Consider the following 60587-nt stretch of genomic DNA (forward strand, 5'->3'; position numbering starts at 1 on the left):
CAACCTTCTGGAGACGGGTCTGGTGATGAAACGACTGAAGGTAAAAACACATTCTTCTCTCCAACTGAGATTGTGACACTTTTCAAAATATTATTATTTGTTTGTATTATTGGTCTTCATTTTGAGCATGTAAAATAATGCATGCCTTTCAGACATACAGAATCATTATCCAGTTTTCAAGGTGTTTTTAAAACTCGGTGCATCAGTATTTTTTTTTAATGTATTTTGCACAAATTCATGTAGCATCATCATCAGGGTCTGGGTCTGGGCAACCTTCTGGAGACGGGTCTGGTGATGAGACGACTGAAGGTAAAATGCATTCTTCTCTCCAACTGAGATTGTGACACTTTATAAAATATTGTTTATTCGTTAGTATCATTGATCTTTTATAAGATGGAATTTTGCGTCATGGTGATATAAATCAAATTAGGTTTTGCCCTTCACCGACGTTTAAACACTGTATACTCAGTGTGTTACCTCCCGAATGAAAGTTGGAAAAAAATCACTCGGGTCGGACTCGAACCCACGACCTCCTGCTTTCTAGTGCAGATGTCTTACCACTCGACCACCGAGCTAACGGGATCGGTTGCCTGGTTGGAATCTGATGTTCATAGCAGCGGGTACCGAATAATTTATTATAAGATGGAATTTTGTGTCGGGGTGATATAAATCAAATTAGGTTTTGCCCTTCATTGGTCTTCATTTTGAGCATTTACAATCGTGCATGTCTATCAGACATACAGAATCATTATCCAGTTTTCAAGGTGTTTTTAAAACACGGTGCATCATTTTTTTTTTTTTATGTATTTTGCACAAATTCATGTAGCATCATCATCGGGGTCTGGGTCTGGGCAACCTTCTGGAGATGGGTCTGGTGATGAGACGACTGAAGGTAAAATGCATTCCTCTCTCCAACTGAGATTGAGACACTTTTCAAAATATTATTATTTGTTTGTATTATTGGTCTTCATTTTGAGCATGTAAAATAATGCATGCCTTTCAGACATACAGAATCATTATCCAGTTTTCAAGGTGTTTTTAAAACTCGGTGCATCAGTATTTATTTTTTTATGTATTTTGCACAAATTCATGTAGCATCATCATCAGGGTCTGGGTCTGGGCAACCTTCTGGAGACGGGTCTGGTGATGAGACGACTGAAGGTAAAAACACATTTTTCTCTCCAACTGAGATTGAGACACTTTACAAAATATTGTTTATTCGTATATATTATTGGTCTTCATTTTGAGCATTTAAAATAATGCATGCCTATCAGACATAAAGAATCATCATCCAGTTTTCAGGTTTTTTCTTTTTAAACTCGGTGCATCATTATTCTTTTTTGTGATGTATTTTGCACAAATTCATGTAGCATCATCATCGGGGTCTGGGTCTGGGCAAACCTCTGGAGACGGGTCTGGTGATGAGACGACCCAAGGTAAAGTCTTTTCCTATCTTCAATTGCAAGGGCAGATCCAGGGGGACCCCCCCCCCCCCAAAAAAAGAGACGTCACAATAAAGGCACGCATTGCGTACCACAGCCACTATCTTTTCCTTAAAAAAATATGGTCAAAGTAGTTTTTCATTGATGAACTTTGGTGGCCACCTTAATGTAACATTCACATCTTCATTCTCATTCGGTATTAAATGATTCATTCATTTGTATATGGCCCCTTTCCCAATTTGGCATCCAAAATTTTCACAACATTCAAACAGTTGTACTATAATTTTTCACAAGCAATGGATTTCACTCCGACAAGATCATCATCGCGTTCTGAGCAAAGTTCTACTGCAGCCGCAGTAATCGATCCAACCATGCAAGGTGAGTGCCTTGTCGAACAAAGAAACAATTGCCGTCCGGAGTATTAGGGGAACGAAAGTAGTTTTGACAAAAGGCGTCTAATTTCAGAAATTTCACGATTTCTGAAAATGCTTTTTACAAGTTCACCAAGAGTTGGTTTATTAGAGTTAAAGTCACCAAGAACTCACTTTTAACAATGGAAACATAATATTGGGAGAATAACACAATTGAACAAACAAAAGAAAAAAGCTGAAGGATATTTCGCTCACCAAATTAATCATCCTATTGATATTTTTTTGGAACAAAATATTGATCAATTTGTACAGTGAGAGATTTATTCATTAATCTGAATCGTTTGATAACTACAGCATCGGAGTCGGTGACTGATAGTCCAGGGAGAGACTCAACAACAGAGGGCGCCCCACCGGAAGGTAAAGCACCGTCGAATTGTTCACTTGTTTTTGTTAATGAAAATACTTTTTAAAGCTCAGCTTTTTCTGTATTCGTAATGCATTATAGAAAAGAGCCGTCACTTTATTATTTTTTTTTGAATATTCAATTTTATTGCGTTCTTAGTCAAAGTTTACTGCAAAACGTCATTTTAACGCCATTATTATGCGCTACGTGTACATTACAATAACAGTAGGAACATCATCAGATGCCAACGCGTTGACTCAAGAAAAAGACTCGAGTACAGAGGCTTCTAATGCTGAAGTAACTGAAGGCAAAAATTCATTCTTATTTCCTAGTGACATTATTACGTCGTGCGAGACATCTTCATTTGGCAATATCTTCTTTCTTTCAACAGCACCTCACCAAACAACTTATTCTGCCCCAATGGTGGACTCGTTGACAACAGAAGCTGCACGACCAGCAGGTAAGCTATCGTTCCCCGGACTAAGCTATCGTTCCCCGGACTACAGTGTTGCATTAGGGTTTCCAATAGTATACACCTGTTGTAATATCACTAATTTACAAATATCTCTGTTTATGACCTACTGCGTTTTCAGTTTATATGATTGAATGATGTTATTTTTACTTTATGGTTTCTGGTAGATTCATCAACTGTCATGATCGCAACTACTCGATCAGTAGTAGATTCCTCAACCGCGCTTCCTCCCGAAGGTAAACATCAGACTATACTCACCCGGCTCGAGTGGCCACTTCCTTTTGAAATTGATGGCCTATGAAGTTTACATCAGTTAGAAAACAACTGTTCCTTGTATTTCTTTTCTCCCAGAGTGTCCTTTGACCCAAGCAAGCTGCCAAGAAGGTACATTTGATGCTGACCATTGTGAGTGTGCCTGCCCAATGATGTTATCGGGAAGATTTTGTCAAGGTAATTTTTCCATCGACTTTTAAAATATTATTATTATTGTTATAATAATAATAGGCATTTAAGAACACTCTTATTAATAAACTAAATCACAGCGTTTACAGTTTTATTATTACCCGTGATAATTTGGCCAATTAAACATTCCAAATACCATCTCAGCTCTTTGGGGAGTATACAGCTCAATGCAGCCTGTTAGGCGCAAGCAAGCTAATTCAATCACAATAACCATCTCTGCCCTCACACTGGTACCCATTTACTCCTGGGTGGAGAGAAGCAATGAGTGACAAAGCGCCTTGCCCAAGGGCACACGCACCATGACCCAAGGCTGGACTCGAACCCGCAACCTGCAGAATTACCTGCAGACCAAGAATTCAAAGCCCTTAACCACGAGGTCATGGCACTCCACAGACTTTTCTGTCTCTTACTTCTTTCAATATCTGGATATACTTCTCCGAATACGTTCTTTTCTTGCAGTTTCAAACCCATGTTTGGTTGACAGCCTTTGCCCTGTTGACTACCAGTATTGTGTTGCGAATGTCCAGTCCGATAACGGCTACACGTGCGTTTGCAATGCCTTGGACGGTTACATCATGAACGGAAATGGCTTCTGCATAAGTATGATCCTTTGTTCTTTGTTATAAAATAAACGGGTTCAAAACTGTTGTTATTATAGCAAACCCCGACACAGAACCTTGGGAAGGGGGTGGTGGGGCGGGGAATGGATGACCCTCCCCCTTCAACCAGGCTGTGTATTTCCATGCGTAATCTACTGTTTATTTTTGAGACATGAAAAGGTCTACTTCATGGTAAAAATGATGCTCCCCTCCCAACAGCCTGGCTATGGCCCTGCAGTATTATTAGCAGGATAATTACAAGAACCTTTCTATTTGAATTCAGTTTCTATGTTCAAGGTTTTTTCAAGGTTTTGTCCCTTTTTAATTATTTGTGACTCACTAAACTTTGATGCCACACAGCTACTGAAAGTGACTTGTAGGTCTATTTAAACTGCACTCTCGCATTCTATACAGGGAAGGTTGCACGCATTTTTCGGCTTCGAGTGTTTGGGATCAATGGAGGTCCTGTTGGCTTCATTCAGCAATTCATTAATCCAAGCTCTGCTGCGAGTACAGAGGTTTTAACCGTTAGTTCTGAAGTGGTGAGTCGTAAAATTCTGTATTGAAAGCAGTGTTGAATTTTGCACGAATGCCTCGATCTATCATGATAAACTTTGTTATTTAAGATATCCCCATTGTTCATGCTAAAATGTATTAGCACTTTGTACGATTTCGTAATAAAACTGTTTAAAAGGTACAGTTTTCAACATGATCGTAAAATATTGCAGTGTCAATTTTTGTTTGTCTTAGATCTTCTTCTTTCTAAACCGAAGCGTACTCACATCAGCGGTGGAAGATGTGGTAGGCATCCGTGTGGTTAGTGGAGGCAGTATAATCGTCGAGTTTGTGGCATTGTTTCCCGATGAGAACTCCGCACCGACTGTCTCAACTCTACAGAATGTCCTCCAAGAAACCAGCATGCTGGATGATGGCTCCGACAATCTAGAAGTTGACACCCAGTACGTCACTGACAGCCGTACGTTACCTCCATGTTTATATCAGAACCAAAAGAAGTATTATCACTGCTCTGAAAGTAGTCACCAGAAGTCTTTGTGAATAACCAAACATTCGGATTCGATTTGACAAAAAATGTAGAAATGACTTCACTATGGCATCGTTTGTAATAATAAAGAGGTATTACTTTATTATTAGCAGAGCTGTCAGAAAAAAATGTTGATGTTTTAACCGACTTTGATGGTAGTCCAACATGATAGGTTGATAAAGGCCTCTGGTAAGACCCTTAAGGTACGGGAAAATAAAAAGCGGAAATGAGCAAGAAGCAAAAAAAATGTATCCATACTTTTTGTGGTCTAAGTTGTCTAATAGGTACCTATATTTGTGAGAGATGATAATGAAAACATTTTACCAAATTGGAATGAATGGGACTGAGGAGGCAGACGAAGCAACATCGAAAGGCAGAACAAAAAGCAAACTTGCATGGAAGGTATCTGTTCATAATCTTGAGGTTATAGCCGCTTCATGTGGGAAGTTATTTCTCTTGTGGTACGTTGGCGACCTCTTTTTGGAGACTGCCCTAACGGATATAAATGAAATTTGTTTTGGACAGAATCGTCTACAAGCTGCCCGCAGGACCACTGTAGCAATGGTGGGTCGTGTGATGTATCGGGACTGTTCCCTGTTTTCACCTTCACCTGCAGGTATGCCCAACTTTCTGTTGTTCTCTGCTCTGTACATTTGCGCGTGGTCCTCTGTTTGCCTATTTGTACTTGCCTAAACAATCTGGTTCAGGCCCTGGGCCCAATTTCATAGCACTGCTTAACAGTTAGCAGAAAAGTTGTGCTTACTATAGCAAAAAATTGTGCTGCTGCTTAAGCACTATTTCATGCTAACGGTTGCGCGCGCATGGAGATTTCTATTGTTACGTCACTGATTTAGGCAAAGTTTTCTTCTGGTGTTAAGCGTGCTTTTGCTGTGCTTACTGCTTAACGGTCCCTATGAAATAGATGGAGGCTCAGTAAGCACAAAGTCGGCTGTTAAGCAGCGCTATGAAATTGGGCCCTGGCATTGTGTGGATTACATATTTATCTTATCCATAGGTGTGCAACCTCGTTCACCGGTGAGCATTGCGAATCAGTCCTGGCTCCTGCTACCGATTCACCGATGCCATCCACGGTTGAACCACTCACCGAGTCTGCTACCCAAGGTAAGGCCCTGTTATCAAATTCCAAGTTACATGGTATGCAGTGCTGTGTTAAATTTTTGTTTGATGGTTTTGGTATCTCTTTTGTTGATTTACAGACGTCTCTACAGTTTTAGTTCTCGTCCTCGTCTTCGCTGGCCTGCTGTTACTCGTCTTCATCTTGGCCATACTAGTCTGCCTCCACACCTTGATGAGACATCGCTATCGTGCTGGTTACGTCTCCAGATATGAGCAACCTTCCGACCCCTACTGGACTTGGAGGAATGATCCAATTCCTGTGTTCTCCACCAATGTGGTACCTGACTACGAGCAGTCTGGCTACTACGGTGACTTTAACAAGACTCTCTTCATGGGAAGAGACGAGGACCGGAGAATGCGCCGACTGCATCAGGTCATGAGTCACTCACCTTACTTGCAGCAGGTACAAGTCTTATCTTTTCTATTTTCGAATATATTTCAAGTTATCAAACCAGAATATGAACTATATAGGCACACTGTGCTGAGAATAAGATTCGTGGATGGAATGGATTTCAAAATTGAAGACTGCAGTTGAATAATGTCCACTTTACTGGTAATGTTTATCTTCCAATAAAGGGCCTGATGGATTTGCCCAGCAATCATGCAGGATACTACATGGCCACGGGGCACAACACCTACTACCAAGAGAACTCGAGGGTAAGCCGTTGAAGCAATCTTCAGTATATTTAGGTTTTTCAAGAGCTAAGCGTTACGGCGAATTTCAATAAGCCCAAAACACAAAGTGACCCTCCCACGCATAACCAGTCGGAAGTCGTACACAACCGTTTTTTTGAGATACAACCATAGAATATTGCAATGATGAACATTTTGCACTGAAAACACCTATAACTCCGTCAGATTTTGTCCGATGCCCATTATTCTATACATTCACTGGAAAGCTTTAGTATTCAATGTCATTTCCAATGACCCCCAGCTGTGCAGGAGGGTCAAGAATGAGACGCAAACTGAGTTTGTCATTCCTAGATCCATAATGATCTAAGAAAGAACTTTGTATCTGATATGGCTGCGCTTTAACTGTAGACTTGGGTATCATTGTGGAGAAATCTCGTTTTCTTTCACCAGGATTTGGAAGTAGCCGGGCGTGTGGTCCGCAATCCTAATCCCTACTAAATACGGCGTCAACTTGACCAGTGATGACCACTATCAAGAGGATTGAATCTTGGAGGTGTTTTTTGGTCAAGACAAAGTTTGTATTATAACACCTCGCCCACAGATTCTGTGTCTTGATTGGCCGAGAGTGAGTCACATGATACTTTCAATTTTTGCTACCTTTCTGTGCAGGGCCAAAAGTACCCTACCCGTAGCAACCAAAGTACTATACCATTAGCAACCAAAGTACTATATCCACGGCGCGGTATTTGTGTGCAAATGCATGCTGGTGTGCGCGTTGCTTCTAGCGCGTTTTGTTCCAAAGAGAGCGCGCCGCAGAGTTGGGTTCAAACATTTCTTGAAGGGGTAGTTTGGAAGAGAGAAATACATTTTCCTCCAATTTTGTATTGACATTGAAGTTTATTTCAACTGTGTTCAATTTTAAATAATTTAAAATATTAAAACCAAGCAGAATCTGTGGGTGGAGTGTTATAAAACAAATATTGACTGCTTTATCTCGTGGTGAAGTAAAACTAGCCTCCCTCGGTGATCCATGGACATTCTATTTTCCCTCGGCTTCGCCTCGCGAAAATAGAATGTCCATGGATCACCTCGGGAGGCTAGTCTTACTACACCACGAGATAAAGCAGTCAATATATGTACATTTTGTAATTGAAAAAGGTTAGTATTGGAAAGAGTGCCCCATGTGAACTAGTCAAAAGGATCTTGAGAACGAGGCATCATGTGGATCCTTCTAAGGGTCGCCTATAATGATATGTTTGGAAGGGAATACATTCCGCATAATTTCCCTCCATTTTGGAATTAAATTATTATGGTGTATAAGGATTGCCTTATTACGGTATGGAATAACATAACTCGATTTAGTATAATGTAAGTATATTCAGATTAATCACAGGTTGTGTTTTTATTATAAAATCACAGCATATAATTTGTTTGAAATATTTTTTGTATGCAGATGCTTGTTTGAAGACGAGGGGTATATTTTTATTTGTATTATTATTACATGTATTAGGGTGTGATATTTTGTGTAAAATGAAGGTTTACTTTTTTTTTACGGATATTGTATACCATGTAATGGCAACTCATAACATACTGGATATCATAGTTGTAAATATTGTATTTTATTCACATGATTAAATTTGTCGATAAGTATAAAGACCACAGTGTTAAAGCCAATAGGTGGTACCAATACAAGGAAATCCACCACGATTTCACATAGGAAACTCATACCACCACTGAAATCAAGTATTAAGCGGGGACTGAAGAAGTTTTGAAGATTCAGTTTTGTAATCAGTAGGCCTATAGCATTGTATCTATAATAGACGGGTGATTGCCATATATTGTATGCTATATACATTGATTACTATATGCTTTGATTTGTGTAGTGTATAAAGGGATCATTCACAGATTGTGATTACATACATGTTTACCTTTTCAAGATAAGCGGTGTTGATATACATTTGTACTTTATTTGGTTATATTTTTTAACGTTGACAATTGATTTTTTGGTAGATTTGGGATATGTGTATAATGGTGAAGTATATATATATATACTGCGGATATATTATACTGGCAGTGTTTAATAAATTACCATATCAGTGCAAAAAGGCTTGTAGGTTTGAAGAGTGAAATATGTTTGCTATTAAAAAAAATCCCACTTTTTTAACAAATCAATCTGGCTGTCTTAAAATACTGATGAAATCCTGTGGAAGGATACGCAAGGCATGATTCCTAGCTAGCTTTCCTAAGGTGTAATATCTTTGAAGAAAACTTAGCCTTTTATATTATTAGAATGATTTAATGCCGTCGAACATTGTGTAACACATTTATATTTTCTTTATACTGCACTTGACTTCTCAAATATATGGTCAGCTAGTACCCCCTGCCCCTCCCCCCCCCCCAAAAAAACCCACCAATTGTTTTTTAAGTGACATAGGTCCATCGCAGATTTGTCGCCCTGAACGGTTTTTCTTCAAGTTCAACATGCCTGTCCCTTCGTGAAAACGGTGGCTTATTTAGGTTGATTGAAAAACGAGGGTCAAAGTTAATGTAGTACTCAACTGAATATATATTTAAATTTTAGTAACACTCGAAACCGACATAAATACGACTTACTAATGGGCAAATCAGGTGTTTATTTCAGATTGTAAGGGGTGAACCTTGTATTTTTATCCAAAAATGGGCAAAATCAGATGGTTATGAAAAAGTGCAAATTGTAAAGGGTTATAACCTTGCATTTGTAGCAAAATTGGGCAAAGTCAGATTTTTATGGAAAAAAGTAGACTGTATAGGCCTCCTAAGGGGTTAACCCTTGCGTTTTTATGCAAAAATTGGCCAAATCAGATGTTTATGAAAAACTTCAAATTGTAAGGGGTTAACCTTGCATTTTTAGCAAAGGTCAGGCAAAATCAGATGTTTATCAAAAATTTCAAATTGTAAGGGGTTAACCTTGCATTTTTAGCAAAATTGGGCAAAATTAGATGTTTATGAAAAGTTCAAATTGTAAGGGGTTAACCTTGCATTTTTGCCAAAAATGGGCAAAATAGATGTTTTCGATCAATTTCAAGTTGTAAGGGGTTAACCTTGCACTTTTAGCAAAATTGGGCAAAATCAGATGTTTATGAAAATTTCAAATTGTAACGGGTTAACCTTGTATTTTTAGCAAAATTGGGCAAAATCAGATATTTATGAAAATTTCAAATTATTAGGGGTTAACCTTGCATTTTTAGCAAAATTGGGCAAAATCCAATATTTATGAAAATTTCAGATTTTAAGGGGTTAACCTTGCATTTTTGCCAAAAATGGGCAAAATAGATGTTTTCGATCAATTTCAAGTTGTAAGGGGTAAACCTTGCATTTTGAGCAAAATTGGGCAAAATCAGATGTTGATGAAAATTTCAAATTGTAACGGGTTAACCTTGTATTTTTAGCAAAATTGGGCAAAATCAGATATTTATGAAAATTTCAAATTATAAGGGGTTAACCTTGCATTTTTAGCAAAATTGGGCAAAATCAGTTGTGTATGAAAATTTCAAATTGTAAGGGGTTAACCTTGCATTTTTGGCAAAATTGGGCAAAATCAGATGTTTATGAAAATTTCAAATTGTAACGGGTTAACCTTGTATTTTTAGCAAAATTGGGCAAAATCAGATATTTATGAAAATTTCCTATTATAAGGGGTTAACCTTGCATTTTTAGCAAAATTGGGCAAAATCAGATGTGTATGAAAATTTCATATTGTAAGGTGTTATACCTTGCATTTTGAGCAAAATTGGGCAAAATCAGATGTTTATGAAAATTTCAAATTGTAAGGGGTTAACCTCGTATTTTTAGCAAAATTGGGCAAAATCAGATATTTATGAAAATTTCAAATTATAAGGGGTTAACCTTGCATTTTTAGCAAAATTGGGCAAAATCAGATGTGTATGAAAAATTCAAATTGTAAGGGGTTAACCTTGCAGTTTTAGCAAAATTGGGCAAAATCAGATGTGTATGAAAATTTCAAATTGTAAGGGGTTAACCTTGCATTTTTGGCAAAATTGGGCAAAATCCAATATTTATGAAAATTTCCAATTGTAAGGGGTTAACCTTGCAGTTTTAGCAAAAATGGGCAAAATCAGATGTTTATGAAAAATTTCAAATTGTAAGGGGTTGACCTTGCATTTTTAGCAAAATTGGGCAAAATCAGATGTTTATGAAAAGTTCAAATTGTAAGGGGTTAACCTTGCATTTTTAGCAAAATTGGGCAAAATCAGATGTTTATGAACATTTCAGATTGTAAGGAGTGAACCTTGCATTTTTATCCAAAAATGGGCAAAATCAGATGGTTATGAAAAAGTGCAAATTGTAAGGGGTTAACCTTGCAGTTTTAGCAAAATTGGGCAAAATCAGATATTTATGAAAATTTCCTATTATAAGGGGTTAACCTTGCATTTTTAGCAAAATTGGGCAAAATCAGATGTGTATGAAAATTTCATATTGTAAGGTGTTATACCTTGCATTTTGAGCAAAATTGGGCAAAATCAGATGTTTATGAAAATTTCAAATTGTAAGGGGTTAACCTCGTATTTTTAGCAAAATTGGGCAAAATCAGATATTTATGAAAATTTCAAATTATAAGGGGTTAACCTTGCATTTTTAGCAAAATTGGGCAAAATCAGATGTGTATGAAAAATTCAAATTGTAAGGGGTTAACCTTGCATTTTTGGCAAAATTGGGCAAAATCAGATGTTTATGAAAATTTCAAATTGTAACGGGTTAACCTTGTATTTTTAGCAAAATTGGGCAAAATCAGATATTTATGAAAATTTCCTATTATAAGGGGTTAACCTTGCATTTTTAGCAAAATTGGGCAAAATCAGATGTGTATGAAAATTTCATATTGTAAGGTGTTATACCTTGCATTTTGAGCAAAATTGGGCAAAATCAGATGTTTATGAAAATTTCAAATTGTAAGGGGTTAACCTCGTATTTTTAGCAAAATTGGGCAAAATCAGATATTTATGAAAATTTCAAATTATAAGGGGTTAACCTTGCATTTTTAGCAAAATTGGGCAAAATCAGATGTGTATGAAAAATTCAAATTGTAAGGGGTTAACCTTGCAGTTTTAGCAAAATTGGGCAAAATCAGATGTGTATGAAAATTTCAAATTGTAAGGGGTTAACCTTGCATTTTTGGCAAAATTGGGCAAAATCCAATATTTATGAAAATTTCCAATTGTAAGGGGTTAACCTTGCAGTTTTAGCAAAAATGGGCAAAATCAGATGTTTATGAAAAATTTCAAATTGTAAGGGGTTGACCTTGCATTTTTAGCAAAATTGGGCAAAATCAGATGTTTATGAAAAGTTCAAATTGTAAGGGGTTAACCTTGCATTTTTAGCAAAATTGGGCAAAATCAGATGTTTATGAACATTTCAGATTGTAAGGAGTGAACCTTGCATTTTTATCCAAAAATGGGCAAAATCAGATGGTTATGAAAAAGTGCAAATTGTAAGGGGTTAACCTTGCAGTTTTAGCAAAATTGGGCAAAATCAGATATTTATGAAAATTTCCTATTATAAGGGGTTAACCTTGCATTTTTAGCAAAATTGGGCAAAATCAGATGTGTATGAAAATTTCATATTGTAAGGTGTTATACCTTGCATTTTGAGCAAAATTGGGCAAAATCAGATGTTTATGAAAATTTCAAATTGTAAGGGGTTAACCTCGTATTTTTAGCAAAATTGGGCAAAATCAGATATTTATGAAAATTTCAAATTATAAGGGGTTAACCTTGCATTTTTAGCAAAATTGGGCAAAATCAGATGTGTATGAAAAATTCAAATTGTAAGGGGTTAACCTTGCATTTTTGGCAAAATTGGGCAAAATCAGATGTTTATGATCATTTCATATTGTAAGGGGTTAACCTTGCATTTCTAGCAAAATTGGGCAAAATCAGATGTTTATGAACATTTCAGATTGTCTTTTTGCCAAAAATGGGCAAAATCAGATGTATGAAAAATTTCGAATTGTAAGGGGTTAACCTTGCATTTTTAGCAAAATTGGGCAAAATCAGATGTTTATGAAAAGTTCAAATTGTAAGGGGTTACTGCCCTTGCATTTTTAGCGAAATTGGGCAAAATCAGATGTTTATGAAAATTTCAAGTTGTAAGGGGTTAACCTTGCATTTTTGCCAAAAATGGGCAAAATAGATGTTTTCGAACAATTTCAAGTTGTAAGGGGTTAACCTTGCATTTTTAGCAAAATTGGGCAAAATCAGATGTTTATGAAAATTTCAAATTGTAAGGGGTTAACCTTGCATTTTTAGCAAAATTGGGCAAAATCAGATGTTTATGAAAATTTCAAATTGTAAGGGGGTTAACCTTGCATTTTTGCCAAAAATGGGCAAAATAGATGTTTTCGAACAATTTCAAGTTGTAAGGGGTTATTTTGGGCAAAATCAGATGTTTATGAAAATTTCAAATTGTAAGGGGTTAACCTTGCATTTTTAGCAAAATTGGGCAAAATCAGAAGTGTATGAAAATTTCATATTGTAAGGGGTTAACCTTGCATTTTTAGCAAAATTGGGCAAAATCAGATGTGTATGAAACATTTCAAATTGTAAGGGGTTAACCTTGCATTTTTGGCAAAATTGGGCAAAATCAGATGTTTATGAACATTTCAGATTGTAAGGGGTTAACCTTGCATTTTTGCCAAAAATGGGCAAAATCAGATATTTATGAAAATTTCAAATTGTAAGGGGTTAACCTTGCATTTTTGCCAAAAATGGGCAGAATAGATGTTTTCGAACAATTTCAAGTTGTTAGGGGTTAACCTTGCATTTTTAGCAAAATTGGGCAAAATCAGATGTTTATGAAAATTTCAAATTGTAAGGGGTTAACCTTCCATTTTTAGCAAAATTGGGCGAAATCAGATGTTTATGAAAATTTCAAATTGTAAGGGGGTTAACCTTGCATTTTTGCCAAAAATGGGCAAAATAGATGTTTTCGAACAATTTCAAGTTGTAAGGGGTTAAACTTGCATTTTTAGCAAAATTGGGCAAAATCAGATATTTATGAAAATTTCAAATAAGGGTTAACCTTGCATTTTTAGCAAAATTGGGCAAAATCAGAAGTGTATGAAAATTTCATATTGTAAGGGGTTAACCTTGCATTTTTAGCAAAATTGGGCAAAATCAGATGTGTATGAAAAATTTCAAATTGTAAGGGGTTAACCTTGCATTTTTGGCAAAATTGGGCAAAATCAGATGTTTATGAAGATTTCAGATTGTAAGGGGTTAACCTTGCATTTTTGCCAAAAATGGGCAAAATCAGATGTTTATGAAAATTTCAAATTGTAAGGGGTTAACCTTGCATTTTTGCCAAAAATGGGCAGAATAGATGTTTTCGAACAATTTAAAGTTGTAAGGGGTTAACCTTGCATTTTTGGCAAAATTGGGCAAAATCAGATGTTTATGAAAATTTCAAATTGTAAGGGGTTACCTTGCATTTTGAGCAAAATTTGGCAAATCCGATTTTTATGAAAAATTTCAAATTGTAAGGGGTTAACCTTGCAGTTTTAGCAAAATTTGGACAAAAATCAGATGTTTATCAAAAATTTCAAATTGTAAGGGGTTAACCTTGTATTTTTAGCGAAATTGGGCAAAATCAGATGTTTATTAAAAACTTCAAATTGTAAGGGGTTGACCTTGCATTTTTAGCAAAATTGGGCAAAATAGGATGTTCATGAACAAGTTAAAAATGTAGGGGGTTAACCTTCAATTTGTAGTAAAATAAAAATATTTATGAAAAATGTATAATTGTAGGCCCCTAATGGTTTAACCTTACTTTTTTAGCAAAATTAGGCAAAATCAGATTTTTATGAAAATTTCCAAATTGTAAGGGTTGACCTTGCACATTTCAATGGGAAAAGTTAACATTTGGACATTTTGTGATGAAGGTATGCCACATTTTCATAAACCTAGTGTCAAAATAACTGCAAGGCACCTGAAGAACTGTCAAAGAAACTTGGCAGGATTTAAGAAATGCTTTGCGACGATAGGAGCCAAAATGTACACGGAGGGGGGTTGAGGCCCCGCCCCTTTCTGGCTTTTCCCGCCGGTCTTAAGGTAGTTAATCTGACCTAAAATCCCTCTTAAGTGATATTTTCATGTTCCACAAGTGCCAAGGCATAAAAACAAACTGCTTCCATTTTCTCCTGTACCGTTACGTTGCAACGCGGCATCAGCGAAAAGAGGGGGTGATGACCACGCCCACCCTCCGCGTTTTTCGGGCCGCTCTTACGTTAATTAGTCTGATCTACGTTAATTAGTCTGATCTAAATCGCGCTTAAGTTACATTTCCATAATCTACAAGTTCCAAGCTATCAAATGATACTGGTTTTGTTCTTGTTAATCTAAAAATTTTGATTAAATGCAAAATTTGCCACATTTGGCATGGCGCCACATGATGGCCTTTGTCTGATCTAGCGAAACTTAAGACTGGTCATTCTGTGATCAGGGTCGATGATACTATGCTGTAAGACAATCAGGGGATTTGTTCCCAAAATTTTGATTAAACCCTATCCAGCCCTCAGTCTGTCTCTCGTGCTCTAGCCTAAATCATCGCTGGTGTAAGCGCCCCAACAGGTTTTGTTCCTCATGGATCTGACCCGACACCAATTTAGACTCGAATTCAGTGCCTTTCCCCAGCGGCTATGCCCGATGCGGAAAGACACAAAACACCGATAGAGCGTACGACGGCAACAAATGTGTATCTGTGCGCTGATGCGGTAACTTTAAAAATACAAACAGTGTCATTGTAAGCCAAACATTCCAAAACTAGATGGGCGCCAAACTGTCTTCTAGAGTATTGTTACCGTCATGGCTGGAGTATACATGTACTTTAGTGAAGGCAGACAGAGTTTCTCCCCTTTTATTCACATTTTGTGTGGGCCTTGTACTTTAGCTCAGCGAGGTTTTATTCGAAAGTCAACACTTGCGTTCTTCGTGATTGATATTGAAGTTTACACAAAGGGACATTTCTAAATTCTATAGTGACAAGAATAGAAGTTCGAGAATTGATGAGACAAGCAAAACGATCAGTGAGCACTTTGGCGGCGATCCTTGGGGAATTGGGGGGGGGGGGACCAATGTCAATGCCCCGGCCCCCTTCTCCAACAACCCATTAAGACAAGTATACATTTTATGGAAGTTTACAATATTTTACCCACCATGAAATATTTCTAAGATATTGGAAGTCCACCACTCATCGAAATCGTTGTAAAATTAACGGTACCGTGTTTTCAAGCTGAGGAGACCGTCCCCTATGGCCCACGATGTGCTGTTGATAATAAAATCATGGTACTATCAAGCTGAGGTTGCATCAGACCAAAATAGGGATGGAGCTAGGGCCTACAGCTCGAATAGTTTTACCGTTGGTGGGCCTATAATTTGTTTAAAGTGAATATCAATACATGTAGTTTCGTAAAGTTGATTCCAGGGCTTGAAAAAGACCACGTTGACGGGGGGCTGGACGCTCGTGTTTGCAGATCCAGGGGCAATGTACAAATGTACATGTAGGCCCATCCCCCACCCCCACCCGATTTTTTTCGTGAAAATGAAGACACCTTAAAATTTCAGGAAACAAATTAAAACGTTGGGTATCACCCTCGAAAGTCGTGCCATCAGCTACACATACCTTTTATATTCAGTAATGCCGAAATAGCGCACGATACTAATCCCCTTCTCTTTTTTTTGGAAAAAAAAATAAAATACTCCAACCCTCTTGGCCCCCCGAAAATCATGGTTCTGGATCCGCCCTTGTGTGCCTCCGGGTCAAACCCGCCGGCTTGGCGTAGTGTGGTGATTCTTGCTGGTGGGGCGGTGCTTGGCGACCCCTCGGCGTACGTATGTACACGCCGCCTTCGAGACGCCTCACCACCACAGACACATGTTCCCGCTCTGAAAATGTATTTCATATCCCCAACAAAACAAAACACACTTAATGAAAACAAACAGAAAATGTTGCAACATTCTAACAAACTCCAGGTCATTTTCTATTAACTCGGAATCATGTGGCACTAAAACAAATAGGTGATTAATTATCATGTATGCTCTTAAAATGGAAAACGAAAAAGGAGAACAAATTGCACCCCTACAATTTCCCCTGGTATCAGTGGAATGGAATTCATGGAAGACTAAACAGAAATAGCGTCTTGTGTGATTGGGGAGACAGTTGAGTTCTCCCCTCCAACACCATAAAAAACCTTTGATTTGCCATCTATTTACAAGCTAAGAATCTAATTACCGGATGGCTGAATGCCTGTTGTTTTTTTTTGTTGTTTTTTAACTGAACGACCATCCTGTTCAATGCGGTCCTAATATTTTTGAAAAAAAATCCCAAGCAGGAAAAGCCAAAACACATTTGAAAGCAACAAGTGTGGGTCAATCTATCTGACCCATTCAAGAATTGAATAAGCACAATTTCAAATGTTCGGTTGTCATGTGAAGAATTCTCAAAGTTACATACAATCCTTTGAACAGGTTTACAGATGTAACATGTTCTGCACAAGTCCAATGGACTCCTAGGTTCCCATGTACCCTTTTTTGAATACTCAGGTTGTAAACATTTATGTACACTTACAATATATCACAAGACAAACTGGTTAACACCTCTTTGAGAATCTATGTCATGCCTTCAGATGAGATGAAGATGAAATATGGAAACACAGACGCACTACATTTTCCATCTTCAACGAGCGCAAGTGTGATACAAATTGTCCTTTTATAGGTAAACTTGGCACGTAATAAAGAGCAAGCATGCTGTGGTTCAATATCACATTGTTTTGCCAATCATGATGGAAGATTGAAGTTTGCTTATACATTTAACAGTTGTTGACTGATGTGATGTGGGATATGACGTTTTAAACACCCGAGGGACGCATAGCGCCCGAGGCGAAGCCGAGGGTGCTATGCGTCCCCGAGGGTGTTCAAAACGTCATATCACCTTTGTCATACCTCATATCACCTTTGTCATACCTCTGTCTTGATGATGTGGTTTACTTGTTTTGATGATGTGGTGTGGTTTACTTGTCTTGATGATGTGGTTTACTTGTCTTGATGATGTGGTTTACTTGTTTTTCTAAGGGAAATTAAGGGCGGCAAACTGAAGGAATCTTTGAAAAATTTTCTTTCAACATATATAGATGTAGGGGCATTAAAACAACCTTAAGTTCAGGGAAATTTGGGGTAAAGAATTTACAAGTTTAATATAAAAAAATCTTATCCCCTGGCATCTTGTTAACGTTTCCAAAAAAGTCTTCAAGAAGACTGTCCAGTTCTTTCACAGCAAGTGTCTCGAAACGAGTGTCCCTGCCCGTTTCTTCGCAGAATTCTCGTACAACGCGGACTGCGTAGTCGGTACAACGTTTGGTGTTCGATGCGTCTTGTTCAAAAGCTAAATCTTTTATTTGTTGTTTGGAGCGGCTCAAAAACCTTTTTTGGGGCGGAGAATCTGTGCCTCCGGGCTCAGCTGACATGTTGAGGCTGATGAGGATCGTATACGAAAAAACTAACTGTGTCAGCTCTGCATTTCCGAAGTTCTGAAGGCCTAGGCACCGTTACTAGAGTCAGTCAAAACGTAAACATAATCTTAATGCCGCTCGTCGCTGGCCGCCAAATTAAAGTAAATATCGTCTGCAAATGCACTGCACCGTCACTGCTATACATCATATTGTGGAACGTGAAAGTACTGCGGGGTACCAGTGAGTACAAGTATAGTCTGGTTTAAACGCGGTCCGCGCATAATGGTTTGGACTGTGGGGCGGGGACTAGTCTACATGCATGTGATATCACAATATGATATACAACGGGAGTGTGCCATGCATATTTATCGCCCGGTCAGGTGATCGTCCTGGGCCAATGAAAATACAGTATAAAGACAGAGGTATGACAAGTACATATATCCTCACAAAAGAGGAGAGTTTGCACATACTGCAGTGATACTGAAAATGAAACTAAGAGATATTTAAGATATTCCAGGGTCTATATGGTTACTCAGCTTCAACTGTCTTATGTTCATCTCCTAGTGTTTCTTGCATCCCATTGCCATTAGCCTGCTCTTCGTCACTGCTGAGGGCAATGCCTCCTTCCTCAGATCGCACCTCCCAATTATCCTCGTCAATAGCAAACATATCCTCATCCTCATCACCTATCTGATCTGAGCCATCACTCTGCAGGCTGTCCTCTTTTACCAGGTACGCATCGTCGTCAGCATCATCTTTAAGAAACGTCTCTTCATCAAGATCCCCATACAGATCGTCCTCTGACAAACCAGTGTCTTTAGGCTTATCCACAGCCACGTGGTGAAGATTTTGCTCCTCGCCTTGCTGAGATGTTACACTGGCAACTGTCTCCATCTTCTCAGTGGGAGATTGAGTTGATTCCTGTATAGTTGATTCGTCAGTAGGGAGCTTCTTTGAAGCTGAAAGCTCAATGTCTGTGGTTGATACGTCTTCCTCCTCAGTAAGCATAGGCTCCTGGTCATCAATACGTAGGCTGCCCTCTGTGCCGACATCCATCCTCTCTGTGTTTGGATCATCACCAGAGAGGTCCATAGTCCTGGCGACTGCCTCTGCTTCTGTAATAGTGCATTCACCCTTTTGGTCTGTAGGTAGATCCGTTTCAGATTCACCCTCTTCTTTACGCTGTTTCTCCTGAACTGCAGATGGCTCCACACTTTCAGCATTTGACTCCTCCGAAGGCATATTCTCTACCTTCTCAGCAGATTCCTGGCAACTTGGCTCCTCCCCTTGAGCAACTAGCTCCTCCCCTTGAGCAACTGGCTCCTCCCCTTGAGCAACTAGCTCCTCCCCTTGAGCAACTGCCTCCTCCTCTTGAGCAACTAGCTCCTCCCCTTGAGCAACTGGCTCCTCCTCTTGAGCAGATAACTCCTCCCTTTCTTTGGGTGTTTCACCGTGACCATCAGATCCCACTTCCTGCTGACTGGATGTATCCTGCCCTTCAACCTCTGGACTCGCATCTTGATCAGTATCATCGGAGAGCAACTGCCCAACTTGATCTTCTGTGACAAACACATTATTTTCTTCATCCATGAATTCCTCTTCAGCTTGTGTTGTGTCCACTTCCGGCGATTCAAGCTTCCTCTCTGCATCATTAGTCTGGGAGTCTCTTATCTCAGTGTTGTCCTGGCTAGTTATACTTGCAGCCCGAACAGAGATGTCTCCCAATACCGTCTTGTCTGCTTCTTGAGTATCTTGCTTTGGTTTATCAGGTGCTTCATCCTCATCATCATCAATGACAATCACATTGTCTTGTGCCGATTGAGTGCTCTCCAGTTTCGCTGCCTCTTTTCGGCTCTGTTTCTCTTTGATGTCTCCACTGCTGTCCAGATCTGTCTGCTTTGCTTTTTCTTGAGTTTCATACATGTACCAGCGCTGTGAGGGCAAAAACAGACAATGAGGTAACTATTAATGGCAAATAACAGAAGATCAGAGCATACTGTTCGCTAGTTGAGTTGAACCAACTGGTTCTTCTCAGAACCACACAACTCACTAAGAGATATCATTCACATGGTGTTAACGCAAACCTCTGAATCATTGATCATATCCACCATGCAAACCCTTAAGTCTCATTTAAAAAGTGTAAAGATTTAATGGTAATTTAATTTTATTTTATTTAATCTTTTTGTGGATTTTTTTTGTTAATTTTTTGTTTTGTGGAGTGCTGTGGCCTCGTGGTTAAGGGCACTGGATTCGTGGTCTGTGGGTAAAGCTGCGGGCTGTGGGTTCAAGTCCAACCGGGTTATGGTGCGTGTGCCCTTGAGCAAGGCACTTTGTCACTCACTGCTTCTCTCCACCCAGGAGTAAATGGGTACCTGTGAGGGCAGAGATGGTTATTGTGATTGAATAAGCTTGCTTGCGCCTAACAGGCAGCATGGAGCTGTATACTCCCCAGGGAGCTGAGATGGTATTTGGAATGTTTAATTGGCCCAATGATCAGGGGTAATAATAAAATAATAATACTGTAAGCGCTGTGATTTAGTTTACTAATAAGAGCGTTCTTAAATGCCGATAATTATTATTATTATTAATGGTACATTAATGGGAGCATATTGGGGATTACGCGTTCGCGCATAAGTGCATATGCCCTTCTGCCAGGCACACGACGAAATAGAATTTGTTGTTATTCTGCAAGTCCACCCACGCAAACAAATCCAAAATACAGAAATGAAAGTACAATCTCTATTAAGTCCCAGTGTTTCAGATTGAGATAAAAAATGCACTGTAATTTCTCTTCTAGGGAGCACGCTCATTTTTCCTCAAGAGCACTTTGTGTGTGATTAATTCTACTAATACTTTTGGAAACCAAGACACAAACACGTGGCCATTACAGGCTGTGATTCATCACTCTGAGAGGTTCTCTGAGAAAATTATCACTGATTGTGCAAACACAGATCCGGCCCTCTCATTTGCAGACTACGTCCGGTTATCTTTCCATTTGGAATTTTTTGTTAATTTCACTTAAAATGCACCACAGGGTATCTAATAACCAATTGCAGCTTTAATACAATCAATTATAATGTACGATGAATTAAATCAAGTAAAAAATATTATATCAAATGCTGATAATGTGACAATGGATCTAATGCAATACGGGTATCTTAAAGGTACATGCTCTATGTTATTTTGATACAGTTACAATGAATGCACACACAGTTTACTCAAGACTATCCAAGCGATACAAACCCCTTGCCCTTTAACTGTACCTTACTGCGTAAGGTCTATAATATGTTCGTTACATGATACAAAGATCCATACTCGGTCCCTGTGTTTGATGCAATCAACCCTCCTATGCAAACCTACATGTACATTCTGTGCCAAGTTGTCCTTGCAGTCAAAATCAATCAAGTGACTGTTTCCAACCCTTCAGAATTCCCAGCCCACATAAAGCAGGATTGACTGCCTTGGACTGCTTAAGTAACTTGATGCAGCTATACTTTGACTCCGGGAGAGTGATAAAACAGCTGTGACCACAACTTGCCTGCTTTGTCTGTTGACCCAGTTTGACTGGTCACAGTGCTTGCTTGACATATGATCCGACTGCTTGTGACTAGCCTTTGTTAAAGGTATAGCAGGGTAAGTGGAGGTGGATTTTGACTGTCTGTGACTGCTTAAAACCAGGAGGGTTAAACAGATATTTATCTGCCCACACACCCTCAAAAAGTAGAAAGTTATTGATATCACTGCAGGATGGTATTCATTGTTCTCCACCGTGCTAGTCAAACGGCTAAATGTTTCAAACGATGTTGCTTTTTCAATCAATTTCATTGCAGGTGAACTTGTTTTAATGGATTCTAAATGTTATTCTGTGTAGTACTTGTGATGGATATTGTTCGCTTTATAAAATTTTAGCAGATGTTTCATGTATTATTATTTTTATGTAAGATCGGTAAAGTAAAGAAAAATCCTAACAAACAGCTACGATATCTTGCTGTGGTACGAGAATAAATCTCAATATTTTCTGATCTTTGTTCCCAATGCATGGCCACCTGATACCGTGATTAAGTGGAGTGCTCTAAGTGCTTCCTTAATGACACAAACAAAAATGATAAGGAGAAGGTTTGATTAGTACTTGCGTCATCATTACTTTTCAATTCCAAGTTGCATCACGTAGAGTGCCGAGATGGGTTAATGTCTACACTGCACTTTGTGATGTTCGCAAATACACGTAGAACAACCGTTTATATACAACGTGCACTGCACTACTATGGATTCAGTATCCCTCGCGAGATACAGCAAGGTTCCACGTGAAGAAAATGCAGTAATGTTCCAAACTTTTGAATCCTCAACCTAAGAATTTATTCGGCAATGATTTCTTTGCCACTGTTGTTTTCAACAGTGCAGTTGGGCACTGAGCAAAGTTCTTCTGTGTCTGATTGAAAGCGTACTGTAAACCACCATGTCAGTCAATGGAGACAGGGACATCATATCTGGAATCGTCATCGCATACAGTGTGCTGTGTTTCATCATTGGGCTATGCGGCAATGTGCTCGTGCTGTGCGTCTACTTCACCAAGCGGACCAGATCTAGTACCAATATCCTTATAATTGCCCTGGGGATCGGCGATTTGTTACTGTGTACCATAAGGCTTGTGGACACCTTTACAAACCACGGCAGGGAGTATTTCTCCACGGTATCCAAAGTCAATGACATGATTCTGTTTGCTTCGGGCTTCATCACCACAGCCATTGCGTTTGATCGCTACGATGCCATCTGTCGATCCAACCGACGGTTCATGTCCCCAGTCAGGGCAAAAGTTCTCAGCGTGGTTTGTCAGGCGCTTGGAATCATAGTCATTGCACCCACCCTATTCAACACCTTCGTAATTGGCAGCACCGCGCTGTGCCTCTTTTTGAACAGCATCACAGCATTCCTCTGCTCGGCCTGCCTGGTCACTGTGATCAGCTTTTATGCAAAGATATGCCTCACTATACACAACCGTGTGAAAGTTGGTGTCCGCTGGAGGGCACAGCAACCCCCCAGGGGTCAGGTACAAACTGGAACGACTGGTAACCGACTGTCACTTCCCATACCGGTTAGACCAGAGAGATCTTCAGCCCAATCAGTCATAGCACAGTATCCCTCTCCACTAATCCTAGCATTAGTCTATGCCGAGCAGGCTCAGCAAATAGCAATTCAGTTCCATTCTCAGTCCAGATACCGGTTACCTTCTCAGCCGGCCAACGGCCCTTTTGGTTCCATTGCTAGCAAGACCACAAAAATGCTCCTGCTGTCCACAGCGGTTTTCTACATCACTTGGATACCGTTTATCATCCACCGTACCTTGGTGGTCAGTACTTCCTGCATTGCAGGGAGCGACGCGGTCGACAAAAGCATCGTCTACACGTTACTGAGCAGTATTGTTTTCATGAACTGCGTGCTGAATCCTTTCGTCTACAGCCTTGCAAACAAGAAATTCAGGGAAGACAGCATGGTGGTGTTTCTGAAGTTGAGATCAAAGATACGCAAGGCATGCGGGCACAACTCATGACTGATTTCAATGCTACTCAAAATCGGTTCCAGCATCATAGATGGACCAGAAGGATGCGACAATTTAAATACAGTCATTTTATGTGACAACAACTTGTGCTGAGAATTTATAAGCAAACGATTCCTTTCAACACAGCAATGAAAAAAACCCAAGTCACATTCACCAGCAGCTGTTTTGCTAAATGGTCCCTGGCAATCATGACGACACAGAATGTGTGGTCTATAATGTCTGAAACTTGTTGATAATACATGGATCATCATTTTTAAAAGCAGAATCGCCACCATCCACCTACATCATGTTGTGCTGTACAGTGATGGTTATCCCGCGAGCGCGACTTTTACACGGAATAATGTAGTGCAACTGTGTCCCACATACCTTGAGGCTGAAGGCCGAGTGGTATGTGGGACACAGACGCACTACATTTTCCGTGTTCCACGAGCGCGATAACAAATTTATCTTCAAGTTCAAGCAAACTTGACGCGTAGTAAAGTTGGCCCATCGCTTTACACGAACCTTTTAGCGGTTTAGCGCATGCAGCTGGAATGTCGCTCGCATCTTGGAATAGCGCAATACGCAGGGTGCGATATGGACCGTGCAATACAGCCTCATATCACACTGTTGTTGCCATGGATCGACCAATCAGGATCGAGGATACAAGTTTGCTTGAAGATAAAACTTCATATACCACAATGCAGACTTGGCAGAACACTGCGTTAAAGAGCTGTTTAAGCCAGACAATTCTGTGCTGCTAGTGTGTATTATGTTTTTTTTAACAGGCTCTGGAAGCATACAAAACAACGAACAACTTTGCTTGATGTGAACCCTCCCTGCTTTCCCTGACATCTGATTATACGCACTTATTATACAGGTAATATAACCTGTATAATAAGTGCGTATAATCAGATGTTAATTAAATATTTGACATTAGCTATGTCGTATAACAACTGTTGCTTTTGCAATGCTGGCTGTTCAAAGCTAATCATACTTTGGTGATTAATTAAACTTTGCTGGTATCAAATTGAATCAGGTTGCAATTCTTACCTATAAAGCCAATGGATATCGGGTTCAGTTGCTCAAAATTACTAACTCCATTCCAGCCACTGTGTTTGTTATAACAACACTTAAAATGTGGACATCTCTGTCTCACCGCCATGTGTGTCACTTTAGATATTACCACTTACTCAAGTTACATGTATATTAAAACTTGACAGAAATCACAATGAATGTTTTCAATTTGGTATTTTAAACATTTGTATTAAAATACGACCCGTGAAAGCTCTAAGAATGGTGGAAATATTTTGGGGCATGTGAACTTGTAAATATTATGTTTTCCTAAAAAAAATTTTTTTTAAATGCACCCTATAAATATCATCATGCAATTGTACTATTTCTTAAACTGCATTATAACTGTTTATGTGTGTTCTGCTTTTATTGACAGCCTGGATTTAAAGTATTACTTTTGTGTCTTTGTCATGGTTTTGTTTTTCACATTGGTTTTTCAGAAAGCACCCAATATGATGCAATGATTTGAACCTTATTAGAACCCTCCTTTTGTTTGATCAGTCACAGACAGTCAAAAAGTCAATACTGTTCCGTTTGCCATGCCTTTTACATGGGCATCGCGAAAATGAAGAGAAAAAAAAAAGAGGAAACAACCACCAAAAAAACAGAAAAAAGGAAAAAGAGGTGCGAAGCCATATTGCTGTTAATTTGATGGGGGTGGGGGTAGAGCAAATGCTCCCCAGCTCACGCTCGGAAAAATGATAAATTGATAATATAATGAAAAAGTTAAGGAACTTTTGGGACAAATTTGCTTTGACCCCCCCTGGAAAAATCCTGGCGACGCCCATGGCCTTTTACACAGGCTAGCCACAAACAGTGAGACAATATTTCTTGTAGGCACTGTGACAGTCAAATTCCATCAGCAGACAAAAGCAGGTGACTGGTAGGTACACCTGGCTTATCAATCTCCGACAGTCAAAGCATAGCTATCAGGTTTCATAACAGTCACAGCCAGTCAAGTTGCTTTGTGAAGGCAGGGAGCACTTAACAGCTAAAAACAGTCACTTGATTTATTTTGACTGCTGGGCTGGCCTTGTTGAAATTGCCATCCAGAGAGGGAGGGTTAATGATCTCAGCAAGCAGTAGCTTGAGGTATTGTAATAACAAAGTTTTCGGGGGCTGGATTTGATGGACAGAGGAAAGTGGGGAAAACTGCAAAGTTACATCCGTTTCAGACTGGTTTTCCAGAGTTATTCTAAAATTTTGAATTAATAAGTTCAATGTCTGAAACAGTTCCGTGGAGAGTCATAATAGAAATTTGGTTGGCGAACCAGGAATGATTACTCAACGATAAGCCCCTTAGACGCTGCGGAGGGAAGCGGGGAACGATACAGAGTGGCTAGCAAACGCTTCGCAGTTGGGTGCACTGAACTCTCCAACAAGTTTGTGTAACAATAGAGAGCTTTAAACATTCTATTGTGGCTGCTACCCTGGCCGAGATAGCTAGGACGCTTGTAAGTGTTTACACAGGGGTTGTGTTTGCAGTACCCAATAGTTTAATATGTCTTTGCTAAATGTAGCAAACTGCCCTAATATAAGAATATAAATTATAAAAATGTGTTCTTGTTGATTTCACCATAGAAAACTCTTTTGAGTGGATTAATCATTTTCTTTCAACATTTTTTTTTTATGAAAAATATTGCTTTCAGTATTGGATGTTCTAAAATCCGTGGTTAACTTAATACTCGTTCTAGAACAAGAGAGGAATAAATTCCAACCGAGGAATAAAAAAGCAGACAAAAAGGGATGTAGTTGAGTCCCTGCAAGTCCAAGTCCCCCAGTCCCAATAAGCGAATTTGGTATTCCAAAATAGTCCAGTGCACGGCAAGATTTGACAATTTTTTTTTCGGGATAACCGCGGCAGATAAATGCACCCAAGGCTATGGGGACATGGTAACCAAATCTGCATTCTGTGCAATTTTTCGTGCAATCTAAAAGAGATGAAACTTTTGTTCGCACAACAATTTTAATCCCGAAAGAAAAATCGGCAAATCTTGATGTGCACAAGCGCAGTTGGAATACCAAACTTGCTTATTCAACTCCCAAGCTATTCACATGAGCTTTGACAAAGGCGTTCCTATATTATTGATCATCCACTGTGACTCGTGACTGGACTTTGTGATAGACTCGACTACATCCCTGGTCTACGATGTCTGCAAAGACCTCACCTCCGCCTTTTGCTTGTGTAACTCCGTCTTGCAATGACTGCTTCTCACTGTGTACTTGTCGTTGTAGAACTTGGAACAGCACTTGCAGAAGAAACCAGTAACTGGGATGACCAGTTCAAACCCTGAAAGGAAAGAGAAAACATCATTGCAAACGGGTCAATACAGAAAAGAGAAGATGACTGAAATAAGTTTCAAAACTTGTCAAGGAATCTATTTATATATTTCTCAAAGTAACTAAAATAAAGTCTGTCCCGAGCCAATACGGCCCATCAGGCCGGCGTTTATCTCCGGTTTCAGTGGCATGAAACGACTGAGAATATTTCTACTCCCCCTGGACGGGATGCCAGTCCATCGCAGGTTACTCCCCAGCTAATGCCAGTACCCATTTATATTCCTGGGTGGAGAGAGGCAAGTGGGGATGAAGTGGCTTGCCAAAGGACACAACATATGACCAGCAGCTGGATTCGAGCCTCTGACCCTCTGATCATGATGAGTCACAAACCCTAACCCCTGGGCCACACTCCCCACAAAACTTGTCAAAGAATCTATTTTGATATTCCTCAAAACTTGTGTTTTTTTCAAGAGTGAAGGATCATCTGAGGATCTTGTATTTACCAATGAGATCTTCACCCTTCTCCTCACTGTCTTGCCTCACAGACGAGTCGGCGCTCAGTTTTGATGAGGACGCCTCCGGTGGTATCTCCATTCTCAGGACAGTGACGTCCTTTTGTCTGCCGATCTGCAAACCTATATTTGAATCACAGCTTACTTAGTGCTAACGTCTTACATTTACATATGAGCAATTCCAGCAATATGGAAGAAAAAGAAATGTCCGTGACAAGAGCTTTAAAGCTACAGTCCATCATTTGTAATTTGTGCATTTTGTTCCTTTGAAGCAACAAAAGAGTTCAAAATCTAATGAAGGATACTGAACAACTAACCTGATGAAGTTTCAGCTAAGCTTCAGCTGTACATTCCGAGAAAAACAGTATTCTAAGATCTCAATTTCAAATCAAAAGTTACTGAATCATGTTTTGAATTGTTTTAAATTGCAGCTATACGCGACGTCGCGTGTGCGTCGTTCCAATACTTGTGCGCACTGTGCTGAATAACAAAACGAACTACTAATTTAAATTTTCCTACGGTGCTTCTTAAGAATCACCGTTGAAAATGCCTTCTTTCGTTGATTACTTCAAAATGACAGCTTGTCAGAAAGAATAATTTCACAGGGAGTTTAGTCCCCTTACTATCTTTCAACCAAGTATGTATTTCAACAATAATTACGCCAGTTACTTTTCGGATAGCTGCAAATGATGGACTATAGCTTTAAGAGCTCGGCCTTTTAAACCTGAAAATGTATTTTTTAATCTTATACACCCATCATCTAGTAATGGTCAAGGACATTACAGACTTGGAGTTTGGCATCATTACTGTGAATCATTAATTAAATATCATGGTTAATTGGCTCTGTCACAGACAGTACATTATCTTTCATAACGCTGGACTTACCCATTTTAAAGTTCAATAATTGGCTCAGTCAGGAAGACTACATTTTCTTCAATAATGCTGAACTGCCCATTTTTTTAATACATGTAGTTCAAACCGACTAATTTGCCATTTACTTCTGCTTAGTCCACTAGCACCTGTAGTGCATTACACTATATTCTGTTCCCTGATGAAACCATGGCACCATAATGCTTAAGTGGTTTTAGGGTGGTGCAGGGGTAACCGGCAGGGTAATTTGGGGCAATATCAGGACTAAAGCCGGCCTCAGGTCGACCTTGCGACGACACACATCAGTCGGCGACTGACTTTTCTGGATCAAGCTGTGCTTGAGCTAGGACCGTCGGGAACATTTCAGGTAGTCGCCGATTTTGTGCGATTTGAGTGTAACTGCCACGATATTAAGACGATCGACATCAATTGGAGCTTAAAAAAATCAACAGTTTTGTGACCTAAGCATGATTTTTTTGCTTGATGCCGATGGTTCCGTCGTGGCACAAGCAAATCGTGGGTCGATCCGAGGCCGGCTTAAAAATTTTGAAATAAATAAATTTTTCAAATCATGTTCACGCACATGAACATTAGCCTTTTTGAAGTACGGCGGACTATATAGGATAGACTATTTGAAGCAGGTAAACTCTTTTGTATTTACCCAAAATGTAACCACTTCAAATAGTGCACTCTTGTTGTGTCCACCACAATTCAAAAACGCTGATGTATGTGTGGACTCAAACATAATGAAAACAAGTGTCTGAAGACGGACGTTAGAGGAACGGAAACATTTAATGTCTGAGAGAGAGAATAGTACTGAATCAATGTCAACGGTACCTGTTGGACCAGGTGCTGGTTTGGTGGCTGCCTTCACAACCTGGGCCTGACCTGGGCGCTGCCCTTGGTTGGGTCCTCTTGTCTGATTGGGCCCTTGTTTCTGATTGGGCCCTTGTTTCTGGTTGGGCCCTCGTGTCTGATTGGGTCCTTGTTTCTGATTGGGCCCTTGAGTCTGATGGGGCCCTTGTTTCTGATTGGGCCATTGTTTCTGGTTAGGCCCTCCTCTCTGATTGGGCCCTTGTTTCTGATTGGGCCCTTGTTTCTGGTTAGGCCCTTGTTTCTGATTGGGCCCTTGCTTCTGGTCAGGCCCTTGTTTCTGATTGGGCCCTGGTTTCTGAATGGGCCCTTGTTTTTGATTGGGCCCTTGCTTCTGGTTGGGGCCTCGTAGCTGGTTGGGTCCTGGTCTCTGGTTCCCACGCTGTGATTGGCCAGAAACAGATGTTTGTTTGGAAGCCGCCAAAGTTTGTGACTGGCTAGGTTTTTGTTGCTGGCTTGCAACAATCGCCTTACTTGGTTGGATGTTTTGTTTCTGCAAAATGATTAACAGTCAGAAATTTTGATTAGAATGTTTTCTCCAAAAATGTTCATTCACGTTAGCCCACGAACAGAAAAGGAGGGGGGGGGGGAGGAGGGAGAGAGATCATTATGCTATGAATCTACAACATAATTGCAGTAACAAGGAGTCACTACAATTGATAGGCTTAACATTTTTGTACAATTAAATGAAACTGGTTGGGGTTTCAACATGTTTTCAACTGAAACAAGCCATTTTTACTGTGGAGCATTCAAAATCTTCAAATGCATTGAACACTCCATGAGACGTTTGCACTCTGACACTGGGAATTGACGGGAGGGCCAAAAAGGGATAATCCATTTACAGTGGTTGTGGGGGAGGGGAACTAACAGGTGTAGTCTACTTATTTCTCAACTGCAAGTACCTTGGCCGCATCTGGAACCCTCTGATTGTGCTTACTGTCCTTCTCCGAATTTGCTCTCATCTCCTTCATCTGAAGATGGAAAAAGAAATCACTGCACGTCAGTCACTCTAAACAGCAGGCTCATTTTGAGAGACAAAGAGACAATGCACCTAAGACATAATGACGTCACACTTTGTTTACATGTGCGCTTTCTTATGGGAGCCAGGTGGGGACGAATGTCTCTCGGCTCCTAAAGGAAAGCGCACATGTAAACAAAGCATGACGTCATAGACCTTTATCATACTGCCACCATTTCAGTCATGTTCCCTGTTTCCAATAACAGTACTGAATGATAATGCTTTTTGTGTAAAAAGGAACCAGACTATTTTTCCTTCCAGCCTCGCCTTGGTTACGTTGATTTGAGTGGAAAAAATCAAGATGGCCACAACATGATAATGGTCTATTATGTCTTAGGTCTATGGCAGATATGTGCTCAAGTCTTTTTTTTGACAAAAAAGTAGAACAAAAATACATGCAGAAAAGTACAAAAGACTGACGGTTTAACAGCAAAACAGCTTTTTTTTGGCCCATAAACCTGGTCCATAAAAGTCCCATAGATTAGAACAGACATTCCCTGTGGTCACAAATACTACACATGATATTTCTCAGGCTCACCTTCAAATGGAGTGCGCCATTAAGGTGTCTTTCAAAATACAGCTTCTTCTTGAAGTACAGGTTGCACACTGTGCAAAAAGGCTGAAACATAAGTTTGCGCTGCGTGTTCACAAAGAGAAACAAAGAAAAAGTAGGCGTAAAATTAGAAACGGTGGTGAAACATGAAAGGGATTTGAATTGAAGAAACAAGTAAGATTTTGAGTAACTAATTTCAGGGTTCTGCCAAATGAACAGTGTGCACCAAATTATATCTGGGAGGTTGTGCTATAAAACCTAGACCACATTTTCCTCTCGGATGAAGCTTGCATATGTGTATGTGCGAAGACTTTTAAAAGTGAGAACATGTGCTTTAAATGTCGTCATTGAATCTGTTTGGTCATTTATCTAAACATGGAGTTTTTTTGTAACAAATAAATGGAAAATAAAATGAGAATGAGAACTCAACAAGAACTCAGTCTGACTTAACCAAAAATTCTGTTTCAAGAAGAGTGCCATACATTGAGCACTTAAATGCTTTGTTTGTATTAAAACAAGATTGTCAATAGTATTGATGGCTTAATCATTGTTGGCTCAACTAAAAAAACAGACCTTTCAACTCAGTAACGTCCGTTTTGAAGGTCTCAAATAGGGATGATCAGAGAAGCTATAATTTCAAAACAAAGATTTCCATGTCGAATCTTTCCATGCTTTTGGCCATGCTTCTGATCGGAATCAAGTCCACTACTTGCAGCAAAAAAAGTTCAGTTTATCAACCATTACCTGATGTCTATGCTGCTGTTTGTGTTCCTCTGGCAAGCACGTGTAGGTGTCGTAACAACTCTTGCAGAAATACACCCTCTCCGCGCCTTTCTCCAAGGTCAACTCATGAGGTGCAACCTTGCTCTGATCAGGAAGTTTCCGGATCCGATTCACCAGCCAGTGCTGTTCATTGGACCCGTTTGGTCCATCCAACCTTTGCACTCTAATTGTATGACCATTTGAATTTGTGTGGTTGTTATAAGCCTGAATATAAAGAAAAAGACCAACAGTTCAGAGGTTTACTGAGTTGAACATTCTTCATGTAAATTTGGGTTTGGTAGAACGTTATTACCGGAACTTTTTAATATCAAAGCTCATTCTTCAATTGAGCCACATGTGAAGCTACGACACCTTCGAACACTCTTACTGTTTTTCTACGCCCCGTTTCTTACTCATTGCAAATAAAATTTACACAGAAAGGTATATTTTGAAGATCATATTCAATGGACTTGCAGAACAAAAGTTCAATATAAACAGAGGGACCAGTGCAGGCATTTCGAGTTACAGGGGTATTAATGCACATTACATTCTATTCTTGTGACAGGAATGAAGAATTACTTCGAGATAAACAGCGTTTTTCAATTAACAAGAGTTTACTGTGTAAGGACATTTTTAGTGTGAGGCACTCGCGCGAGGCACATACCATAAACATACATGTAGCTAGAGGGGTGTTTCACAGAACATGAAGTAAAATTGTTGAACAAAATCGTAGGAAATTTATAAGTTTTCGACTTGTTTTAAATTTTTGGACCGAAAGGTAATGTATTTATGAATGGAATTACATATGTGCTTGGTTGGTATTAAAGCCAGAGTCCATCATTTGCAGCTATCCAAAAAGTAACTGGCGTATAATTATAATTAATGTTGAAAAACATACTTGGTTGAAAGATAGTAAGTGGACTAAACTCCCTGTGAAATTGTTCTTTCTTGCAGAGCTGTCATTTTGAAGAAATCAACAAAAGAAGGCCTTTCCAACGGTGCTTCTTAAGAAGCACCATAGGAAATTAGTAGTTCGTTTCGTTATTCGGCGAAGCGCGCGCAAGCATTGACACGACACACACACGCGCGCGGTTGCTATAATTCGTCGGTGCGCGTAGCTGCAATCGGCTCAGTGAGAATGTGTCTCGGATGCTGAATTCAGGCCCAATTCAAAACATGATTCAGCAACTTTTGATTTGAAATTGAGATCCTAGAATGTTGTTTTTCTTGAAATAGACAGCTAAAGCTGAGCTGCAACTTCATCAGGTTAGTTGTTCAGCACCAGTCCTTCTGATTTGAAAATCACAGGCGTGTCAAAAAAGGCACACCTGGATTTTTCTAGGTGTGTGTTTTTCTAGGCGTGTGGTTTTGCTAGGTGTGTGGTTTTCTAGGTTTGTGATCTGTGGTCCAGGGAAATTCAGGCATGCAATTATTCACACTTCTCGGGAAGCTTTTAGGTGTGCGATGGTGTGGGGGTTTGATCGCACGCCTCAAATCAAAAGGACTGCAGCACCCTTCTTTAGATCTTGAGCACTTTTGTTGCTTCAAACGAACAAAATGCACAAATTACAAATGATGGACTATACCTTTAAACAAGTACACTGAAAACCGGCTAGGGGCCTGGTTGGGGATAATGACCAGAGCTGAATCCAGACTCCTAACCGGTTTTAACTAAATTGTTTAAAACCAGCCAAGCACACATTTGTTCCCTTATTACTAATACTTTGTAGGCGTACCGTTTCGCTTGTCATGAAATCATTGCAGACGTAGCAGGCCCATACTGTCAGCACTTTGTTATAGATGAAGCCATGGAGATCACGAAGCTCCAAGAGTGATACCTGGAGAAAAAAAAAAACACACAAAGACTTTGTCACAATTATTAAACGTTGCAAGACTAACATTTAAAGTTGCATTACCTGTGTACTTCAACAAGTTTTTTCAATTAAATTACACAAGTGGTCTATTAAATTACACAAGTGTTCTGCCGACTACGTGTCGTCTCTTTCAGCGGTCCATCCCCATGTTTCATGTTCTTAAATTTAGTCTAAATGTGTGCTCTTAAAATGACCTTAAATGACCCCTAGATGACCTCTGATCTCCAATTTTGGAAGATTGTCATGAACCCCAACACAAGGATCACTCCATGCAGTTACATTAATAGCCATCAAATTATAAAGACAAAGAAACATTTAAGGTATATTGAACAATGACCTCTAATGACCCCTACATGACCTTTGACCTGAGTTATCCAATGAAGAATTGTGTCTTCCCACCCAAGGGTCACTGCATCCAAAATTAATCAAAATCCACACAAGCATGTAGGAGTTATGATTTTTTTTCTCAAAACTTCAACATACGTGTCTACGGTCTTACGGTCACTCATACAGAATTTAGGACTGGTTAGTGTCTCCAAAAACTTTGTCTAGGTGACACAAAAACGAAACACACCAAAACAATTACAAAAGTCAGCAGAAAGCTTTGAGAGTCTGCACAGCCTCCATAGGAATATGACTTTGTAAATCACATTGCCAAAAACAGCTCATAAAACGTAACATTTTGAATGGATACTTTACCTGTTTTCTGATACTGAACAGCCTAGGGTCAGGCTGTCGTTTAGCTGGGTCAGTTGAATCAGCTTTAGTTGATGTTGCAGGAGTCTTGGAGGCATCAGTTTCTTTCTTCGGGTCTTGGCTCTTGGGTGCGTCTGAAGTTGTTACAGAAGCAGCAGCCGTTGGGGCGGTACTAGTAGATGCATCTGTTGACGACGTCTGACTAGCATCCTTCTCGAATTTCTTTGGAGGGGACTCACGCGGTTGCGTAATCAACATCTTCGCAAAATGTGTAATAGTCCTCTTAGCTGCTTTGATGCGTTTTGCTTGTATGAAAGGTGGTATTTGATTAATTGGTCGTCTGGGAGGCTGATTGGCAGAACTGAGACCAGCTGCAGGTCCCGACAGGATGTTCAGTCGGTTTTGAGTTGGGGGTGAGGGAAAGAGAGGCTGGGGTACCCCAACTCCTGCGAAGCCTTGTCTGTTCACAAACTGTGGTGGTCTCTGAAAATGCAAATTTCCCTGGAGCAATGGTGACAGGTTTACAACACCGGGTCGACTGTAAGGAGACAAGTTGCTCCCCAACGGAATATTAATAAGAGTCCTCTGCTGGGGTTGGCTCATCATTCTCAAATCTTGTCCGGGGCTGATATGCCTTAGACCAATATCTTGTGATACTCTGGAACTCCTGGCTGACATTTCACGCTGTCGTTGCTGATACTCCGCTTCTCGTTCCATGTCGTCCCAACTTGGTCTCTCTATATGTCTGTCTTCACTCCAGCTATCCCTTCGATTACTGCTCTCTGATCTGACATCACTTCTCCAATCGTCATTTGGGGGATCAAGATCTCTCCTGTCTTCTTGGCTGTTCCCTCTCTCCCACCTCTCCCCCAGATTTCCAACAGGTGCATTTTGATAATCGTCTCGGCCCTTCTTTTCCCCCTGCTGGGCAGGAGCTCGTCCACTTTTCTGCTTTAACTTCCTTTCTCTTCTTTTCTGCCTAGAAATTTCTTCTCGATTCTGGAAAACCTGGTCTTCCCTGTCGATCCCAAAATTCTTTCCCCCCAATCTGTATGTCTCCTCTTCACTGAAATCACCACTATGCTTGCGTTCAAAACCCTGTCTCCTGTCATCTTCTCTAAAGTCATCTGATCTGAGGTCATCTTGTTCTGCATAAAGTGCATGGTCATCTTTATGATACTCATCCCTATAATCATCATGGCTATCTTCAAAATCCCGATGATCTCCCCTGTAATCGTCTTCCTCCCTGAGATCCTCCTCCTTGCCAGCATCTCCTTGGTCATAGTAGTGGGTCTCTGTGTTTCGTTCCCTGGAATTATCCCGTTGTTGACTGCCATAATAATCATCAGGCCTATCTTGGTTGCTGTACGTTGATTCATCATGACTCCATCTGCCCGGGGATCCTCTCCCAGCTGGTGAATCGCCTCTTTCTGTAAATCTTCCTCGGTCTTCAGATTCCCTCCTATCCTGGAATCGAGAGCTGCTATTACTGCGACTTCTTGAGTGAGTTTCTGAAGTGGTTCCACCTCTCCCACTTTGTCCTTGCAGCCCGCCTCTTGTCTGGTTTCTGCCTCTCATTTGCTTCCCGCCTCTCTTCCTGTTTCTTCGTCTGGTCTGCTTACCACCTCTTGGATTTCCACCATCTCTTGTCTGGATACCACCACCTGTTGTCTGGTTCCAACCTCCTCTTGCCTGGTTTCCACCTCCTCCTGTCTGGTTTCCACCTCCGCTTGCCTGGTTTCCACCTCCTCTTGTCTGGTTCCAACCTCCTCTTGCCTGGTTTCCGCCTCCTCCTGTCTGGTTTCCACCTCCGCTTGCCTGGTTTCCACCTCCTCTTGTCTGGTTCCAACCTCCTCTTGCCTGGTTTCCGCCTCCTCCTATCTGGTTTCCGCCTCCTCCTGTCTGGTTTCCACCTCCGCTTGCCTGGTTTCCACCTCCTTTTGCCTGGTTCCATTCAGCAGCCTGGTACCCACCTGGTACCTGCAGAATACCTGCCTGTTGGTAACTTGTCTGCATCTGCTGTAGTCCACGTTTGTTATTTCCCCTTTGTTGATTTCTACCCCCAGCCTGGTTCCCTGTCATATTCTGGCCCTCATTTACTGGCTGGGTGCTCCAGGAATCATCAAAGAATCCAGATGCTTCTTGTTGAAAGCTCTGAAATCAAACAAATACCTGTAACGTGTCAGAAATGAATATTGAGCACTACTTCTGTCTAAAACACAGCAGCGGTGCAGTATGCAGAACAGGAGAACTAATGGGCAGATGGTTGGACATTATGGTACCTCATCTCTCGTAGTTAGATGCATAGTACTAAGAACCAGTGCCTTGTTTTTAACTTTCATGTGCTGTTCTGAGATGCAAAAGAGAATTAGTACATGCTTTCCCAGCAGCCTTGTCTATTGGTATCTCCACCATAAAGACCTCTCAATTTTTCCTAAACAAGCCATGTTTTACTAGAAAGTGTAAAAAACTAATACTCAAGGCATTTTTTTTACCATTCTGCATCCTTGTTTGCATCAAAGCCCTTGCTGTTCTGTACAGAAACAAAGAGAGAGCAGTGAATTTACCTCTCTACTATCTGGCATCCTCCTCCGCTTAGCCTGTGGCTCCACCCACTGCATCGGCTCTGGGGCAAACTGTGGATGGGGTGTCTCTTGGTCAGATTCATGCAACTGCTGCAAGATAAGTGCTCTCTTCCTCTCCAGCATGTCCACTTTCTCCTGGATGATGGAAACCTCGTTAACCTCTCCTCCAAAATCACTGGGATGCCTGCCTGCCCCAGGCATCCCTCCTAGGAAGCTCTTCGGTGGTGGGGACCCGAAAATCGTTTCCCAGTTCGACAAGAGCTGAGCGACGTCCTGGACCAGGTTGGCAGGATACAGTGGCCCTTGAGACTCGCCGCGACTTGTCTGAAACTCCCCTTCTTCAAGAGCTTGAAGAATCCCCAAGGCCTGGTCAGGGGAGAGGCCTAGCTCCTCGACGTTTCTGGAGAGGAGATGGTTGCGGAGCTGGGAGGCTTCTTGAGGGGATAGATTGGTCAGAATGTGCTTGATGTCATCTGGTCCCATTCTGCTCCTGCCGTTGGTCCTTGGTTGGATGAAAGTCTGGATTGGTTTGGTATCAGAGAGAAAAAAAAGATAAAAGAAATTAAATCTAAGTTCAATTGTTGAGGAGCCCAAGGGATGTTTGTTATAGTCAAATGTTCATCAGTGGTGTTCCTCTACTGATTGGAGGAGGTACAAAAAAGAGCTTGATCGGAAATTTTTAAAAATGGCATCCCAACACATCCTCATTGCTCATTTTGTAACAGCATTTCCCTCCCCCTTGTATTCCAGTCCGACTCCTATCACCCCAACCACTATACCAGGCACGGATCCAGAGCCCCCCCCCCCCGTTCAGACTCAAAAAGTTTTGGTTTTTTTGGTTACAAAATATATTTAAAATAATCTGAACCCCCCCCCCCCCTCTCGGGACAATTATGAAAATTATACTGGTAATAATGTCAACCTGTGCACATCACCTGGACAGAGCCAGCTGGGGTACGGGGGCATTTGTACACTTATTCTGTAATATAGTGTTCTTGATCGGCGGATTAGAACAGCGCCCCCCCCCCCCCCCCCCCCAGGATCCGCCCCTGTAAACCTACAAACAGTGTTGTAGTACATGTACTTGTACTCGTACTCGATAACATTTTTTGGTACTCGTGACTCCTGAAAATGTACTCGTACTCGCAAGAAATAAATAACCCGTACACATACTCGTATTCTTGCAAACGGTCTTCTCCCGCAAAGAGCTCTCCATGCAGAAAAGAAAAACAGTTTCCTACTGTTTTGGAAGATTCTGCATTTGTTTGGTGCTTAGTTTGAACATAGAGCTACAAACCCATTCTCTATGGTTTGATAGCCAAAAAAGCATGCAACACATTGGGGAAGAAGTTTGCTCCTACCTGGGTGTTGCCAGGATTTTTTTCGGGGAGGGGGGGGGGGGGGGGAGCACTATTTTCCCCTCAAAATCTTTGTACATTCTCTAGTATATTCTCAATTTATCATTTTTTGAGGGTGGGCGGGGACATTTTCCCACCCCATCCCCATTGACAACCCTGCAGACGCCCATTTTGTTAAATGCGCATGAAATTAATAGGAAATATGACTTCACACCTCTTTTGTTTTTCTTTCCCACATGTATTTGTCTTCCTTTTTTTTTTTGCTTTTCAAGGGGGGGGGGGGGGGAGCCAATCCTGGCGACGCCCATGACTCAGACTTGTATTCGTGTACTCTCACTTACACGGAAATGTACAGTCGAGTCTCGTTATAACAAACTCGTTCGGACCTAGCCAAATTGTTTGTTATATCAAAATTTTGTATTAAGAGGAACATCAGTCCCATTCATTAATTGTGCACATAAATGCACAGTCGGGACCAAGGCTTTATGTTTGTTATAACCAGAATTTTGTATTACAGAGTTTGTACTAACGAGAGTCGACTGTACTCAACTACACCATTTCCCCCCAAATATCTAACCATCCACCTCGTATTCACTCCAACCCTTTTTTAGGAAATTATATATCTCTTCTTTTTAACAAATTTTAAAACAAATTATCCCTCTGACTTATGCTCCAAATTTTCTGTGTCATCAAAATGAACCGCTTTGGCCCTCCCCCACCCCACGTACCCCCCTTTGACGGGTACAATTTCCTCAAAGTTATTGTACACATAGGCCTCAATCCTGGGTGGATGGGAAGGATATATCCTGACCCCAACTCCCTGCTATTTGAGAAAGGGGACGGGTCATTGGATCATTTTACCAGATTTGTATGGTACGTAAGAAATAAAAATGTGTACGGAAAACAAAGTGCAAAAAGCTGCACTGTTTATGATGTAAGGTTAACGGATATAATTGGACCAGTTTACATAAGATGAACATTTCATGTGGTGCCCCCCCCCCCCCCCCTTCGAATACGGCCAGGCAATTTTATGGTTTTCGGTCAATAATCAATTTCAGTGGAAAAAAAACCCAGGACAATGGAAGGCAACAAGGTGATTTTTTCACATATAAAAAAGAGAAAACACATCATGAATTTTTCCTCCGAGATTAATCTTCGCTATCCACCTTAAGCCTTCCACCTCCCATCCAGGCTTACAACCCCCCCCCCCTAAAAACCTCAAACCAACAGTCTTGATAATTTTACTGTTTAATAAAATGCAACAGTGGTGACTTTTTGTCAACACTGAATGACTAGCAGCTTGGAAAATTCAAAAATCTTAGAACACAATAAAATTAGGAAGATTTAGACAACTATACTTGTATGTACATTGTACATGCATTGGGATTTTTGGGGTAAATTGCCAACAACATCCCTGCCTAACAATAGGTGGGGAAGTCAAATCATAATCCCTGTGGCCCCCCCCCCTTGGATAATTAAGTGCATGCTGTAGTGCAAAGGCCACACATAGAAACTGTTTAAATGTCTTAATGTTCGAATTGACCCCCCCCCCCCCCCCTTGTAGACCTTTATGTACCAGTATCTGGACAGTGGGTGAAGGAAATATGGACCCCTAAAAATAGTAACACGAAACACAAACAGCGGAAAACGAGTGGAACAGATGAAAGGATGATCCTTGGACAGTAACCAACAACATGAAGGGGATCTGTATTACAATTGTGTGCATGTGCATACATTGTGTAGTATGCAGTGGTTTCTGGTCATATCCTCCTTTATTTACTACATGTAATCTAGTTACACACTGTTTTATTAAAAGGTCTGGTCTTACATGTACATGTATATTGTGTTTTAGTAACTTCTTAGTGATGCACATTTCAGCTGCTTTATTCTCACTTTCATTGTTGTTTAACGGAACCATTTATGATTCATTAGCATACGGAGAAGTACTAGTACTTGGTACAGTCGAGTCTCGTTAATACAAACTCGTTCGGACCAAGCTAAATTGTTTTGTTATATCAGAATTTTGTATTAAGAGGAACATCAGTCCCATTCATTGTGCACATAAATGCAAAGTCAGGACTAAGGCTTTATGTTTGTTATAACCAGAATTTTGTATAATTAACAGAGTTTGTACTAACGATAGTCGACTGTACTTGGTTAGTTTCCTCCTGAAACATCCTCTAGGGACCTCGACTAGGAGGTACGTATAATCTTCTTCCCCCAAATCTCACTTGGCCCAGCATTCAAAGCTAGGCTACCATTTATCAAAATGGATTTAGGTCTCCCAGTGACTGGAGGTCAATAGTCTCACAGCCAACGTGCATTGTATGTGGGACTTCATAAGTCCCATCGAACAGTGAATGACATATTGCTCAATGTCATAACGAGGAATTTATCCATCCTCGGGGAGTCATTCTACTGCAAAGAAACTATCGTTCAACGAAATGACTGCTTTTAAGCATGACAATTGCACTTGTGTATACCATGTGAACTTAACTGACCACAGGTCAGTACCGGTAGGCTCATACAAGTAGCTTGTACAGGTACATGCTAGTTGATGAGCATACAATGTTTGCCCTTGGGATCAACAAAGGCAACCTGATGCAGCTCCCACCACACCAAAAGGAACGTTTTGGCTTTTGTCAATGGTGACAGCAATCTCTTCAGCACCAAGCCTTTTCAGAATTAAAAAGGTTCATGAGTTATGATCTTTGCACTTTGACAAGATATATCTTGTGGCACATAATTTGCAGACATGCAACTGTACTGAGCAGCATTAGGCTAGCAGTAAGCCATGCGACTGTTGGACAATGGTAGGCTTGTTCTCAACTGTTTAACAGGCAGGTCAACAATCATCCGAGTCACTGAAATATGGTTTGTACAAATTAAGGACACTATTATGTCATACTTGTTGCACTACATGTATGTAGCAGCAAATGGCAGTGCTGCCTACTCATGACAGTATTAGGAAACGGTGCCTTTTTTTGCACTCGTTATGCACACACATATTTCACAGAGAACACAGTGTGTTCACATATCACAGATGTACGTGCGCATATTGTGCAGAGTACATGCTACCAATGTCATAAAGCTGAAGCATCTTCTTCACATGATGAGAGGGCATGAGAATGTGCATGGATGGAGTGATGGCACTCAGTAACCATCACTTATGGTACATTTTGTCATTTTCATCGTTGCGAGGATAGGTGCGTATGGGCTCCGTGTGCAATAAGACAGGGTGCCTATTTGACACTTTCGAGAGCCCTGTGGATGGGACACACTCTGTGCGGGTATGAGCTCCGCGCGCCAACGAAAGAGGGAGCCCTTTTACCTAGCAACGACGTCCCATGTGCGGGACATTGAGCTGGTTGACGCGCACCGTTTCTTGTGTGTGACGCACGTACACCAGCGGATTTGTACTATATACACGCAGTGGTACGGCTGCGCGTCGCGGCAAAATTGCAGTCAGGCAAGATGGCGTCGTTCAGTCACCCCCAACTGTACTTTCTTTGCCGGTGAGGGGGTACTTGTGAACGGAGCGGATAGCACAAAGTACGCACGACTATGCAACTTCTTCTGAACATGCACAAAGCCACAGTACTGTCTTCGTGTCAGCATCAGGCGTTGTCCGCAATGCGTTCTTATGTTTCCTCAGTGGTCTCCCCCAACTCTCCTTTTCTTGCAGTTGAGGGGGTACTTTTGCACAGAACCCATAGTAGCTATGTATGATAAAATGTACATAATCTGACCAGCAAGTTAGTGGTCTGCATTCATCTGCTCATATCCAGGTTTCTGTATAGCCCAACTGCTGCATGCACGTGCAGCAAGCTAAACCTGAAGATTAATGCTCCAACCGAGGCATGTAGTTAAAGTATGGTCATAATACCATTACCAGGATTCATGTACTCAGCAGAAATGCTTGCCTCACAATTGATCTAACCATGCTTATTGAGATACATGTAATTGCCACATGCACAACAAGGTTTGTATTTGTACATGTATACAATGTACACGGTATTTGAACTTTAACAGAACTCAACCCATCAAACCCAAACAGCATGGTTTTTTTTTTTTTTTAAATCTGTCAGGATGGGAACAGTACCCCTAAAACTGACAGTCTTTTGTCCACAATCAAAGTTGGGAATATGTGTGTGCAGTTTCCAATATTGTGTTGGAATTTGCCAGGATGGGTATGGTTCCTAGTAAATCATGCTAGGGCATTAGGGCTGTGCAATACATCTTAGCATCAGAATCCTTTCAATCGCTTCCAATTGCTCCAAGATGACGAGAATAAACCTGTTCATTCAACATGTACATGTACCAGTTGGAATCACCAGACATATTTGCAAGCTATTGCCAGCTTCTGTTGGCTTTAGCTAGGTGGCAAGAGAACATGTTATGGAGAGTCATGGTGCACCTGTCGGCAAAATTTTAAATCTGCACAGACCAAAGGGCAGACTAAATGGCAAGAATATTATGGTATAACCATACTTACAGCAAAATAACCAAAGGCAATTTGTGGAACTGAAATACTTTGACCACATACATGTACATGTACAATGTATTATCTTCTTCAACAGGCTCCTCACCCCAGTGGAGAGATCTCAATACAGTAAAGAGTCATGCTCAAGGACACTTAACCCTAACTCCCTAGGCATTTTTGTGAGGATGCAACCTCATCCTGCAAAATCCTCCAACTGCCTCCATGTAAAAATTGTAAATCCTCCGCTATTTCTTGAATGTGGTCCTTGGAGGGGTGACCACTGCCTGAATCCTGCAAAATCCCCCAGCAATCACTGTCAATATGTTGAGACAGAGCCAGTTACATCCTGGAGCAGTGCGGAGGATTTCTAATCTACATGTAGGCCTATTTAAATGCACGGCTGAACGTACTAACAACACAAGGTCCGACCAAGGACCTTTACACAGTGCATCCTCCAAAATCAGCCACACCTTTTTGCTATATACACTGTAGCCTCAATCCTTCAAATCCCCCATTTTGCAAAAAGGATTTTGGAGGATTTGGGAAGGTTAGGGTTTATAATCCTTCCGTCACAGTTTTTCCAAATGAGGAAGTTAACACCTCAATAGATATGTGATGCTAACAATCATGCTTCAGGCACCTATAAACCAGGTCAACACAGCATGACACAACAGCTCGTTATGGAATTATCCAGATTTGGCCATATTAAAGCACCGCACAAGGGTCGAACCTTGAGTGCTGGGGGAAAAATGCAAAATACAATCAGGCCAGCTTTACTCACTTTTTAGCCGGCAAACTTCTCCAAAAAATTTCATTCAGCAAAGAGAAGGTCCACAGTATTTCACAAAGTTTAAAGACTCAATTCAAGTAGAAACCAAATTCTGAATGTAGGCCTACAACTATTCCCCATGACGAAATAGGCTACATCATCACGATTCATGCATAATGTAAATGTGCCCCTTCTGACTAGCCCTGGTGGACTCCCTTTCCTCCCTACGTTAAGTCGTATTGCAATGAAGACTTCGTCCAACCTGGGCTACCCTTCTGACCACCCTTGGTGAACACCCTCTCTCTCTCCCGTTGCTCTTATGCCAGAATTGGTTTCTTGCAACGTACACCTACAGATACAGATACAGATACAGACCAGTGTCAACAATATACAGTAGTACATGCATACTACAGGCCTTGCACGTACATGTACCCATGACTCTATGAGGCATGACATGTACCGAGTACAGTCTCCAGCCAAAAGGCCCAAAGCAGGGAAAATAACATGATTACAATCATTAAAATACAATTCAACAAAGTCCAACAAAACGTATGTTGGTTTATTCTGCAAACCCACGAGCAACGCTGTGGATTGTACAGTACAACACGAGCTTTACACTCGACTCACGACCGCACAGGTCGATGGCGCGCTTCCGACTTGAATGCGAGCCAAGCGCACAACGAACGTACGTCATTTGTTTGAACGTCGACTCCGGGTGCGGCCGTGCTTTTTACATTGTAATATGCACGCGTATTGTTTGTGAGGCATGGCAATTTTTATGCTCAGGAAATGTTACAAAACGTGTGCCTTATCGTGAATTCTAGGCACAAAAACACCCCTCTGCCTCATCTATAGTATCCAAGCATGCATACCTGCTTTCGATATCGACATCCAAACTTTGAACACCGTTTAACTTGTCGATTTACTTGACACACAAATTTGCAATGTCCCAACTGGAGCTAGCTGAAGGCGAGGGAAAGGAACAATTTATGTTGGAACAGCGCCCTCAAACAGGCGCTTATGTTGTGCCCATTCTTGAAAATCACGCATTCTCGAGAATGGGCATGCACATTCTTGAGAATGTGCAACTGGATCCTTGCTCAATCTTGGCAAAAAATAACTCTTCCAGATTGAGCGCACATTCTCGAGAATGCGCGACAAGATAACGGTCTTGTCGATGCCGAGCACCGGCTGCGCTTGGCAAGTCTAGCTGAATCCTCGTTCACTGATTCTCAATAATTATACTGTTGCAACGCAAGGCTCTGAAAAGTAGAGTGGATATGATAAGTAAAGGCGTATTAATATGGGGGGGGGGGGGACCGGGAAAATATAAGAGACATAATAATACTAGTGCAAAGAATTCTGATTTTTGGGATAATAAAAGCAAGGGGGGGGACGTAAGAATGAAGAATGTGAAGAATGAGAATGAATACTGCGACATCCCATAGTGCTAATGCTATTTCCCATTTAAATTGCCACCAATTTATTGTTCACATCCCACCATAACGTCGCAGAGCTGGATTCTATCTAGTCAAAAGAGCAATTTTGGCAGCTTCTGGACATCGTTTTTTTTTTTTGTGGCACGCATATGATACATGCAGGGACTTGTAACTTGTCTAGCCTAAACAAAGCACTTCCCAGACTAGTTCCCAGTCCTCCGTTATTACAAAACTTCCCATAGTGGGCAGAAAAAAGCAATAATAACAGGTTTAATTTGATTCAAATTATCGTAATTATACGAGTACAGAAGCATAGCACATTTTCTTTCCTCTTTATATGAATTGTTTCCCTTTTAACCGCTATACAATTCATTTAACATAATTATGTCGTGCAATGTTTGTTAAGATTGGGCAAAATTCATAAATTGTGCACGTGATATTCCCAACCAATCTTAAGAATGAGCGCTCATTCTTAAGAACGCGTGCTCGTTCTTAAGAATGGGCGCTCATTCTTAGAATGCGCGCCCATTCTCGAGAATGTGCATGCCCATTTTCGAGAATGCGTGATTTTCAAGAATGGGCACAACACTTACACTGTTTATCACGTGGTCACATGCATACAAATTAAAAAGGGGTGAAATTCCCGTAAATTTAACCACGTGTCAAAGCTCATTCGTGGTTCACAGTGTATCCTGATCTTCACGGACATCAGAGTGCGTATGGGGATTTTGGTTCAACCTCAAAAACTGGATAAACAATGGTAAGAAAACACAGAATCATCTTAATTGTGGCAGGCCCATTTTCCGGACAGAACTACAGTATGCAGTACAAACTACAATAGCGCGTAGCGCACTGCAGTGCAGCTACATACATGACATACAATCATGGAGGAATAATCCATGATACAATAGTCAATACATGCACACTTGAGAGATTTTATAATACAAATAAATGCCAAACAAACAGAAACACAGCAACAATCGATGTTTTTAACGGTTTGTACAAAATATGAATCGATGTTTGTTGGGGTTTGTTGAGTGAAGAAAAATAGAATTGAAAATAACAACAAACTCAAAGTATGACATTTGATAGGCGCATATAAAGAATATATAAAACCAACTAATCCTAGGCAAACAAAACCTCAAATTGCATTTAACATTTGGAGTGACTATCACCAGACCATATCCGAGTGTTAAAAAAGGTGTGTTTTTTTTTGGGGGGGGGGGGGGTTAATGGTACATGTACACACGTAGTGGTGGTGATGCTTCTATAACCCACCAACCTTAATAAATCTTTTAATCAATTAATTGTAAAATTAATTTCTTGTAAAAATGTATCCCCTTATTTGATTTAAATTTTCTTCACTCTTGTGTTTCATTGGAGTGACCAAATAAATATTACTTTTCAATGAAAACAAAATTGCAACGTCTGAAGTGTGGCTTACTTACAAGTGTCTTTGTCGTTCCTACTTGCCCCAGAAATGAGTGAGCAAACTCCGCCCCTCCTTGTGGCCTTAGTCTCAGGGGCTCTGGCTGGGACCGTAGTTGATGCCTCCCTCTTCCCCTTGGACACAATCAAGACACGCCTACAGAGCTCAGCTGGATTTCTCAAGGCTGGTGGATTCCGTGGGATTTACTCTGGCCTCGGCCCAGCGGTCCTAGGTTCAGCGCCAACAGCCGGCGTGTTCTTTTGCACCTATGAGTTCACTAAACAGCTAAGTTCATCGCTTGGGTTGACTGGTAGCTCTTGCGAACCGATCACACACATGATTGCAGCATCATTGGGCGAGGTCACTGCCTGCTTCGTCCGAGTACCAGTCGAGGTGGTGAAGCAACGGGCCCAGGCTAGTCGAAACGCCAGCGTTAGTATTCTCAAATCGGTCTTGCGGAATGAAGGCGTGAGAGGGTTGTACCGTGGCTACCTCAGCACCGTCGTCCGTGAAGTTCCATTCTCCATCATCCAGTTCCCATTGTGGGAGATGCTCAAACTGAGATGGGGACAGCGGCAAGGGAGACCTGTGGATGCTTGGCAGTCGGCCGTGTGCGGAGCGCTGGCCGGTGGCATCTCTGCTGGGCTGACGACTCCACTGGATGTGGCCAAAACAAGAATCATGCTGGCTGCCAAAGACAGTGCGACGGCCAAAGGGAACATCGCCAGTGTGTTGAAAGACATCAAGAGGACCAGTGGAGTGCGTGGACTGTTTGCCGGGGTCGTCCCGAGAGTTTTGTGGATCAGCATTGGGGGAGCCATATTTTTGGGTGTTTATGAAAAGGCCAAGATATCACTGCTGAAACTAGAATCTTATGAGAAGAGTCCAACAACAAGTTGATATAGAATTATGTTAAGTTACAAAATAAACGTTCGAGGCATCTTTCTTTCATTGACAATGGAACAATTTTCCCAGACTTACAAACTTTGTCATTTGCTGTAGAAGTGATACTGAACATTTGTTAATTTAAAAACTAATTATTTAAACGTAATTTAGGATTAGTGATTATGAGGTCACATTGTGAAACCCTGCTTTGTAGCAAGTGAGAATTTCCTGGTGTACAAAGTTACAAACGACACGGATGTCTGCACTTGTACTTTTTCAGCTATGAAATCCACAACAGATGTTAATTGGGCCTGGGCCGACTGAAAGAATTGAAATAAAGAGTGCTGCTAATGTGACATAACGATTACAGAGTGTCAGTTATTTTCCTTTCCCCGTCTCCTTCCCCCCCCCCCCCCCCAACAACAAAAATGCATTATCTTTATATTCACTGGTCTCATAGTTTATTTACATGTTGGTAAAAATACGATTATCCACTCTTTACAAGATCATGGCTTTTTAAAAGCATTCTAAATTTGTGGGCAGAAGTCATGCTGTGAGCAGTGATGTATCCAGATTAATTGTCAACGGGCACAAAATGACTGTTTGTTTTCTTTGAAAATGGCCCAAAACTGTTTAGTATTTTGAATGTTTTCACTGTATTGCCAAAACTTCTTAGCAGTTGCTTCAAATTAGGGCACAAAAGTATGTCCTAAAATTTTGCCCCCCCCCCTCCGTTTTTATGCCCCGCGGCGAAGCCGAAGGGGCATACTGTTTCCGCCTTGTCCTTCCGTGGGTGGGTGGGTGGGTGGGTGGGTGGGTGGGTGGGTGTGTGTGTGTGTGTGTGGGTGTGTGTGTCCGGACAAATCTTGTCAGCACGATAACTTAAGAAATACTTAACATATGAACTTCAAATTTGGTCTGTGTATTGTTCTTGGTAATCCTAAGAGGCCTATTGCATTTGGGGCCGAAAGGTCAAGGGTCAAGGTCACAGTGGCTGAAACAATAGAAATTTTGTCAGCGCGATAACTTGAGAAATACTTTACATATGAACTTCAAATTTGGTTTGTGGATTGTCCTTGGCAATCCTGAGAAGCCTTTTGCATTTGGGGCCGAAAGGTCAAGGGTCAAGGTCACAGTGGCTAAAACAATAGAAATTTTGTCAGCGTGATTACTTGAGATATACTTTACATATGAACTTCAAATTTGGTTTGTGTATTGTCCTTGGCAATCCTAAGAGGCCTATTGCATTTGGGGCTGAAAGGTCAAGGGTCAAGGTCACAGTGGCTGAAACAATAGAAATTTTGTCAACGCGATAACTTGAGAAATACTTTACATATGAACTTCAAATTTGGTTTGTGGATTGTCCTTGGCAATCCTGAGAAGCCTTTTGCATTTGGGGCCGAAAGGTCAAGGGTCAAGGTCACAGTGGCTAAAACAAAAGAAATTTTGTCAGCGTGATAACTTGAGATATACTTTACATATAAACTTCAAATTTGGTTTGTGGATTGTCCTTGGCAATCCTAAGAAGCCTATTGCATTTGGGGCCGAAAGGTCAAGGGTCAAGGTCACAGTGGCTAAAACAAAAGAAATTTTGTCAGCGCGATAAGTTGAGAAATACTTTACATATGAACTTCAAATTTGGTTTGTGGATTGTCCTTGGTAATCCTAAGAAGCCTTTTGCATTTGGGGCCAAAAGGTCAAGGGTCTAGGTCACAGTGGCTAAAGCAATCGAAATCTTGTATTTATTCTGAGATCATAGGGATTAGGGATTAATTCATATAAAACCTACAGAAGACACTAATGCTGTCAATGAACATTCCATGTGACCAAGGTACATGTAAGTTGATGTTAAAAGAGTGGTGTTATGTCATGGGAACAGTCACGGTTGCGGGGCATTTGTGTTTGTAAACACACCTGACTTGTTTGTACCTTCCTTTGTAAATGTGAAATTCATGCTCCAAGTTCCAAAACACTGATGTACGCATACATGCACTGTGTTCTCGCATCACATTCCCCAGAGTAGTTTCAGACATGAATAAAAAGACCTTGTATGCTTGAATCCAAACTTTAGCAGAAAAGAACAGATGAAGGGGGCTGCAGTATTCTGGAATGTAAATGTACACCTTGTGTATATCCAAACAAACATCGCTGATTGCACATTAAAAAAAAAAGTATTGAAATGGTGAATACAGGGCATGCTGAAAAATAACACTGGCATCAAACCTGTTTCAAGGTCTGGATATTTAGCTTCTCAGAAGTACTACATAATTATGGCAACATTTTTTTTTTAAGCTGAAACTACATGTATTCTTATTTGGGGGTATTTTGCAGGCAGTGACTCTCCACACTGATGTTGGTGACATCAAACTCGAGCTGTTTTGCGAACAGGTGCCGAAAGCATGTGAAAATTTCCTGGCATTGTGTGCAAGTGGTTACTATGACAACACATTGATACACAGGTATGTGATCTGCATTTTCAGTAATAGTTCACATAAATCTGGCTTCAAATCCTGAAATTTATATTTCGGAGATACAAATAAGGGTGTTTTTTTTTCATTAAAAAAATCTCCTGTTTGTATAACGCCTATTTAAGAGAACAGGTGTAGTTAATACGGGACTGTTAAGTACACATTTTTGTACTCTAGTGACCCCAATTACAATCCCTTTGCTAAGGGATACCTTGATCAGACCCATTGCCTGAATGCATTCATTTCAGCAACCATTTTCTGGAATCAAGTTAAGGATGTGACATTTACACTTTCGAGTGTTTAAACGCTACCCCCAATAAAAATAAATTAATAAAAACCATGATTATTAGCATTGACTAAACAACAATTTAATTTATTAACTTGTGTTTTTTTCTTCTTGCCTTTCAGAAATATCAAGGGGTTCATGGTTCAGATGGGAGACCCATTGGGTACCGGCAAGGGAGGAAACAGCATCTGGGGACGAAAGTTTGAAGATGAACTTGTAGATAATCTCAAGGTACTCTGACCACTTATTACTCATTTATGACAATTTATGCAGGTAAAAGAGGTACAATGTATATGCAGCGCAAGTAGGGAAGGGGAGGGGGCGTATTGCCCCCTCCTCCACCCACTTTTTGAATTTTCCTGTGCAAACCCACTTTTGGATAGCCTGCTACAGAACTGTGCTGTGCCTTTTCACTTTCAGAAATGCCCTGCTGCCATTGAAGAGGCGTTGGATGGGAACAATGCCATTTTTGGGAATAGAGGATCTATATTGAAGTTTTAGTTTAAGATCCCAATAACACTTCATGAAGTTCAAAACTGGCCTTTAGCAATGCAGTTTGATGAAAGCAAAACGTATTATTGTATTTTAACTTGACAGAAAAGCTGGAAAAGGCACAGAAGGAGGTTTGATAAATGAGGGCACAGGGCCACTTCATTAATAATTGGTTTTGTTTCATCTTCCTTGCAGCATAATATTCGAGGTGTGGCATCGATGGCAAACAATGGCCCAGACACGAATGGTTCTCAGTTCTTCATAACCTATGCCAAACAACCTCATCTCGACATGAAATATACAATCTTTGCCAAGTGAGTTACTTTCTCTCTCATACTACACATTGATTTTCGAATGTAAAAGTGATAATGCTCCAAAGGGTAGTTTTCATTTTGTTTAGAAAACGTTTCTTTTTGTCTCCTGAGCACAAACACAAGACGGTTTGAGTAGTAAAAATTTCTCTCTGAAAAATTTTCTTTTTCTTTTCTGCTGAACCTGAAATTCCACTGAAAATGTTCGTTTATGCCAAGTTATTATTATTTGCGTAAGCAACCTTTCTTGCCTCCGTGAATATCCATTGTGTTCTCTATGTACATGTAGGCTGGGTCTGAATAGACCTCATGCTCAGCGGCCATCTTTTATTTTAATTCAGTAACAATGAATGCACAAAAGCTTCACTCATGCATATCCCGGCAGAAGAAGGCATTGCCCTCTAAGATGGCTGCTGCGCATAAAGTCTATTGAAAATGGTAGTCTACTGCTAAAGGTTTTCAAACAGGTGTTCAGTGTTTCTCCTTTAGAAGCAGAAATGTTCTTCCAATGGGTGTGGCTTGACTAAATATTGGGGAGTTGTTGTTTAAGATATGTCTACTACATGTTTATGTCTCATTTATGACCTTTTGTTTCTTTGTAGGGTGATTGATGGCTTAGAAACCTTGGATGACCTGGAGAAGCTGCCAGTCAATGAGAAGTCATTCCGGCTACTAGCCGACAAACGGATCAACAGTGTCACGATACATGCCAATCCAATCGCAGATGCTGCATTATAGTCTGAACTCATCCACACATCAGCAAAACACTTGACTGCAGACTTAATGTTCAGTACATTGAGGTAGTTATAAGACAGTGGTGTAACATGCTGGACTTCATTGGATTCTGCTGGTTTTGTCCGGTGCCCCGACTTGTTTGTGCATAATCAGGATGCATCGCCAGGATACCACTGACTTGACATGTACGGGTGCACGCCTGTAAATAGGCCAAAAATCCGCCCGCCGAGCTCATGAATCAAAGTTATGCCCTCAAAATATTCTGTATTAGAGAGTTTTGAGAGCCATAAAATTGGGGAATTGAAGAGATATGGTAATGAACCTCTGGCCCGGACTTGGGCTTCCAATTCTGAGCATTTTGGATGCTACTGGGCTCGAAAATGGCGCTACTTGTATTTTGCCATGTTGTGGAGGGATCGTTTTTCAAGATGGCTACCGTTCCGCTTTGGGGAAAATAGGGGTTGTCTTCTTTGAGTAAGAATATCTCGAAAAGTCAATGGTCCACCCACCCAAAAATAAAAAAGAAAATTAAAGATGACATGTTGATCATCATTTTTCTGTGCAGCTTGAATAGCTGTGAGAGTTCTGAGTCTTTTAAAAAGAATTTTGAAGTATGCGCATTTAGCACTAGTGTCTATGGGAATTTTATTGCAGGGTTGCACCCGTACATGTACATGTACTTGAGCCATTCATTCACGAGTTATTCATAAAGAAGCGATTGAGATCATTGCGCAGTAACACTGGGTTATCACCAACAGATGCCCGAATATTTAGAAAAGTGTTATTAATATTTCTACATTTTGTAAAGAGTTTTTAAAAGAGAAAGCGTGAACTTCAGACTTGTGTTGGTACATTCTTTTTTAGTAATTGCTTTAATCCTTTGTTTCTTGAGATGTCTATTCGTTTTACAAAATTTAATTAAATGTCCTACCACTTTCTAAACACTGATTCAAGACTTGTTACTACTGCAGCACAAACATAAGGTATAAATTGTAACAGAAATTTATGAATACATCTACATGTACTTAACATTAAATGAAAATATCTTTCACAAGGCTATTGCAGCTAACTACTTTTCGAAAGAGCGTCTTCTGAAATCTACATGTAATAATAGCTCTAACATGGCAATCGCAAATAACTGTGAACCTTAAAGGTATTTAAAAATGCATGCATTACACAACTTGGCCCTATGGTAACATTTATGTCATAATGACAAGAAATACAATAAATGGGGCCACTTACATGTATATACTGCACGTTAGCAGTTTTTCCAATTGTTGTGATTTTTTTGTTAAATACGTGAAACCACCAAAGAAGAATTTTAACACGTGAATGGACATGCAGCCTTTCGCTAAAGATAATTTGAGTTGATTATTTATATTGCTTTTTGGCATTATCCTCAAATTTCTATCAAAAAGCGGACGGAAAACTTAGCTAACTTTTTCCGTCCATTTTTGATGGAAATTTGAGGGTGATTTCAAAAATAAAAAAGAAGGAAAGAAATGACTCAACACATATTACATGTATTATAAGCCTACATGTCCATTCACATTTCAAAAACTTAGGTGGTTTCAGGTATTGTAAAAAAATTAACCATTGGAAAAACTGCAAACGTGGCAGATGCAAAGTGGTTCCCTTTATTGGGTTTCTTGTCTAATGCTGCCGAGTTGAGAACGCTTCAGAACAAATTAAAAATGAGGTCATGATAACCGCTAAAACTGGTTAGAAAATTAAACTCGTTAACTATTTCATGCCGACATGGGCTGAAAGCAGATCTCTTCCTGCCTTGCAGATCTGTGAAAAGCACCTAAAATCACGGCAGTCAGAAATATTTACAAACAAAAATGGAACTTTCAGACTTTGAGTTGATTTAAAAAACCCCACCTTTGATAAATTAAGAGACGCGCTAAACAGTTTTGTAAGTAATTTTTCAATCCCCGATCAATAATTTGAAGACTGAAACTTGTATTTTCTCATGAATTTTATGACATTTTATCAGACATGTCAGAAATACACTGTGCTGTATATGTTACATGTATACAGCACAAATGAACTACATATTATGTAGCTCATTTCATAGTTCATGTAGATTTCAATGATCTGTGTTAATTAAAGACAATGACACGCTTTGCCAGTTGGGCCATTTCATTGCAAGCGATATTCCTGGAAAATTGCACTACCCATGTCAGGTAGATTTCAAGAAAAATAATTTGAGTGTCTCACAATTTAATAGTACTGTCTAAATTTGGTCAAGATTTATCAATACAATGGCCATTCACAAATGATCTTTCATTTAAATAATATCCACGGATAATTCAATTTACAAAATTGTACAATACAAATATTTCAAAATATACAAAGATAAACAAATGTTTACATAAAAAAAAACATGCATGTTTAACGCTAACTCCCTTGGCATTTTTGCTAGGATGCAACCTCAATCCTGCAAAATGTAAAAATTGCATACGGCCTCAATAAAATCCTCCAAAATTATCCGTTATTTCTTGACTATGGTCCTTGGAGGGTTGACCACTGCCTCAATCCTGCAAAATCCTCCAGCAGTCACTGTCAATATGTTGAGGCAGAGCCAGTGACATCCTGGAGCAGTGCGGAGGATTTCAAGGATTTGTTTAGACCAAAATTTATGCACGGCTGAGCATTCATAAACAACACATGGTCTGGCCTAAGACCTTGACACAGTGCATCCTGCAAAATCTGCCACACAGTTCGCCACACAGCCCCAATCCTGCAAAATCCTCCATTTTGCAAAGAGGATTTTGGAGGAGTTGGGAAGGTTAGGGTCAATACTGAAATACTCAAGTTCCTACACATACACATTGTGACATCAAGTTTAACTAACAGTCATTTGTAATTAATTTCTGTTGTAACTATTTAAACAAAAATAGATTTTCATGATTTTTTTACAATTGAAGTACATACATTGTAGAGATGATGAAATCCCAAAATGTTTTCCATTCTGGCATTGTTCTGCTCCCATGTCATGCACATCTGATTTCAATGAGTATTAAATGTGTGACTAAACATTCCAAACTGATTCATTGACCCATCTTGTATTTTTGTTTTGTTTTTAAATCGCCGAATTAACATTGAAACACTTGTGACACCTGTTCTCAATTTGTGACAATTCTTATCGGAACATTGATAGAAATTTGTTCAGTTACAAAAAGTACAAAATTAGTTAAAATTAGAGAATATATTGACTATGATCACTGATGTAACCAATTCATACTATTAAGGCTAAACAGAAATAGTTCTGTTTCCGATTACATGGCACTTGAAAAAAGGGTTGGTAGGGAAATGCTTTTTTTTTTGACAATTTTTTTGTGTACGATAATGTGGAGGTGTCTGTGTGTAGTCAAGGGTAAAATGTAGTAATTGATTGTTATCAGGTTTTTTTCCCTAAGGTCTCCCCCCAAAAAAATTACGGTAGGGGCTGTCAAAATAACTGGAAGCAGAACTAAACATTTTTTTTGGCCTAAGTCATTATTAAAGTTTCAAGATTTTCCCGTATCATTTTGTTCCTGGCCTAGTCATAAGTCCTTGACATCTTCTAGGCCCAGTGCTCCTCGATTCAGAAAATGAATTCCGTCACCTGGGAGAGGTGACCTTATCAGAGGAAAGATCCACACCAGATACCAGCGAGTACCCAGCACTTCACGCATGTTTTGCCTCCATCCTAAGTCGTATGATCGGTCTCTGCTTCGTCGCTTCTCATGAGTGGTCTGCCCACGCAGCGCGATATAGACGTGGTAGCCAAACAAGATGACGAAACCCAGAAATCCTAGCGCACACGTCCCACTCTGGAAAGCGATGAAGTAGGACACAGGCTGAGTGAGGCCAAACAGCCAACCGAAAATTGGTGTGAACGACGCCAGCAGCGTGGTCCACTTTAAGTTTTCCGACACGTTCTCCACGATGTATTCCATGTTGAGATAGTTCGCATACAAGGCCCCCAGGGTGATGTACATGATACAGACCAGGTAATACCGGTGGTTTGCGTAGCCCACACAACTGCCGATGAAGAGGCAGTGGTGATCGCGTTTGAGCACGCAGATGCCACAGTGGCCGCAGTGGTAAGCTCTCGGTGGTGTATTCCGTTGACAGGAATAGCAGTAATCCCAGCCAGGCCTCAACACGGTTGGCAAGAGGGAGGAGCTGGTTGAGAGCTCGGTACTCATCGCCATGAGCAGGTTCCCTAACGTGTTGATGAATAAGAACAGCCCCAGTGCGACGCTCAGCCAATAGTACATGGTGGCCTCGGGATATTTGCGTGGCAGGATGACCAGGAGCTCAAAGAAGCCCTCTACCAATAATTCAGTGACGGCAACCAAGACGGAGAGTTTATCACCCCTGCCCCGGGGTAATATCTGCTTCCATCGCAGTGAGGGAATCATGTTGCACGATGGTCACGGGTAGCCACACTATACTGCAATCTGAAATGATAATTAAATTGAAAAAGATTAGCACCAGCGTTGAACTCCCTTTTAGTTTTCAAACCTTGGCTTTGGGAATTCTCTCAAGTTCCTCTTGTTCAAAGATTAAACTAGTATAACATAATTACAAGTATAAAGAAGCAGGAACTGAGAAAGTACATGTAATTAGGTACAAAATATTTATAGGCCTACTGATACATCCTTTTAGCCTAGGCCTATCAGCTATGCAAGACCGGTGGCAGAGGCTTCCTGTTGCTTTTACACGAAAGGAGAGGCTACTACTACATTGCAAAGCTAGCTAAGACTGAGTTTCAATGCATTCTATCACTGTAGGTGTAGTGGGTTTCATTTAGCAAAGTCCGGTCCATCATCACTTGCATTCTCTCCCCCCCCCCCCCCCCCCCCCCCGGAAAAAAAATATTGCAACCTCTGCCACTTTCGTGAATGTGTACAAAATTGGAAATGTTTCTCAGTCCCAGATTCATGTCTTATCATCATGTTTGCACTGAACATGCTGAAGGACCTTCATTATGATGATGTATGATGAAGAAAAAAGTGACGTCAGGTTGCAACATTTTTTCCTCACTACCCACCTGCTTGCTTAGAAATGCCTCATTTCCATTCTTATAAAGCAAACTGGCCTTCCTTTCATTCAATCATTTGGGTTAAGCAATGTGCAAAAAGACATAAAGGAAAGAACGTATTTATCCAGACGCCACTTTTTTGGTTGTGTACAAAGTCTATGGACGTGAGACACTGTCATGACGGTCACACTGAGTGACAGTGACAAAGTGACATGACTGAGCAAGTCACTGAGTGATTGTTTCGCACTCAATCCAAGCAATGGTCCCAGAATAATAACGATGAAAAAGGTGGCGCCAGGATGCGGAGTACTTGCAGAATACCCCGCCACGCAAAAATTACCCCCTAAAAATAAATGGCTACGCAGTCGGAAAATGTTGCAGAAATGTCCAAAGTACATGTAGATGTCGGGAAGTGGATACGCGGATACAATATACGGGGTGGATTTGAGCGCTGGACATGCTGGAGGGTCTAAAGAGGGCGCTATTTCCCTGTATTAAGAAATGCGGCCAGCAGGGACAACGTGAATTGAATGGGGAGCAGGGGTTAAATAAATCTAAGTCCAAAGTGGGTGCCAGGAAGTGGATACGCGGATACGGGGTGGACTTTATTTTTAGCGGAGGAAAATATTTTTGAGAACGAAGGATCCATATCCATGTTGGAAAATAACGAAGGCAGAGACAACGTGAGTTGAATGGGGAGCAGGGGAAAAACGTCTAAGTCCAAAGTAGGTGCCGGGAAGTGGATACGGGGATACGGGGTGGCACACGCGTGTGGTTTTGGTCCGTTTTCCTTGCTCCATGGGTTGAGCATCCAAGCGTGACTCCGTATCCGCGTATCCGGATACGAGGTGGGATACGTGAGTGGCGGGGTATTTAGCTGGAGTTACCCAGCCCTGAGTTTTATCATTGGGTTGTCTATTAGGGCTGGAGCGAATTTTTCTCGTAACTTGTAGTATAGGCAAATTTTTTTGGAAAATGTTCAATTTTGTCCCCGTTACACACTAATTGCAACTGCAACTCACCCCAAACTTGCCTGGAATAACCATTACACAGGTCCTTGAAGTAAAAAACGATCCACGATGAAGATTCAGCCTACAATTGCAGTGAAAACAGGAGGAATAACCGCTAACTTGACAACCTTGCTGGATTGGCCAGGACCGCAATTGGTTTGTGCACAAAAAAAATTGTGTACAATGAATGGCGGTCGATTAACAGGCACAGAGAGCGATCGCTGTCAACTACTCGTTTTTGCCGGCTGCGCTGGCTGTTGGCGCATGACGTCACGCGGAAGCGTAACACCCGATGACTGTTTCATGCACTAATATAAGGTTTACCACTCGCATCACAGCTTTGGTACTGGAACCGCAACCAATAGTGCATGAAACAGTCATCGGGTGTTACGCTTCCGCGTGACGTCATGCGCCAACAGCCAGCGCAGCCGGCAAAACGAGTAGTTGACAGCGATCGCTCTCTGTGCCTGTTAATCGACCGCCATTCATTGTACACAATTTTTGGAAAAATTCTGCCAACCGGACACCACTTTTTTCAATAAATTTTCTAGCGCCAAAAGTTACCCCTTTTATGGTTATTCCCTCCACTTTCCCTCCTCTACTCTCACCCCCTCCTTTCCTTAATTTCTATTTATCAATCAGTCGCTCACTTCTTTGAGATTCGAACCTCGAACGCTTGCTTGATACACGAGTCTCTTAACTGCTAGGCCGCGCACGATCGCTGTTGCAATGATCAATCTTTGGACGTATTTGAAGTATTCATTGAAATAAACTAAATATTCATGAGAAAATAAATATTCATAATGACGTATTGCACTATCATTGGCCGGCTCATGCGACGTCTCATGCGACGTCATGGTTATCGATGTCATGCGTACAACGTACCGCTGTTCCAGACACTTCAATCAGTTTTGACTGGCTGCTTCAACTCAGATCTGCACTACATGTGCATGCAAAATGTGCTCCAAAAACACATTTTTACCAATTTTTTTTCGCATGTCCACTCTTTCCTGGATTCCTCTTAGTTGAAATCACAAGGTGAGGTGAAAATTTGGATGTTTGGCGGCAGGTAAGTGGAGTCCGGTTGGCAGAATTTTTCCCAATTTTTTTTGTGCACAAACCAATTGCGGTCCTGGCCAATCCAGCAAGGTTGTCAAGTTAGCGGTTATTCCTCCTGTTTTCACTGCAATTGTAGGCTGAATCTTCATCGTGGATCGTTTTTTACTTCAAGGACCTGTGTAATGGTTATTCCAGGCAAGTTTGGGGTGAGTTGCAGTTGCAATTAGTGTGTAACGGGGACAAAATTGAACATTTTCCAAAAATTTTTGCCTATACTACAAGTACAAGTTACGAGAAAAATTCGCTCCAGCCCTAATAGACAACCCAATGATAAAACTCAGGGCTGGGTAACTCCAGCTACGGGGTATTCTGCAATTGTGCCCAGGATGCAATATTCTTTCCGACATAATACAAATCATACCAACATTTCAGTTAATTTTATGAGAAGATGACCCGAAATATTTCTACCTGAAATTGTGTGCACTTCCTTGCTTGGAGTTCCGCCTCATGCCGTTATATTCATGTTCATGTACTGTCAATGACCGTCATCGCCCTTGCTGTTGTTTATTATTATCACACTGAGGACCAAACTGGGAACCTGACTATTATTGTTCGGTTATTTCTCTGATTGAGGGCGCTTTACGCTTTCGGCGATAGAGTCTTCTAATCAATAACCAGCTCATGTCAATTCTCAATAAAAAATGACACGTTGATAATTAAGTACTCCAAAAATTGTACATGGACATTTCAATTGTCCTGTTCATGCAGAATGGAAATAAATGTGAATTTGAAATTAACTGAACTGAACTCGTCATGCATGTTATGGAGGGAAACACCATTTAAGCAATAAAAGCAAACTTTTTACACACTGTTTTTACTCATCCGCAAGTTCTGCAACTCCATAATATTAATATTTACCGTGACCAAAAAATATTAATAACAAATCTTTAAAAGAGGTACCACTTTAGGATAACATAAATAGTTTCCTAAAAATATAGTTTTATTGTAATAAACATTTATTTATATCTGTTTGAGTGTGGGGGACCACATTCAAATGAAAATGTTCATTAAATCAGTTTCGTAGCCAGGAGGGCGGTCGGTGTAAGGGGTATTTATTGCCCAATATTTTGTAAAGAGTGTCCTTTTTTCACAAGTGGTGCCTTGGAATTTCGCGACATTCGCGTGAAGCCTGGAACAGCATTGCACTACCTATTGGCCGATGATCGTCCCGCGGTTTGAACAGCGCCCCCACTTTGATAAAAAGATATTTAAAGGACAATATGTGAGCCCTTCCTGTGCTGAACAGGATCAGGACTTCGTAGTTCGTATCAGGACAAAATCACACAAAAAAGCGAAAGGACAAAAGCAGTTTTAATTAAGTTAATTAACTTGTTGAATTAAAGTTGCTCTCACTTTAAGACATATTGAACTACGAAATTTAGGTTTTCCCGGCTATTTTAAAACATTTTTCATTCAAATACACCAACTCTAACAATCAATTTCGTCTGAGAAAAACATTCACAAGCTTTTACCAAAGCGATTTAGTCATTTACCATTCATTTTCAAAGTTCGGTCACCACAATTAAACACAGCGTCAAGAATATTCGTCATTACAGATCAAATTCGTCTAAGCTGTTGCCGAAAGGCAGCATTCATTAAATTCGACTTATGCCAATCAATTTAAAACTGTTGTAAAGTAAATTAGTCTGGTGTGTGTTGTGTTCGAGAGCACAAAAAAGGACAAAATGCAAATGATCGAATCCTTTGAAAATGATGCCATGGATTAAAGTGGCTGCAACTTTAGGCATTAAACATGTAAAAAAAATTAAAGACGACCATGTAAAAAAAACACAGTCGATGATCCTTATTTTCCTTTGTTACATTGTTCCTATAATGAGGATGGTGAAACCGCATGTGACTGTGGGGCTGAACAGTCCATGGACCACCTGCTGGTCTGCCCCCACCTGCCAGAACCCTGCACCCACGAGGACCTAGAGAAGTTCAACCCCCGAGCGAGATCCTGTGCCCAACACCGGGAGGGAGTGGTGTGATGACCCGAGAAGAAGAAGATAATGAGTCTATAACATTTTTCAAAGAAAATCGATTGAAAAGAAACAAGCAATATGCCTAT

At 40.6% G+C, this 60587-nt stretch overlaps 4 protein-coding genes across 29 annotated transcripts in view; 2 read left to right on the forward strand and 2 right to left on the reverse strand.

The window, feature by feature from the left end:
- LOC119734464 (hyphally-regulated protein-like) overlaps window positions 1-7346 on the forward strand; it is a 17011-nt gene extending 9665 nt beyond the window's left edge. For 7 of the 23 annotated variants that reach the window (XM_038207978.1, XM_038207983.1, XM_038207988.1 and 4 more), the window contains 18 exons: window positions 1-40; window positions 244-309; window positions 827-892; window positions 1096-1161; window positions 1371-1436; window positions 1737-1820; window positions 2168-2230; window positions 2608-2676; window positions 2856-2924; window positions 3040-3138; window positions 3610-3750; window positions 4164-4291; window positions 4500-4725; window positions 5317-5407; window positions 5807-5913; window positions 6009-6331; window positions 6505-6585; window positions 7012-7345. The exon at window positions 1-40 is cut by the window's left edge and continues 26 nt beyond it. In XM_038207978.1, coding sequence (XP_038063906.1) covers window positions 1-40; window positions 244-309; window positions 827-892; window positions 1096-1161; window positions 1371-1436; window positions 1737-1820; window positions 2168-2230; window positions 2608-2676; window positions 2856-2924; window positions 3040-3138; window positions 3610-3750; window positions 4164-4291; window positions 4500-4725; window positions 5317-5407; window positions 5807-5913; window positions 6009-6331; window positions 6505-6585; window positions 7012-7059 — 1833 coding nt within the window. In that variant the 3' untranslated portion in view covers window positions 7060-7345. Of the gene's footprint in view, window positions 41-243; window positions 310-826; window positions 893-1095; window positions 1162-1370; window positions 1437-1736; window positions 1821-2167; window positions 2231-2607; window positions 2677-2855; window positions 2925-3039; window positions 3139-3609; window positions 3751-4163; window positions 4292-4499; window positions 4726-5316; window positions 5408-5806; window positions 5914-6008; window positions 6332-6504; window positions 6586-7011 lie in introns of all 23 variants that reach the window. The other 16 variants (XM_038207969.1, XM_038207971.1, XM_038207982.1 and 13 more) reach the window with 12 other exon arrangements.
- An 11234-nt stretch (window positions 7347-18580) lies between these two features.
- Window positions 18581-44309, reverse strand: LOC119734529. 3 transcript variants are annotated; one of them, XM_038208064.1, is made up of 12 exons: window positions 44177-44309; window positions 36677-37213; window positions 36044-36263; window positions 34113-35938; window positions 33276-33377; window positions 31522-31764; window positions 30763-30861; window positions 30109-30177; window positions 29171-29699; window positions 27455-27586; window positions 26840-26961; window positions 18581-19993 (listed from the first exon to the last, which is right to left on the reverse strand). In XM_038208064.1, exons 2-12 carry the CDS (start codon window positions 37175-37177, stop codon window positions 18590-18592), a joined length of 5247 nt encoding a protein of 1748 aa, XP_038063992.1. In that variant the 5' UTR covers window positions 37178-37213; window positions 44177-44309; the 3' UTR covers window positions 18581-18589. The 3 variants fall into 3 exon arrangements, with proteins under 3 accessions (XP_038063992.1, XP_038063991.1, XP_038063990.1); XM_038208063.1 differs by having other exon boundaries at window positions 18581-19384; window positions 19469-19993; window positions 34113-36263; window positions 44177-44308; XM_038208062.1 differs by having other exon boundaries at window positions 34113-36263; window positions 44177-44308.
- A 1028-nt stretch (window positions 44310-45337) lies between these two features.
- On the forward strand, window positions 45338-51632 carry LOC119734530 (peptidyl-prolyl cis-trans isomerase-like 3). Of its 2 annotated transcripts, XM_038208067.1 has the most exons (5): window positions 45338-45503; window positions 49389-49516; window positions 49934-50042; window positions 50499-50617; window positions 51217-51632. In XM_038208067.1, exons 1-5 carry the CDS (start codon window positions 45501-45503, stop codon window positions 51350-51352), a joined length of 495 nt encoding a protein of 164 aa, XP_038063995.1. In that variant the 5' UTR covers window positions 45338-45500; the 3' UTR covers window positions 51353-51632. The 2 variants fall into 2 exon arrangements, with proteins under 2 accessions (XP_038063995.1, XP_038063993.1); XM_038208065.1 differs by lacking the exons at window positions 49389-49516; window positions 49934-50042; window positions 50499-50617; window positions 51217-51632 and adding an exon at window positions 46222-47418.
- A 3215-nt stretch (window positions 51633-54847) lies between these two features.
- Window positions 54848-58992, reverse strand: LOC119734436 (probable palmitoyltransferase ZDHHC24). Its single transcript, XM_038207939.1, has 2 exons — window positions 58925-58992; window positions 54848-55803 (listed from the first exon to the last, which is right to left on the reverse strand). Exon 2 carries the CDS (start codon window positions 55762-55764, stop codon window positions 54901-54903), a length of 864 nt encoding a protein of 287 aa, XP_038063867.1. The 5' UTR covers window positions 55765-55803; window positions 58925-58992; the 3' UTR covers window positions 54848-54900.
- Between the last annotated feature and the right edge of the window lie 1595 nt (window positions 58993-60587).

Source organism: Patiria miniata, unplaced genomic scaffold, assembly GCF_015706575.1.
Source record: "Patiria miniata isolate m_02_andy unplaced genomic scaffold, ASM1570657v1 HiC_scaffold_27, whole genome shotgun sequence".
Taxonomy (NCBI): domain Eukaryota; kingdom Metazoa; phylum Echinodermata; class Asteroidea; order Valvatida; family Asterinidae; genus Patiria; species Patiria miniata.

What these genes read in the sequence shown, in the direction of transcription:
- LOC119734529 (XM_038208062.1), bottom strand. Translation starts at nt 37,177, where the DNA reads ATGGGACCAGATGACATCAAGCACATTCTGACCAATCTATCCCCTCAA. An exon ending in TGTTCAGTATCAGAAAACAG is followed by an intron (nt 33,378 to 34,112) that starts GTAAAGTATCCA and finishes TTTTTTCTCCAG; the next exon opens with GTATCACTCTTGGAGCTTCG. An exon ending in ATGGCGCACTCCATTTGAAG is followed by an intron (nt 30,178 to 30,762) that starts GTGAGCCTGAGA and finishes TTCCATCTTCAG; the next exon opens with ATGAAGGAGATGAGAGCAAA.
- LOC119734530 (XM_038208065.1), top strand. Translation starts at nt 46,224, where the DNA reads ATGAGTGAGCAAACTCCGCCCCTCCTTGTGGCCTTAGTCTCAGGGGCT.
- LOC119734436 (XM_038207939.1), bottom strand. Translation starts at nt 55,764, where the DNA reads ATGATTCCCTCACTGCGATGGAAGCAGATATTACCCCGGGGCAGGGGT.